This window comes from Larus michahellis, unplaced genomic scaffold (assembly GCF_964199755.1).
Source record: "Larus michahellis unplaced genomic scaffold, bLarMic1.1 SCAFFOLD_417, whole genome shotgun sequence".
In the NCBI taxonomy this organism is placed as follows: Eukaryota; Metazoa; Chordata; class Aves; order Charadriiformes; family Laridae; genus Larus; species Larus michahellis.
This window is the reverse complement of record NW_027435962.1, coordinates 1-55,623: the sequence shown is the minus strand read 5'-3', so window position 1 is coordinate 55,623 and position 55,623 is coordinate 1. Positions and strand designations below refer to the sequence as shown.

The following is a 55,623-nucleotide window of genomic DNA, read 5'->3' as shown; positions in this document are numbered from 1 at the left end:
GGATGCGGGATGCTGGGGGATCCCTATGGATGCAGGATTGGGATGCTCGGGGTCCCTATGGATGCAGGACTGGGATGCGGGATGCAGGGGGATCCTTATGGAATCAGGACTGGGATGCTCAGGGTCCCTGTGGATGTAGGACTGTGGTGCTCGGAGTCCCTATGGATGCAGGACCGGGATGTGGGATGCTGGGGGATCCCTATGGATGCTGGACTGGGATGCTTAGGGTCCCTATGGATGCAGGACTGGGATGCTCGGGATCCCTATGGATGTAGGACTGGGATGCTGGGGGTCCCTATGGATGCAGGACCGGGATGCGGGATGCTGGGGGATCCCTATGGATGCAGGACCGGGATGCTCAGTGTCCCTATGGATGCAGGATCGGGATACTCAGGGTCCCTATGGATGCAGGATCAGGATGCGGGATGCTGGGGGTCCCTATGGATGCAGGACCGGGATGCAGGATGCTGGGGGAGTCCCTATGGATGCAGGACTGGGGTGCTTGGGGGGGGTCTCTATGGATGCGGGACCGGGATGTGGGATGCTCGTTGTCCCTATGGATGCAGGACTGGGATGCTCGGGGGGGGTTCCTATGGATGCAGGACCGGGATGCAGGATGCTGGGGGGGTCCCTATGGATGCAGGACTGGGATGCTCAGGGGGATCTCTATGGATGTGGGACCGGGATGTGGGATGCTGGGGGTCCCTATGGGTGCAGGACCGGGATGCTGGGGCGTCCCTATGGATGCAGGACCGGGATGTGGGATGCTCGTGGTCCCTATGGATGCAGGACTGGGATGCTTGGGGGGGGTTCCTATGGATGCAGGACCGGGATGCTCAGGGGGATCTCTATGGATGTGGGACCGGGATGTTGGATGCTGGGGGGGTCCCTATGGATGCGGGACCGGGATGCGGGATGCTGGGGGATCCCTATGGATGCAGGATTGGGATACTTGGGGTCCCTATGGATGCAGGACTGGGATGCGGGATGCTGGGGGATCCCTATGGATGCAGGACTGGGATGCTCAGGGTCCCTATGGATGTAGGACCAGGATGCTGGGGGTCCCTATGGATGCAGGACTGGGATGCTCAGGGTCCCTATGGATGTAGGACCAGGATGCGGGATGCTCAGGGTCCCTATGGCTGCAGGATTGGGATGCTCGGGGTCCCTATGGATGCAGGACAGGGATGCGGGATGCTCGTGGTCCCTATGGATGCAGGACTGGTATGCGGGATGCAGGGGGATCCCTATGGAATCAGGACTGGGATGCTCAGGGTCCCTGTGGATGTAGGACCGGGATGCTCGGAGTCCCTATGGATGCAGGACCGGGATGTGGGATGCTGGGGGATCCCTATGGATGCTGGACTGGGATACTTAGGGTCCCTATGGATGCAGGATTGGGATACTTGGGGTCCCTATGGATGCTGGACTGGGATGCTCGGGATCCCTATGGATGTAGGACTGGGATGCTGGGGGTCCCTATGGATGCAGGACCGGGATGCGGGATGCTGGGGGATCCCTATGGATGCAGGACTGGGATGCTCAGTGTCCCTATGGATGCAGGATCGGGATACTCGGGGTCCCTATGGATGCAGGATCAGGATGCGGGATGCTGGGGGAGTCCCTATGGATGCAGGACTGGGATGCTCGGGGGGGTCTCTATGGATGCGGGACCAGGATGTGGGATGCTCGTTGTCCCTATGGATGCAGGACTGGGATGCTCGGGGGGGGTTCCTATGGATGCAGGACTGGGATGCTCAGGGGGGGTTCCTATGGATGCAGGACCGGGATGCAGGATGCTGGGGGGGTCCCTATGGATGCAGGACTGGGATGCTCAGGGGGATCTCTATGGATGTGGGACCGGGATGTGGGATGCTGGGGGGGTCCCTATGGATGCAGGACTGGGATGCGGGATGCAGGGGGTTCCCTATGGAATCAGGGATCCCTATGGGATGCTCAGGGTCCCTGTGGATGTAGGACCGGGATGCTCGGAGTCCCTATGGATGCAGGACCGGGATGTGGGATGCTGGGGGATCCCTATGGATGCTGGACTGGGATACTTAGGGTCCCTATGGATGCAGGATTGGGATACTTGGGGTCCCTATGGATGCTGGACTGGGATGCTCGGGATCCCTATGGATGTAGGACTGGGATGCTCGGGGTCCCTATGGATGCAGGACCGGGATGCGGGATGCTGGGGGATACCTATGGATGCAGGACTGGGATGCTCGGGGGGGTCTCTATGGATGCGGGACCGGGATGTGGGATGCTCGTTGTCCCTATGGATGCAGGACTGGGATGCTCCGGGGGGGTTCCTATGGATGCAGGACTGGGATGCTCAGGCGGGGTTCCTATGGATGCAGGACCGGGATGCAGGATGCTGGGGGGGTCCCTATGGATGCAGGACTGGGATGCTCAGGGGGATCTCTATGGATGTGGGACCGGGATGTGGGATGCTGGGGTGTCCCTATGGATGCAGGACCGGGATGTGGGATGCTCGTGGTCCCTATGGATGCAGGACTGGGATGCTTGGGGGGGGTTCCTATGGATGCAGGACCGGGATGCTCAGGGGGATCTCTATGGATGTGGGACCGGGATGTGGGATGCTGGGGGGGGTCCCTATGGATGCGGGACCGGGATGCGGGATGCTGGGGGTCCCTATGGGTGCAGGACCGGGATGCGGGATGCTCGTGGTCCCTATGGATGCAGGACTGGGATGCTCGGGGGGGTTCCTATGGATGCAGGACTGGAATGCGGGATGCTGGGGGGGTCCCTATGGATGCGGGACCGGGATGCGGGATGCTGGGGGTCCCTATGGGTGCAGGACCGGGATGCGGGATGCTCGTGGTCCCTATGGATGCGGGACTGGGATGCTCGGGGGGGGTTCCTATGGATGCAGGACTGGAATGCGGGATGCTGGGGGGGTCCCTATGGATGCCAGCTCCCGTCTCCCCCCCTTTCCCTTCCCCCAGAGCATCCCGTTCCTGACGCCCTCCAAGGCGGCGCCGCCAGCCCCCAGCCCAGCGAGCGCGGCACCTCCCGGTGCCGTGGCCGTGGAATTGGCCCTTCCCAAACTCCCCAAGCTGCTGAAGAGCCGGAGCGCTGCCGAAGCCGCATCGCCTGCCGCATCCCCCGCCGTGCCGCCGGCGCCGGAGCCCAAGCGCCCGCGCGCGCCGCCGTCCCGCTTAACGGTCAAGGAAGCGGCCGCTGGCAAAACCCCGGCGATGGAAGAGCCGCTGGCGAAAGCCGAGCTTCCCGGCAGCGCCGCTGCCGAGGTGCCGGTGGCTACCGGCCCCCGGCTACCGGCCGTGGAGTTGGCAGCCCCCAAAATCAGCGTGGGGCTGAGCCTGGCCGGTGCGGCGCCGCCGGCCGCCCCCCAAGCCAAGGAGCCGGCGTTCCGGCTGCCGCGGGTGGAGGTGGCCGTGCCGGTGTTGCCGCTGCCGGCGGCGCCGCCGGCGCCCGGCCCGGCCATAAGTCAACCCCAAATCAAGCCGGGGGAGCCAAAACCCAAGGTGCCGAATTTGGGCGCGGCCCAAATTCGGGAGGATGAGGGGGATGCCGGCGCGCCAGGGGGGTTCGCCGGCATCTGCGTCCCCTCCATCGCCATCGCCATCCCCAGTGCCGCCGTGGAGCTCGGGGTGCCCAAACCGGAGCCGGTGGCTGCCGGCGGCGAGCGACCGCGGTTGGAGGTGAAGCCGCCAGTGCGGTCGGAGTCGCCGGCAGCGGCGGCGCCGGTTCGCTTGACCTTGCCGGCAGCGGCGGTGCCATCCATCGATATCGCCGTGCCGCGCGTCGACGTGGGTTTGGCATTGCCGGCGGTGCCGGATGAGGGGGACGGCGCGGCCACGTCGGCCGGGTTCGCCAAAGGGCTGCGAAAGCTCAGCTTGGAGCTGGAGCCCATGGCGGCGTTGCCGGCGGTGGAAATCACCGGCCCGGCCCGGCTCGGCGGGGAAGGGCCGATAACCGGCGCCAAACCCAAACCTTCCAAATTCGCTTTGCCGCGGTTCGGGTTGTCCCTCGCCAAGCTCAAAACGGGCGGCGACGGCAACGGGCATCCCCCGGCAACGTCTGGTGGCCCGGCCGGCATCGCCGTCAGCGGTCCCGCGGTGGCCTTAGACCTGGCTTTGGGAACGGTGGGTGGCGCCGGGGCCAAGCTGAAGGTGCCCAAATTATCCCTGGCACCTTTCGGCGTCAAGGGCGCCGGCGGCGAGGAGGGTCCCCGGGATGGCGGCGCGGCCATGAAGGCGCCGCGGTTAGGGGGAGCCGGGGGGCCGCGGGGGAAGGACGGGGGGTCGGCGGAACCGGGATCCCCCCGCCTTCGGGTACCGCGGGTGGGCATCGCCCTGCCGGCGCTGGGCAACCGGCGCGCGCCTTCCTTGCCCAAACTCCCCACGACGCCGGAGCTGAGCGTAGGGGCGAAACTGCCGAAATTCGGGGGATCCAGCCCCGATATCCGCGGCGGGGGGGAAGCCAAGGCCGTGAGACGCGGGGGAAGCGCCGAGAGCTTGAGCGCGGCCACGGCGGGAAGGAAAACGCCGGCATCTCCCGGCGTCGTGTGGTCCAAGCCGAAAACCAAAGGGGCGAGGGGCGACGGGGGGGCGCAAGCGCCGACCCCCCGTTTCGCCGTCCCCGAGGTGGGGTTCACCGTGCCGGCCACGCAAGCGGAGAAGATGCCGAAACCCGTCGGCGTTTCGGCGTTGAAGGTGCCGGCTTTGGAGTTGGCGCCGCCGGGGACGGACGGGATGGAGGAGGGTCCCCCCGGGAAGGATACGACGGCGGGACGGTGCCGTTCCGGCATCAAATCGTCGAAATTCGGCGGGGGTTTGACCGGCAGCGGGCGGGAAGGCGAGGGGAGGATGAGGATGAGCGGCGTGAAGGCCGCCATGATGGTGCTGGTGAAGCCCAAGGAGAAGGGAGAGGACGGCGGCGGCGGCGACGGGGGGGCGGCGGCCCCCCAGCCCCACGTCAATGGGGAAGCCGAGGGCAAAGCCCGGCGCCGGCGGTGGGTGCCCAGGGTGGGTTTCACCCCCGGGGGGTCCCCGCCGGAGCCCCCCGAGGCCCAAGCCAAGGGGGGGAGGATGCGCTTCCCGGCCGTCGAGCTTTTCCCGGGGCACCCCCCCTTCAACCGGGGGAGGGAAGTCGCCCCCCCCCACACCCCGCTTCCGTGTGGGGGGGTCGGGGGGCGAGGGGGCCCCTAAATTTCAGCCGGGGCTGAGCCCCCCCCCCACCCAAAAACCTGCGGCGAGCGGGGAAAGCAGCGCCCCCCCCCCCCACCCCCCCCCACCAGGGGAGTCTTTGGGGGACCCCAAAATGGTGGTGGGGTGGTAGAACATCCCTCACTGGCCCCCCCCCCCAGCCCCCCAACCCTCTTTACCCCCCCGTACTCGCCCCCTCCCCCCCCCCCCAAAAAAAAAAATCCTAATCTTTTTTTGAGGGGGGGTGTTCGAAGAGGTTTTTTTGTTGTTTTTTTTTTTCTTTTTTGGTTTTTTGCCCAATTTCCGGGTGTTAATATTAACCAGGGGAGAGGGGGGACGGCGGCATCGCTTCCCCCCCGCCTCACCACCCCCCCCCCCCCACCCCAAACAAATAAATTTAACCCAAAAAAAAAAAAAAGGCCTAAATGTGTCTATTGATGGGGTTTGGGGGGCTGGGGGGGGGTTTTAGGGGGGCTGGGGGAGGGTTTTAGGGGTCTCGGTTGGCGTCGGGGGGGGCACATGAACATTCCGGCGCTTGAACCCGGCGCCGGACGCTCTTTTCCCCCACCCCCGTCTCCTCATTTTTAACCGTTTCTGCCTTTTTTCGGGGGGGAATTTCCAGCCTCGAAGCGCGGACGCGCGAACCCTCCGCTTCCCAGGCCCGGCGCCATCCGCCGCCATCCGGCACACGCCTCCCATGCCGCCTCTTGAACCCGGCGCCGGCCTCTATTTTCTCCTCTTCTCTTCATTTTTCACCATTTCGGCTTTTTTTTTTGGAGGGGGGGGAGAATTTCCAGCCTCAAACCCCCCCGCCGCCGCCGCCGCTCCGGGGGGAACAAATCCTGCAGGAACTCCTCGGCTTATCCCGGCGCGGCGTCGCCGTCCGCGTCGCCGTCAGCCGCCCCTCGGCCAAATCCCCGTTGAACGACCTGCGGGCGCTGGAGCAGAGCGGTGAGCGATGGCCAAAAAAAACCCTCCCCAAAATGGTTTTTTTTTGGTTTTTTTTTAAATTTTTTTGGGGGGGGGGGACAACGCCCGATCTGTGGTGCCGCAGGGGCGGCGGTGCACGCCGTGGACATGCCGCAGCTCACCGGCGGCGTGCTGCACACCAAATTCTGGCTCGTCGACGGCACCCACCTCTACGTGGGCAGCGCCAACATGGACTGGAGGTCCTTGACCCAGGTGAGCGGCGGCGCCGCCGCCAACCGGCGCCGGGGTTATCCCAACCCAAAAATAAAAAAAGCGCCGGAAGCCGGGATTCGGGGTGGGGAGGGGGACGTCGGACGCCGGCGGCGCTGCCTGGCGATGTGACGGTGCCGCCGCCGCAGGTGAAGGAGCTCGGCGCCGCCGTCTACAACTGCAGCTGCTTGGCTCAAGATTTAAGGAAAATTTTCGAAGCTTATTGGGCTCTGGGCGTTCCCGGCGCTTCCATCCCGGCGCCGTGGCCGGAAAATTATTCCACCGCCTTCAACATGGAGACGCCGTTGGAATTGAAGCTCAACGACACCGCCGCCGCCGTCTACTTCTCGGTACGGCCCCGAATCGGTGCCACGGTTGGCGTGCCGAGGAGCGGCGGCGGCGGCGGTTTTGATCCGTATCCCGTGATTCCGGCAGAGCTCCCCGCCGCCTCTCTGCGCCGAAGGTCGCACCCCGGATCTGGGCGCCCTCTTGGACGTCATCGACGCCGCCGAGGCCTTTGTCGACGTCGCCATCATGAGCTACCTCCCCACCACCGAATTCTCCCACCCCCGAAGGTCCCTACGATCCCGCGCCGATCCCGGTTTGCCGGCGCGCCGCCCCCCCCTCCTCCCCCCGCGGGGCCGTTCCTAAGTCTTTCCCCTCCCCCAGGTTTTGGCCGGCCATCGATAACCGGCTGCGCCGAGCCGTCTTCGAACGGGGCGTCAAGGTTCGCTCGTTGGCGGCTTGTTGGCGGCACAGCTCGCCCGCCATGTTCCCCTTCCTCCGATCCCTCGCCGACAACCGCACCGGCTACGGCGTGGAGGCGGTGGGTATCGTCGGCGGGGGGGGGGGAACACCGCGGCGCGAGAGCAGGGAGTCCGCGGCGCTCTTGCTCACCGGAGAGAGCCCGGCGGAGGGCAACGGAAGACGATGGAGGGGTTGGAGCATCTCCCGTGCGGGGAGAAGCGGAGGGAGCTGGGACCCTTCAGCCCGGAGAGGAGAAGGCCGAGGGGAGGGGAGTGGGACGGGGCGACCCCGAGAGTTCCCTTCCAAGGCGGAAAAAATTCCGTGATGCCGCGATTCCGTTGGCAGGCTGGAGAAGGCGGCGGGTGACCAACCTCGTGACCTTCCGCGATGGAGCGACGGGGCCATCGGGGGACAGAGCCGGGCACGAACGGCGTCTCTCCGGATTTCTGTAAGGCCTTGGACGTGGCTCCCCCCCCCCCCCCCCCGCAACATCCTTCTCCCTAAATCGGGAAAAATACGGATCGGATGGGCGGACCGTTGGGCGGACGAGGAACCCCAGAGGGCGGTGGTCAACGCCTCCGTGTCCTCCGTGTTTTTTCTTGCCCACCAGCCGGCCCTGCGCGTTTTCCAGCACCCCGGCTGCAAGTCACTGGAGGGTCTTTACGCCCCCTCCTCGCCGATCCGTCGTCGCCTTCCCACGAAACCGAAAGAAGGGGCCTTGTCTCCACCGGCAGGATCCCAGGAGGGAGGAAAAGACCCCAGCCCGGCACCAGTTGCCGCGGCCCTGCCCCGTGATGTCACCAAGGGGGGCCCTGATGTCCCCGTGATGTCACCAAGGGGGGGGGGGGGGGGGCGTGCCTCCCTGCCCTCCTCTGAAGGGGGTGCGGGCACCGCGGGGAGCCAGCAGCAGCCATCGCGTGGGCAGCCTCGGCCTCCGCCACCCCGGTGGTCTCGACGTTGCCGTCCCTGGGTGCCCAGGAGGACCCTGGGGGATCTGCCTTGCGGTTCCGCGCCGGTGACCGAGACCGGAGCCGGCGCCATGGGAAACTCCGACGTCCCCCGTGTGGCTCAGCTGGCCCCGTTCCTGCTTCTCATGATGGGGCTCAGCGTGTTCTCTTCTCTCCTGCGGAGCAAACGTCTCCGGGTGGGTGACTGCCGCGCCGCGCCGGGCCGCGATGGCGCCGGATGGCGTTGGGGGCCGCGGCGCGGGGCCGGGAGCTGCTGCCGTCTCACCAAGCTGCTTTGGGTCCTGCAGAGGTGGTGGAAGAAGAGGAAGAGAGGGAAGAAGGCGGCGAGAGCCCGGCCGAAGGAGCGGAGAGGTGAGTGGCCCCGGCACCGAGCCCCCCGGCAAACGCCCGACGCCCCACGGCAGCCCTGAGCCGGGGCTGTGCCGGGGGCTGCCGCCCGCTCACTCCGTCTCCTCCCTCGGCAGCTTCTCGGCCAGAAGATGAAGGAGCAGAGCCCAGGCGGACGCCGGAGGAGCGGTGAGCGTGGGGGAGACCCCCGGATCCTGCCCCGGCCCCTCACGCCGTGCCCTGCCCGCGGGTGCCGCCGGAGGGGCCGGCGCGCAGCAGGGGGGGTCTCTTCCTTCTCCTCCTCCGCAGGGCGACGGCGGAGGCGTCGGGGAGGGAGCTCCCATCCCGGCGGATTCCGCTCCCCTCCCAGGCGACGATCTATTACCGAGGCAGCGACGGGTTGCTGCACCCCCTGCCTCTCCCGGCCACCCGGGACCCCGGGACCCCCGGCACCAACCAGGGCAACGGGGCGGAGGACCAGGACCCACCACGGGAGCAAGAGCAGGTCCCCGGGGATGTCCATCTGCCCCCCGGTGGGGCACCAGCCACGGCCGCGGCCAAGAGGGTGCACTTCCAGGAGGACCCCGCCTGCTCCGACCGGGACACCCAGGTAAAGACGGAGCTGCCGGATGCGGCGTCTGTCCGGGCCCAGCGGTGGGGGGGCAGCGGGGGGTGTCAGGGGGTCTGCGGTGGGACCTTCACCCCCTGACAGCGCGGAGAAGCCGGAGCAGCCGGGGGTGCGAGTGTGGCCCCCAGCACCTTGAGGCGGAGTTGCCCGGGGAGGGGGAAAATGGAATCGTAGAAACATGGAATGTGTGGGGTTGAGAAGGGACCTTGAAAGGTCGTCTAGTCCAACCCCCACCATGGAGAAGGCTGTGGATGGGGACACCACATCCAAGGACTCCACACCCAAGGACTCCACACCCAAGGACTCCACATCCACATCCAAGGACTCCATCCAAGGACTCCACATTCAAGGGCTCCATCCAAGGACTCCACATCCAAGGACTCCACATCCACATCCAAGGACTCCACATCCAAGGGCTCCATCCAAGGACTCCACATCCACATTCAAGGGCTCCATCCAAGGACTCCACATCCAAGGACTCCACATCCACATCCAAGGACTCCATCCAAGGACTCCACATCCAAGGACTCCACATTCAAGGGCTCCACACCCAAGGACTCCACACCCAAGGACTCCACACCCAAGGACTCCATCCAAGGACTCCACATCCAAGGACTCCACATCCAAGGACTCCACATTCAAGGGCTCCACATCCAAGGACTCCACATCCAAGGACTCCATCCAAGGACTCCACATCCACATCCAAGGACTCCACATCCAAGGACTCCACATCCAAGGACTCCACATTCAAGGGCTCCATCCAAGGACTCCACATCCACATTCAAGGGCTCCATCCAAGGACTCCACATCCAAGGACTCCACATCCAAGGACTCCACATCCACATCCAAGGACTCCACATCCAAGGGCTCCATCCAAGGACTCCACATCCACATCCAAGGACTCCATCCAAGGACTCCACATCCAAGGACTCCACATCCACATCCAAGGACTCCACATCCAAGGACTCCACATCCACAACCAAGGACTCCATCCAAGGACTCCACATCCAAGGACTCCACATCCACATTCAAGGACTCCATCCAAGGACTCCACATCCAAGCACTCCACATCCAAGGACTCCACATCCAAGGACTCCACATCCACATTCAAGGGCTCCATCCAAGGACTCCACATCCACATCCAAGGACCCGGAAACGGGGCCAGACGGGAGCATTGGGGATTATGTCTGGTTGGACTCGATCTCAAAGGTCCTTTCCAACCCTGAAGATTCTATGATTCCATGATTCCTGCTGCCACGGGCAGGAGCTCCCTGGCAGAGCCCAGAGCCCGCATGTGGCCGGGCAACCTCGGGGCCGTGCAGGGCGGGACGGTGCCTGCGGCAGGGCTGCTGCCGGCTGCGGCACATGGGGGGCTGCGGTGTGGGGCAGGGAGCGGCTCCCGTCTCACACCGCTCCTGTGGGTACTTGCAGAGCTGCTGTAAGGAGTCGGAGCTTGAGACAAGCGCGGAGAGAGCCCGGCTGGAGGAGCGGAGAGGTGAGTGGCCCCGGCACCGAGCCCCCCGCAAACGCCCGACGCCCCATGGCAGCCATGAGCCGGGGCTGTGCTGGGGGCTGCCGCCCGCTCACTCCGTCTCCTCCCTCGGCACCTTCTCGGCCAGAAGATGAAGGAGCAGAGCCCAGGAGGACGCCGGAGGAGCGGTGAGCGTGGGGCAGACCCCCAGATCCTGCCCCGGCCCCTCACCCCGTGCCCTGCCTGCGCTGGGCAGCCCTGCCGGAGGGTCCGGGAGGCAGCGGGGGGTCTCATCCTCCTCCTCCTCCGCAGGACGAAGGCGTCGGGGAGGGAGCGTCCGTCCCCGCGGGCTTCCCCGGCTTCTTCCAGCTGGGCTGCCCTCGTCCCCGGCTCCCCGTCGGGGCCGCTGCGGCGCTGCCTGGAGCGGGGGGAGTACGGGGAGCTGAGGGGCTGCCTGCTCTTCGAGAGCGACTTCGCCCAGGTGAGGGGAGGCTCCGCGGGGGGGTGGCCGGCCTGGGGTCCCTCACTCACGGCCCCGTGTCCCCGCCGTGTCCCCCTCCGCCCTGTCCCTGTCTCCCTGCTCTCCATGTGCCCTCAGCCCCGTGGCCCCCCGCTCCGTAGAATCATAGAATCAATCACAGAATCATAGAATCAATCATCGAATCAATCACAGAATCAATCATCGAATCAATCATAGAATCATAGAACCAATCACAGAATCATAGAATCAATCACAGAATCACAGAATCAATCATCGAATCAATCATCGAATCAATCATAGAATCATAGAATCGATCGTAGAATCAATCATAGAATCAATCATCAAATCAATCACAGAATCAATCATAGAATCAATCATAGAATCATAGAATCAATCACAGAATCAATCATAGAATCAATTATAGAATCAATCATAGAATCAATCACAGAATCATAGAATCAATCATCATATCAATCATAGAATCAATCATAGAATCTATCATAGAATCGATCATAGAATCAATCATAGAATCATAGAATCAATCATAGAATCAATCATCAAATCAATCATAGAATCAATCATAGGATCAATCACAGGATCAATCACAGAATCATCGAATCAATCATAGAATCATAGAATTAATCATCGAATCGATCACAGAATCATAGAATTAATCATCGAATCGATCATAGAATCATAGAATCATAGAATCAATCATCAAATCAATCACAGAATTATAGAATTAATCATCGAATCAATCATAGAATCATCGAATCAATCGTAGAATCAATCGTAGAATCATCGAATCAATCATCGAATCAATCATAGAATCATAGAATCATAGAATCAGTCATCGAATCAATCACAGAATCATCGAATTAATCATCGAATCAATCATAGAATCATCGAATCAATCATAGAATCATCGAATCAATCATAGAATCATCGAATCAATCATCAAATCAATCATCGAATCAATCATCGAATCAATCATCGAATAATAGAATCTTCACGGTCGGAAAGGCCCTTTGGGATCATCTTTTGAGTTTGTGCCCGTTGCCCCTTGTCCCGTCGCCGGGCACCACCGCCGACGTCCTGGCCCAACTCTCCGGGCACGGCCGATCCGCCCCGTTTTTTTGCTTTGTTGTTATTTTTTTTGTTTTAACGGGGCGAAGAGCACGCTTCGTCCGTGCCGCCCTTCGCCGGCTTCTCCAGGAGAACGCCGCGGCGTGTGGACGGGGTGTCAAAGGCCCGACCAAAGTCCAGGCCCGCAACGGCCACGGCCTTCCCCGCCCCCCACGGTGGCGGCAGGAGATCGGGTTGGTCAACGCGGGACCTCCCGTGCCCGAAGCCCTGCGGGCTGGCCCCCATCCCCCGCCTTGCCCCGCGCTTGCCGTCACACCTCGCTCCAGACGATCCTCTCCGTGATCCGCGTCCCCCCCGCCGCCGCCAAACCCTCCGGTTACCCCTGAGCCCCGTCCCCGCAGGTGACGCGCGGCGGCGAGGTGGCCAACCGGGTGACGATGGCCGTGGCCGCCACCAGCCCCCTCCTGCCCGTCCCCGACCTCCTGCTGCTGGCGCGGACGGCGTCCCCCGCCTCCCCCGACGCCGAGGACCTCCAGCTCACCCAGTGAGTCCCCGCGCGTCCCCAAAAGCGTCCCCAACACCCCCTCTCCCTCCCCCCCGGCGTGTCCGTCCGTCCCAACCGACCCCTGACGGCCCCTCGTTCTCCCCGCCAGGATGCTGCCGCTCTCCTGCGTCCGTCTGTCCGCCCACAAACCGGAGCGTCACCAGCTGCGGGTCCAGCTTGTCACCGGCCGCAGCTTCTGCCTCCAGCTCCTGGCCCCCCCCCGGCACCTCCATCACCTCTTCATCTGCTGGCTCCGGCTCCTCTTCCTCCTCGGAGCTCAGGACGAGCGCGGCGAGAGCCCGGCCGGAGGAACGGAGAGGTGAGCGGCCCCGGCGCCGAGCCCCCGGCAAACGCCCGACGCCCCACGGCAGCCCTGAGCCGGGGCTGTGCCGGGGGCTGCCGCCTGCTCACTCCGTCTCCTCCCTCGGCAGCTTCTCGGCCAGAAGATGAAGGAGCAGAGGCCAGGCGGACGCCGGAGGAGCGGTGAGCGTGGGGGAGACCCCCGGATCCCGCCCCGGATCCTCACGCCGTGCCCTGCCCGCCGGCCCAGGAGGGGGTGCTGCCCGCGGGTGCCGCCGGAGGGGCCAGGGCGCAGCCGGGGGGTCTCTTCCTTCTCCTCCTCCGCAGGGCAAGCGCGGAGCCATTGTTGCCCCACTTCAGAATCAACGGCCTCCTTTACTTCCCGTCCCCGGTGGGGTCGCTCCGGGATGCCGAGAGCCGCCGTTGTCCCCGGCTCCGCGCGTCGGCCACGGAAGAACCCAGGGCTCCGGTTCTCCCCCTCAGAGAGTTCTCCGGGGGAGCCGCGGTTCCATCCGACAGCGGAGCCCGCGGGCACGGAGTGAGGAGAGTTGGGGAGGCTTCAGCGAGGCGTTCGGCACGGTCTCCCCCAGCGTCCTCCTTGGGAAGCGCAGGAAGTGTGGGGCGGATGAACGGACAGCGCGGGGGGGGGATGGAAAACTGGCTGAAAGACAGAGCTCGGGGGGCTCTGCTGGAGGTTGGCGACGCGCGAGTCAAGTTGGAGGTCGCCGACAAGTGGGTCTAGTTGGAGGTCGGCGATGAGTCTAGTTGGAGGTCGTCAACGAGCAAGTCAAGTTGGAGGTCGCCGACAAGTGGGTCTAGTTGGAGGTCGCCGACGAGTCAAGTTGGAGGTCGGCGATAAGCAAGTCAAGTTGGAGGTTGGCGATGAGTCAACTTGGAGGTCGCCGACGAGTCGAGTTGGAGGTCGGCAACGAGCAAATCTAGTTGGAGGTTGGCAACGAGTCAAGTTGGAGGTTGCCGACAAGTCGAGTTGGAGGTCGGCGATGAGTCTAGTTGGAGGTCGCCGACGAGTCAAGTTGGAGGTCGGCGATGAGCAAGTCAAGTTGGAGGTCGCCGACGGGCAAGTCTAGTTGGAGGTCGGCAATGAGTCAAGTTGGAGGTTGGCAATGAGTCTAGTTGGAGGTCACTGACGAGTCTAGTTGGAGGTCAGTGACGAACAAATCTAGTTGGAGGTCGGCGACGAGTCAAGTTGGAGGTCGCCGACAAGCAAGTCAAGTTGGAGGTCGCCGACGAGTCAAGTTGGAGGTCGCCAATGAGTCAAGTTGGAGGTCACCGACGAGTCAAGTTGGAGGTCAGCAATGAGTCTAGTTGGACGTTGCCGACGAGTCAAGTTGGAGGTCGTTGACGAGCAAGTCAAGTTGGAGGTCGGCGATGAGTCAACTTGGAGGTCGGCGATGAGTCAACTTGGAGGTCGCTGATGAGTCACGTTGGAGGTCGGCAACGAGTCAAGTTGGAGGCCGACGATGAGTCTAGTTGGGGATTGGCGATGAGCGGGTCTAGTTGGAGGTCAGTGATGAGTCTAGTTGGGGGTCGGTGAAGAGTCTAGTTGGGGGTCGGCGACCAGCGGGTGGCCGGAGGCCGGGCCCAGGCTCTCGTCAGTGGTGGCCGGGGCCAGGCCGAGGGGTGACGGGCACAAACTGGCCGTTGTGGCCGTTTCCAGCCCAACGGGAGGAGGAACTTCTTGACCTCGGAGGCGGGAGGGCAGAGCCCTGGCACGGGCTGCCCGGAGAGTTGGCGGGAGGAGGCTCCGTCTCCGGAGACATCCCAAACCCACCCGGACGCGCTCCGGGGACCCTGCCCTGGGGTGGGGGGGGGACCACCCTGCTCTGGCAGGGGGTTGGAATGGAGGATCTCCAGAGGGTCCTTCCAAGAGCTGGTGGCTCCGGAGCACGAGTCCTGCAAGGAACGGCTGGGGGGGGTTCGGCCTGGAGAAGAGGAGGCCCAGGGGGGACCTTCTCGCTCCCCACAACTCCCCAAAAAGGGGGGTCGGGTTCTTCTCCCAAGGGACGGGCCACGGGACAAGAGGAACCGGCCTCGAGTTGCGCCGGGCAGCGGGGGGGAGGTTGAGGATGGATCCCGGGGAAAATTCCTTCCCCGAAAAAGGGCTGCCGAGCGTCGGAAGAGGTCACCCGGGATCGGGGGGGGGGAGGAGTCGCCATTCCCAGGAGGGACCGAAAAGCCGGGAAGACGCGGCGCCGAGGGCCGCGGGAGCGTCGGGGCTGAGGGTCGGACGCGACCGTCCGAAAGGTCCCTTCCAACCCCGGCCACCTTCCTCCTCCTCCTCCTCCTCCTCCTCCTCCGCTTCCGCCGTTCTAAATCTGTTTTCTCCCTTTTTGTTTGTTTTTTTTTTTTTTTTTTTGTTTTTTTCTTTTTGTTTTTGTTTTCTCTCGACGCCCAACAAACGAAATAAAGTTTTTGGATTTGGGAAATTTAATTCCGCCCCCGCCCCCCCCCCCCAAAAAAAAAATTGAGCGTAAAAACCTGCCGGGCGCAATTCCCGTCGAGAAAGAAAAGAGTTTGGGGGACACGGTTCCGTCCCTTCCTCCGGAAATCAGGGCGATGGGGACCCCAATTAGTGCCTCGGGGACCCCGATTAGCGCCGCGGGGACCCCAATTAGGGTGATGGGGACCCTAATTAGCACCACGGGGACCCTAATTAGCACCACGGGGATCCCAATTAGTGTCACGGGGATCCCAATTGTCACCCCAGGACCCCAATTAAGGTGATGGGGACCCCAATTAGTGCCACGGGAAGCCACTTAGTGTGATGGGGACCCCAATTAGCACCCCAGGGACCCCAATTAGCACCACGACCCCAATTAGGGTGATGGAGACCCTAATTAGCCCCACAGGGACTCCAATTAGCACCACGGGGATCCCAATCACTGCCACGGGGACCCCAATTAGCACCCGAAGGGACCCCATTTAGGCTGATGGGGACCCCAATTAGCACCCCAGGACCCCAATTAGGGTGATGGGGACCCCAATTAGCACCCCAGGACCCCAATTAGGGTGATGGGGACCCTAATTAGCACCCCAGGGACCCCAATTAGCACCACAGGGACCCCAATTAGGGTGATGGATACCCTAATTAGCACCCCAGGGACCCCAATTAGCACCCCAGGACCCCAATTAATGCCATGGGGAGCCCAGTTGGCACCACAGGGACACCAATTAGCGCCACGGGGACCCCAATTAGCGTGATAGAGACCCTAATTAGCCCCCCAGGGACTCCAATTAGCACCACGGGGATCCCAATTAGTGCCACGGGGACCCCAGGGACCCCATTTAGGCTGATGGGGACCCTAATTAGCACCCCAGGACCCCAATTAAGGTGATGGGGACACCAATTAGCACCACGGGGACTCCAATTAGCGCCACGGGGACCCCAAAGAGGGTGATGGGGACCCTAATTAGCACCCCAGGGACCCCAATTAGCACCACAGGGACCCCAATTAGTGCCATGGGGACCCCAATTGTCACCCCAGGGACTCCAATTAAGGTGATGGGGACCCCAATTAGCACCACAGGACCCCGATTAGGGTGATGGGGACCCTAATTAGCACCACACGGACCCCAATTAGCTCCACAGGGACGCCAATTGTCACCCCAGGGACTCCAACTAGGGTGATGGGGACCCTAATTAGCACCACAGGGACTCCAATTAGCACCACGGGGACCCCAATTAGTGCCATGGGGACCCCAATTGTCACCCCAGGACCCCAATTAAGGTGACGGGGACCCCAATTAGAGCCCCAGGACCCCACTTAGTGTGATGGGGAACCCCAATTAGCACCACAGGACCCCCATTAAGATGATGAAGACCCTAATTAGCACCCCAGGACCCCAATTAGCACCCCCGGGACCCCAATTAGCGCCACAGGGAGCCCACTTGTCACCCCAGGACCCCAATTAGGGTGACGGGGACTCTGATTAATGCCACGAGGACCCCAATTTTCTCCCCAGGACGCCTAATTGGCACCCTCGGGTGCATCCTCCAGGCGCTTCGAGGCCCTGGGTGTTGGGGGTCCCGGGTGCCCCGGGTCCCCACCAAGGGGGGGGACCCCCACCCATGGGTGCCGCTCACCCCCTCCCTACGCTTCTCCCCGCCCCGGCAGAGAGCTCCGGCGACGCGGCACGGCCCCGAACGCCCCCCATCCCAACCCATCCTATCCCAGTCCATCCCACCCCCATCCCATCCCATCCCATCCCATCCCATCCCATCGCCATCCCAGTTCATCCCATCCCAGTCCATCACAATTCATCCCATCCCATCCCCATCCCATCCCAGTCCATCCCATCCCAGTCCATCCCATCCCCAAGCCATTTCATCCTGTTCCAGTCCGCCCCAGTCCATCCCATCCCCATCCCATCCCAGTCTGTCCCATCCCCATCCCATCCCATCCCCATCCCATCCCAGTCCATCCCATCCCATCCCATCCCATCCCATCCCCATCCCATCCCAGTTCATCCCATCCCAGTCCATCCCAATTCATCCCATCCCATCCCCATCCCATCCCATGTCATTCCATCCCATGTCATTCCATCTCATCCCATCCCATCCCATCCCATCCCATCCCAGTCCATCCCATCCCATTCCATCCCATCCCATTCCATCCCATCCCATCCCCATCCCCATCCCCATCCCATCCCAGTCCATCCCAGCCTACCCCATCCCATGCTGTCCCAGTCCATCCCATCCCATCCCCATCCCATCCCCATCCCATCCCAGTCCATCCCACCCCATCCCAGTTGATCCCATCCCATCCCCATCCCAATTCATCCCATCCCATCCCAGTTCATCCCAGTCCGTCCCACCCCGTCCCATCCCATTCCAGGGTTGGGGGAGGCTCGGATGGGCTCCGGAGGCCGCCTTGGAAACCCTCGGCCGTAGCCGGGCGCTTTCCTCCCGGCGCCCAACCGACGGCGCCCGACTCCGGCAGCCGAGAGCTCCCCAAAGACCTTCCTCTCCCTCGCTTTCGGCAAAACCCCGGCGGGGAGGAAAAGGCGGACGCAACGGGATGAGGCCGGGCCGGATCCTCCCGCCGTCGCTTCTTGGAATAAACGGCGTTTGCCGCCAAACGTGACATTTTGTCGCATTTTTTTACCGGGATGGGGGTTGGTGCAGCCGAGATTCGGTGGCGGGGGGGGGGGGGCGCCGGCGCCGGCGCGGCATTTGGCAACCTCGGGGAGGCCGAACTCACCGACGGCGAGGCAAAATTTGCAGGAAAACGTCGCTTTTTTGCGGGTTTTTGGTTTTGACTCTTTTGGGCGCTTTTTCGGTTCCGTTTCGCCGCCCCGAAATCGGCGGCGCCGGGGCCGAAGCGGTGAAGGGGGTGGTGGTGGGGGGGGGTGTTTCACCGCTTGCCCCCTCCCGCCGCCCCGCAGACGCTCCCCCACCGCTCGGCGTCGCCGATGTCGGCGCTGTACCGGGAATTCCAATCCCGCTCGAAAACCGCCTGCAGCTGCTCCCGCAGGGTGACGCCGCCATCGCCGCCGCCATCGCCGCCGCCATCGCCGCCATCGCTGCCGCTTGGGCTCGCCGTTTGGTTCACCACCAGCGCCGAGCCCGCCGTCCGCGTGAAATAGTCGCCGGACCAGTTGGACGTCCCTGAAAGATCGATTTTAGGGTTTTTTTGGGGGGGGGGGGCGGTGGGGCTGCCCCACACGGTCCTGCTGTGGGTCCGGCTGGGAAGGGGGGAAGGGAATTAAGGGGGGAGGGGGACACCCCGAACCAGGGTGGGGGCTATGGGGCGCCCCACTGTGGGGTTTTAGGGTGTGGGGACGGGGCAGGGAGCTATGGGGTGCCCCACTGTGGGGTTTTAGGGTGTGAGGACAGGGCAGGGAGCTATGGGGTGCCCCACTTGGGGGTTATAGGGAGCTAGAGTAGGGCAGGGAGCTATGGGGCACCCCACTTCGGGGTTGTGGGGTGCCAGGATGGGGCAGGGAGCTATGGGGCACCCCACTTTGGGGCTGTGGAGTGCCAGGACAGGGCAGGGAGCTATGGGGCGCCCCACTTGGGGGTTATAGGGAGCTAGGGCAGGGCAGGGAGCTATGGGGCACCCCACTTGGGGGTTGTGGGGTGCCAGGATGGGGCAGGGAGCTATGGGGCGCCCCACTTGGGGGTTGTGGGGTGCCAGGGAGGGCCCTATGGGGCACCCCAATTTGGGGTTGTGGGGTGCTGGGGCAGGGCAGGGAGCTATGGGGCACCCCATTTTGGGGTTGTAGGGTGTGAGGATGGGGCAGGGAGCTATGGGGCGCCCCACTTGGGGGTTATAGGGAGCTAGGGCAGGGCAGGGCGCTATGGGGCACGCCGCTTGGGGGTTGTGGGGTGCCAGGGAGGGCCCTATAGACAGCCCAATTTGGGGCTTTAGGGGGCCAGGACGCTATGGGGCACCCCACTTCGGGGTTGTGGGGTGCCAGGACGGGGCAGGGAGCTATGGGGCGCCCCACTTGGGGGTTGTGGGGTGCCAGGGAGGGCCCTATAGGCAGCCCAATTTGGGACTTTAGGGGGCCAGGACGCTATGGGGTGCCCCCCTTGGGAGCTGTGGGGTGTGCCAGGACCCCTCAAAAACCATTCCCCCCCCCCCGGCGCCGCCGTCCCCGCCGCGGCGCCGCGGCGCTCACCGATATACGCCGCCTTCTCCGTCACCATGTACTTGTTGTGGTTGACGCGGGCGTAGGGGATGCGGGCTTGCGCCGCGCTCGCCGGCACCACGAAAAGCCGCTACGGGCCGGGGGGGGAAGCGAGGAGAACGTCACCCGCCGAAAGGCGGCCGCGCCGGCCGGCTCCCCGCGGTGCCCCCCTTTTTCCACCCCCCCCCCCCCCCCCGCCGACGATACCCACCACCTCCACGCCGTAGCCGGTGCGGTTGTCGGCGAGGGCGGCGAGGGATCGGAGGAAGGGGAACATGGCGGGCGAGCTGTGCCGCCAACAAGCCGCCAACAAGCGAACCTTGACGCCCCGTTCGAAGACGGCTCGGCGCAGCCGGTTATCGATGGCCGGCCAAAACCTGGGGGAGGGGAAAGACTTAGGAACGGCCCCGCGGGGGGAGGAGGGGGGGGCGGCGCGCCGGCAAACCGGGATCGGCGCGGGATCGTAGGGACCTTCGGGGGCGGGAGAATTCGGTGGTGGGGAGGTAGCTCATGACGGCGACGTCGACGAAGGCCTCGGCGGCGTCGATGACGTCCAAGAGGGCGCCCAGATCCGGGGTGCGACCTTCGGCGCAGAGAGGCGGCGGGGAGCTCTGCCGGAATCACGGGATACGGATCAAAACCGCCGCCGCCGCCGCTCCTCGGCACGCCAACCGTGGCGCCGATTCGGGGCCGTACCGAGAAGTAGACGGCGGCGGCGGTGTCGTTGAGCTTCAATTCCAACGGCGTCTCCATGTTGAAGGCGGTGGAATAATTTTCCGGCCACGGCGCCGGGATGGAAGCGCCGGGAACGCCCAGAGCCCAATAAGCTTCGAAAATTTTCCTTAAATCTTGAGCCAAGCAGCTGCAGTTGTAGACGGCGGCGCCGAGCTCCTTCACCTGCGGCGGCGGCACCGTCACATCGCCGGGCAGCGCCGCCGGCGTCCGACGTCCCCCTCCCCACCCCGAATCCCGGCTTCCGGCGCTTTTTTTTTTTTTTGGGTTGGGATAACCCCGGCGCCGGTTGGCGGCGGCGCCGCCGCTCACCTGGGTCAAGGACCTCCAGTCCATGTTGGCGCTGCCCACGTAGAGGTGGGTGCCGTCGACGAGCCAGAATTTGGTGTGCAGCACGCCGCCGGTGAGCTGCGGCATGTCCACGGCGCGCACCGCCGCCCCTGCGGCACCACAGATCGGGCGTTGTCCCCCCCCGCAAAAAAAATTTAAAAAAAAAACCAAAAAAAAACCATTTTGGGGAGGGTTTTTTTTGGCCATCGCTCACCGCTCTGCTCCAGCGCCCGCAGGTCATTCAACGGGGATTTGGCCGAGGGGCGGCTGACGGCGACGCGGACGGCGACGCCGCGCCGGGATAAGCCGAGGAGTTCCTGCAGGATTTGTTCCCCCTGGAGCGGCGGCGGCGGCGGCAGGGTTTGAGGGCGGAAATTCCAAAAAAAAAAAAAAAAAAAAAAAAAGGCGAAATGGTGAAAAATGAAGAGAAGAGGAGAAAATAGAGGCCGGCGCCGGGTTCAAGCAGCGGAATGGGAGGCGTGTGCCGGATGGCGCCGGATGGCGCCGGACCTGGGAAGCGGAGGGTTCGCGTGTCCGCGGTTTGAGGCTGGAAATTCCCCCCCAAAAAAGGAGAAATGGTTAAAAGTGAGGAGACGGGGGGGGAAAAGAGCGTCCGGCGCCGGGTTCAAGCGCCGGAATGGGAGCCGCGTGCCGCGTTGTGCCGGACCTGGGAAGCGGAGGGTTCGCGCGTCCGCGGTTTGAGGCTGGAAATTCCCCAAGAAAAGGCAGAAACGGTTAAAAATGAGGAGATGGAGGGAAAAGAGCATTCGGCGCCGGAATGGGAGGCGTGTGCCGGATGGTGCCGGATGGCGCCGGACCTGGGAAGCGGAGGGTTCGCGCATCCATGGTTTGAGGCTGGAAATTATAAAAAAAAAAGGAGAAATGGTTAAAAATGAGGAGATGGAGGGAAAAGAGCGTCCGGCGCCGGGTTCAAGCGCTGGAATGGGAGCCGCGTGCCGCGTTGTGCCGGACCTGGGAAGCGGAGGGTTCGCGCGTCCGCGGTTTGAGGCTGGAAATTCCCCCCAAAAATGGCAGAAATGGTTAAAAATGAGGAGACGGAGGGGAAAAGAGCGTCCGGCACCGGGTTCAAGCGCCGGAATGGGAGCCGCGTGCCGCGCGTGCCGGATGGCGCCGGACCTGGGAAGCGGAGGGTTCGTGCGTCCCCGTGTCCTCGTTGGTGAGGGTCCAGTAGAAGGAGGCGATGTCCAGGCTGCGGTTGACGCTCCCCAAAAGGTTCATCCAGGTAAAAAAAGTGGAGGGATTCCGGATGGAATCGTTCCCGAAAATCATTCCTTCCGGGATGCTCTCCGCCAGGACGATCCTGCGGGAGAAAAATGGGTGTGGGGAGAGCGTCACGCCCCCCAACGTCGCCCCACGTCACACCCCCCCCCAACGACCGTCATCGTACCGGCACGTGTCGCCGCAGGATCCGGCGGCGTCGCCGCGGAATGCCGAGCTCGGCCGGAGGTTGAGGAAGAAGAGGAAGAGGAGGACGAAGAGGGCGAGGAGGAGGGTGGAGAGGAAGGCGCCGCCGGAGCGCAGGGCGGCGGAGGGGGGGTCGGCGCCCTGTAATTAAGGAATTAATTAATTAACTAATTAATTAAGGGGGTTTAAAGCCGCCCCCCGCAAACAACGGGGGGATCCGGCAAAGGGATGGCACCGGATTCGGCCCAGGGTCGGGGGGGGTCGGTTACCTTCGGTGGGGAGCAGTGGGGCTGCCCCACAGAATCCTGCCGTGGGTCCAGCTGGGAAGGGGGGCAGGGAATTAAGGGGGGACGGGGACACCCCGAACCACGGTGGGGGCTATGGGGTGCCCCACCGTGGGGTTGTGGGGTGCCAGGACGGGGCAGGGAGCTATGGGGCGCCCCACTTGGGGGTTGTGGGGTGCCAGGATGGGGCAGGGAGCTATGGGGCGCCCCACTTTAGGGCTGTGGGGTGCCAGGGAGGGCCCTATGGGGCACGCCGCTTGGGGGTTGTAGGGTGCTGGGGCAGGGCAGGGAGCTATGGGGCACCCCACTTCGGGGTTGTGGGGTGCCAGGACGGGGCAGGGGGCTATGGGGTGCCCCAGTTTGGGGTTGTAGGGTGTGAGGATGGGGCAGGGAGCTATGGGGTGCCCCACTTGGGGGTTGTGGGGTGCTGGGGCAGGGCAGGGAGCTATGGGGCACCCCAGTGTGGGGTTGTGGGGTGCCAGGATGGGGCAGGGAGCTATGGGGCGCCCCACTTGGGGGTTGTGGGGTGCCAGGATGGGGCAGGGAGCTATGGGGCGTCCCACTTGGGGGTTGTGGGGTGCTGGGGCAGGGAGCTATGGGGTGCCCCAGTTTGGGGTTGTAGGGTGTGAGGATGGGGCAGGGAGCTATGGGGTGCCCCACTTGGGGGTTGTGGGGTGCTGGGGCAGGGCAGGGAGCTATGGGGCACCCCAGTGTGGGGTTGTGGGGTGCCAGGATGGGGCAGGGAGCTATGGGGTGCCCCAGTTTGGGGTTGTAGGGTGTGAGGATGGGGCAGGGAGCTATGGGGTGCCCCACTTGGGGGTTGTGGGGTGCTGGGGCAGGGCAGGGAGCTATGGGGCACCCCAGTGTGGGGTTGTGGGGTGCCAGGATGGGGCAGGGAGCTATGGGGCGCCCCACTTGGGGGTCGCGGGGTCGCCAGGACGGGACAGGGAGCTCCGTGCCCCCCAAGTTGGGGGGCTGGGGGGTGCCGCCCGCGCCCATACCTGCCGGTAAATGCCGTGGGGCTTCATCCCGACGCCGCGCTGGAACCCAACGAACCGGATTTCTCCCCACATTCCCGGGCGGGCGCGGAGTCACTCCCCACGCTCCACACACACACTCCCCCCCCCCCTCAAACTTCCAGGGGGGGGATTTTCGGGGTACGGATGAAGGCGGCGACCCCCCCTAAAAATCCAGTTTTGGGGGAGGGGGGGCTGAAGCTTTCCCCGGCTGCCCCACGGCGTCGGGACGCTCACGTGCTGTGGGGCGGGAAGGGGAAGTGCCGGATCCTTCCCCCACCCCATTGACTCATCCCCTTTGCGAAATGGGGTGGGGTGGGGGGGGGGGCACCCGCCCCACCCCCAAATTTGGGGATTTTCGGGGGGGCAGGGACACGTTTAGGGGCGAGTTTAGGGACGGGTTTGGGGCCAGGGAGGGATTTCAGGGCGAATTCAATGGATTTTAGGGCGAATTCAAGGGCCAGGGACAGGTTTAGGGGCGAATTTAGGGGACAGGGACGGATTTAAGGACGAATTAAACTTATTTAAGGGCAAATTAAATGCCCCAGGACGCATTTAATGCCAAATCAAACGGCCAGGGACACATTTAGGGACGAGTTTAAGGCCAGGGAGAGATTTAAGGCCGGGTTTAGGGACAGGGACAGATTTAAGGCCATTTTAAATGACCGGGGACACGTTTAGGGACGTGTTTAGGGGCAGATTTAAGGCCAGGGACAAATTTAATGCCAATTTAAATGGCCAGGGACACATTTAGGGGCGAGTTTAAGGGCAGATTTAAGGCCAGGGACAAATTTGATGCCAATTTAAATGGCCAGGGACACGTTTAGGGGCGAGTTTAAGGGCAGATTTTAGGCCAGGGAGAGATTTAATGCCCATTTAAAGGACACGGGACACGTTTAGGGGCGAATTTAGGGACAGGGACGGATTTAAGGCCAAATTAAACAGCCAGGGACGTATTTAGGGGTGAGTTTAGGGCCAGGTTTAAGGCCAGGGACGTATTTAATACCAAATTAAATCGCCAGGGACATATTTAAGGCCAGGCTTAGGGACAGGAACAGATCTAAGGCCAAAATAAATGCCCAGGGACATGTTTAGGGGCAAGGTTAGGGACAGGGACAAGTTTAAGGCCAAAATAAATGGCCAGGGACACGTTTAGGGCCGGGCTTAGGGACAGGGACGTCTTTTAGGCCCAAATTTAATGACCGGGGCCGGGTTTAGGCCCAGTTTGGGGGGCAGCGTGACGTTTTGGGAGCCAATTTTCGCCCCGGGACGTATTTAGGGCCTGGTTCGGACGGGGTTTAAGGTTTGGGACGCGTTTAAGGCCTCGGTGCCCCCCCCTCCGTCCCCGTCCCCGTCCCTCCCCCCCCCGCCCCGTACCGGAGACACCGGCGTCCGCGGGGGCGGTTGATCCCGGAGCCGGCCGCTAGGGGGGCGCTCTTCGGTCCTCCAGCGCTCTATGGTCGCCCCGCCCTTCAGTCCCTCCCGCGCCACCGCTGCCTAGAGCGGCCCCCCCCCCCCGCCTCACCCCGGGGGGACGCGCTGGGCCGGGCGGCGAGGTCACTTCCGGCGCTCTGTGGCCGTTGTTTCCGGTGGGGCCCGGCCCGGCGGCGGCGGGATGGGGAACGGAGAGGTGAGGGGGTGGGGGGGGGCCGGGAGGGAAGGGGAGGGGCTGTGGGGCAGGGGGAGGGGACGGGACGGGAGAGGGGGGGCTGTGGGGCAGGAGGAGGGAGCGGGGAGGGGGTGTGGGGCAGGAGAAGGGGGCGGGGGGGTATGTGGGGCAGGTGGAAGGGAAGGCGAGGGGCAGTGGGGCAGGAGAAGGGGATGGGGGGGGCTGTGGGGCAGGCGGAGGGGGCAGGGAGGGGTCGTGGGGCAGGAGGAGGGGGTGGAGAGGGGGTGTGAGGCAGGAGGAGGGGGTAGGGGAGGACGTGGGGCAGGAAGGGGCTGTGGGGCAGGAGGAGGGGGCATGTGGGGCAGGTGGAGGGGTCGGCGGGGGCTGTGGGGCAGGAGGAGGGGGCATGTGGGGCAGGTGGAGGGGTCGGGGCGGGGGCTGTGGGGCAGGAGGAGGGGACAAGGGGGGCTGTGGGGCAGGACGAGGGGGCATGTGGGGCAGGTGGAGGGGTCGGGGCGGGGGCTGTGGGGCAGGAGGAGGGGGCATGTGGGGCAGGTGGAGGGGTCGGGGCGGGGGCTGTGGGGCAGGAGGAGGGGACAAGGGGGGCTGTGGGGCAGGAAGGGCTGTGGGGCAGGAGGAGGGGGCATGTGGGGCAGGTGGAGGGGTCGGCGGGGGCTGTGGGGCAGGACGAGGGGGCAGGGAGGGCTGTGGGGCAGGAGGAGGGGACAAGGGGGGCTGTGGGGCAGGAGGAGGGGGCATGTGGGGCAGGTGGAGGGGTTGGGGCGGGGGCTGTGGGGCAGGAGGAGGGGACAAGGGGGGCTGTGGGGCATGAGGGGCTGTGGGGCAGGAGGAGGGGGCATGTGGGGCAGGTGGAGGGGTCGGGGCGGGGGCTGTGGGGCAGGAGGAGGGGACAAGGGGGGCTGTGGGGCAGGAGGAGGGGACAAGGGGGGCTGTGGGGCAGGAGGAGGGGGCATGTGGGGCAGGTGGAGGGGTTTGGGGCGGGGGCTGTGGGGCAGGAGGAGGGGACAAGGGGGGCTGTGGGGCATGAGGGGCTGTGGGGCAGGAGGAGGGGGCATGTGGGGCAGGTGGAGGGGTCGGGGCGGGGGCTGTGGGGCAGGAGGAGGGGACAAGGGGGGCTGTGGGGCAGGAGGAGGGGGCAGGGAGGGCTGTGGGGCAGGAGGAGGGACAAGGGGGGCTGTGGGGCAGGAGGAGGGGGCATGTGGGGCAGGTGGAGGGGTCGGCGGGGGCTGTGGGGCAGGAGGAGGGGGCATGTGGGGCAGGTGGAGGGGTCGGCGGGGGCTGTGGGGCAGGACGAGGGGGCAGGGAGGGCTGTGGGGCAGGAGGAGGGAACAAGGGGGGCTGTGGGGCTGGAGGAGGGGGCATGTGGGGCAGGTGGAGGGGTCGGGGTGGGGGCTGTGGGGCAGGAGGAGGGGACAAGGGGGGTTGTGGGGCAGGAGGGGCTGTGGGGCAGGAGGAGGGAGCATGTGGGGCAGGTGGAGGGGTCGGGGCGGGGGCTGTGGAGCAGGAGGAGGGGACAAGGGGGGTTGTGGGGCAGGAGGGGCTGTGGGGCAGGAGGAGGGAGCATGTGGGGCAGATGGAGGGGTCGGCGGGGGCTGTGGGGCAGGACGAGGGGGCAGGGAGGGCTGTGGGGCAGGAGGAGGGGGCAGGGAGGGCTGTGGGGCAGGAGGAGGGACAAGGGGGGCTGTGGGGCAGGAGGAGGGGGCATGTGGGGCAGGTGGAGGGGTCGGGGCGGGGGCTGTGGGGCAGGAGGAGGGGACAAGGGGGGCTGTGGGGCAGGAGGGGCTGTGGGGCAGGAGGAGGGGGCATGTGGGGCAGGAGGAGGGGTCGGCGGGGGCTGTGGGGCAGGAGGAGGGGGCAGGGAGGGCTGTGGGGCAGGAGGAGGGGACGAGGGGGGCTGTGGGGCAGGAGGAGGGGGCAGAGGAGGGGCTGTGGGGCAGGTGGAGGGGTCGGGGCGGGGGCTGTGGGGCAGGAGGAGGGGACAAGGGGGGCTGTGGGGCAGGAGGAGGGGGCATGTGGGGCAGGTGGAGGGGTCGGCGGGGGCTGTGGGGCAGGACGAGGGGGCAGGGAGGGCTGTGGGGCAGGAGGAGGGGGCAGAGGAGGGGCTGTGGGGTAGGAGGAGGGGTCGGCGGGGACTGTGGGGCAGGAGGAGGGGGCAGGGAGGGCTGTGGGGCAGGAGGAGGGGGCAGAGGAGGGGCTGTGGGGCAGGAGGAGGGGTCGGCGGGGGCTGTGGGGCAGGAGGAGGGGGCAGGGAGGGCTGTGGGGCAGGAGGAGGGGGCAGGGGGCGGCTGTGGGGCAGGGGGAGGGGACACGGGGGTTGTGGGGCAGGAAGAGGGGGCAGAGAGGGGCTGTGGGGCAGGAGGAGGGGGCTTGGGACAGGCAGAGGGGGCGGAGAGGAGGTGTGGGGCAGGGGGAGGGGCTGTGGGGCAAGAGGAGGGGGCAGCAGGGGCTATGGGGCAGGTGGAGGGGACAGGGAGGGGGTGAAGACGGGGCTGTGGGGCAGGAGTAGGGGCTGTGGGGCAGGAGTAGGGGCTGTGGGGCAGGCCGGGATGGGGGGCAGCAGCACCCACTCTCTGCCCCCCAGGCTGCTGCCGGCGCCGCCGCCTGACCCGCCGTCCTCCGCCTCCTCCGCCATGGTGTCCGTCACCATGGGTAAGGCCCATTCCCGCCCCCCCCCCCCCCCAACAAAACCCCCCGAAATTCCTCAAAACCCCCCCAAAACCGCCTCTCCTCAACCCTCCCCCCTCCCCCCACCCTGCCATCCCGAGACTTTTCCTCCCCTTTCCCATTAATCCCCCCCCCCGCGACAGCTGGGAACGCCCGGAATGAACCTCTGGGGGCCGCCGCCTGCCCAAACCCAGGCCCCTTCCCCCCCCCCCACCCCACCCCCCCCCGCTTCTTTTTTTCTGCTTAATTTCTCTTTTTTCCCGGCTTTTGGGGTTGTTTTTTTTTTTTTTTGGTTTTGTTTGGTTTTTTTTTTTTCCCAGCGACATCCGAATGGATTCAGTTTTTCAAGGAAGCCGGAATTCCCCCGGGCCCCGCCGTCAACTACGCCGTCACGTTTGTGGATAACAGGTGAGGCGGGGGAATAAACCCCCCCCCCGAAATCCTCCCCCCACACACGCCCCCCCCCCCCCCCCCCCCCCCGGTGAGGTCGGAGGAAGGAATTAAGCCGTTATCCCCCTCCTTAATTAATTCCGTTAATTATTATTCCTTTGCGTCGAACGTTCGTCGAACATCGCGGCTTTTATTCCCCGCTTCTTTTTTCATTCTCCGCTTCTTTTGGCTTCGCGGCGCTGTCGCCGCCGGGCCGGGGGCGTCGGGATGCTGCGCCTTAATTAACGGGAGCTCGTTAACGCCGGGGGGGGGGGGGGGGGACACGGACGGACGGACGACACACCTCGTTAAATCCGGCTTTTTCTCCTCGCAGGATCCAGAAGAACATGCTGTTGGATCTCACCAAGGAGCTCATGAACGAGCTGGGCATCACGGTGGTGGGCGACATCATCGCCATCCTCAAACACGCCAAAATCGTCTACCGGCAGGTACGGAAAAACCGCGCCGACGGAATTTTTTCCTCCGTCGCTTCCGAAGCCGGGGGAGGGCGGGGGGGGGGACCAAAAAAACCAACCCTCTTCCCGTTTTTTTTTTTCCCTCCTTCAGGAGATGTGCAAAGCGGCCACCGAATCGCTCTACCCCGGCTCCCCCCCGCTTCAAGCCGAGCCGCGCCGCAACGCCGCCGGCGGTGAGCCCAAAGGTTCCGGGGAGATGAAATTTAATTCCGAGCGTTAAATCCGTTCGGGAAAAAAAAGGGGATTGGGAAGGATCCGGCTCTTTCATTTAGATGAATCCACAGATTTTTGTCGCCGAAATCCCGCTGGGTTTCAAACCTCGCCGTGCCGCGCCACGCCGGCGTTGAGCGCAAAGGTTCCGGGGAGATGAAATTTAATTCCAAGCGTTAAATCCATTCGGGAAAAAAAAGGGGATTGGGAAGGATCCGGCTCTTTCATTTCGCCGAATCCCCGGATTCTTGTCGCCGAAATCCCATGAGGTTTCAAACCTCGCCGTGCCGCGACGCCGCCGGCGGTGAGCCCAAAGGTTCCAAGGAGATGAAATTTAATTCCGAGCGTTAAATCCGTTCGGGGAAAAAAAAGGGGATTGGGAAGGATCCGGCTCTTTCATTTAGCCGAATCCCCGGATTCTTGTCGCCGAAATCCCGCTGGGTTTCAAACCTCGCCGTGCCGCGCCACGCCGGCGTTGAGCGCAAAGGTTCCGGGGAGATGAAATTTAATTCCAAGCGTTAAATCCATTCGGGAAAAAAAAGGGGATTGGGAAGGATCCGGCTCTTTCATTTAGCCGAATCCCCGGATTCTTGTCGCCGAAATCCCATGAGGTTTCAAACCTCGCCGTGCCGTGCCACGCCGGCGGTGAGCGCAAAGGTTCTGGGGAGATGAAATCCTCCCCTCGCCCCCATTCCGAGTTTTAAATCCATTCGGAAACGAAGGGCAGAACCCCCGCCTGCCTTCCCCACCTTCCCGGGAAGGATCCGGCTCTTTAATTTAGCCGAATCCATGGATTTTTGTCGCCGAAATCCCGCCGGGTTTCAAACCTCGCCGTTCCACGATGCCACAAGCGGGAGGTTTTGGAGAGACGAAATCCCCCCTCGCCCCCATTCCGAGCGTTAAATCCGCTCGGAGAAAAGGGGCTGGGAAGGATCCGGCTCTTTAATTTAGCCGAATCCACGGATTTTTGTCGCCGAAATCCCGCCGGGTTTCAAAGCTCGCCGCGTTCCTTCCCCTTCCAGCCGCCAGCCGCATGATCGCCAACAGCTTGAGCCGCGACTCGCCTCCCGCCGCGCCCCCCCTCCTCCGCCAACGGCCCCCCGCTTCCAAAATCTCCGTCACCGTCTCCAACAATCCGGGTGCCGCCAAGGCAGGTAGGGAAGGCGCCGGAGCCGGAAAACCAACGCTTTTCCCCCCTTCCCGCCCCCCCGCCGTTTTTTCCCCCCCCAAAATTTTCCCGCCCTCCGGGCGGAAAGCGGCATTAAAACGGGGAGAGGGGGGATTTCCCGTGGAAAAACGGGATGGTTTCCCGGCCCTTCCCGACCCTTCTTACATCCTCTTCCCAGGTTTCTGCGGCGGGGCGGAGGAAAATCCCGCCATCCCGGGAAAACGGCGGCGGGTGACGGCAGAAATGGAAGGGAAATACATCATCCACATGCCCAAGGGCACCACGCCGCGGACGAAGAAAATCCTGGAGCAGCAGGCGGCCAAAGGTTTGGGATCGTCCGTTTTCCTCATTAGTCCCAGTCGTTAACGAATTCCCGCCAGGATTTTCCCATCCCGAGAGTTTTCGGGGGACGAATCTCGTTATTCCAAAGCGCCGGAAAGTTTCCGAGCTTCACGTTACCGTGGAGCGGGTTTTATTTCCTCCCCACCTCCATCCTCCGTGGGTAGGATGGGGCTGAGACTCCGGCAGCTGACCCAGCGGGGAGAATTCCCAAAATTCCAGGGAGAATTCCCCCCCCCCAAAAAAAAAAAAACAACCCCCCGCCCGGCGTTTTCTTTTGCAGGTCTGCAGCGGACGTCTGTCTTCGACCGGCTGGGAGCCGAAGCCAAAGCGGACGCCGCGGCGGGAGGGAAGGTGAGAAGAACCCGGGATTTTCGGCTGTATCCACGCGGAGATCCCGCCGTCCCCTTCTCCCCCAAAAGATTATTCCGGGATTCGCCCCGGAAGGGGCTGAAGGAAGCGTGAAATAAGTGGGGGGGGGGGAAAAAAAACACAGGGAAAGGCGGGTTGGAGCCAGCGGGTCCTCGATTTCCCGGGCGATTCCCGTCTGCGCTTTTATTCCCACCCCTTCCATGGGGGATCCGGGATGGTTGGGTTTTTTTTCCCCCTCCTCGGGAAGTAAAAATTCCTCAGCCTGGAATTGCGGGGGGTGGGCGGGGAAAGAAAAAAAGAGAAGAAAAAGAAGAGGGAATGGGATTTTATGGACCCGTCTGTGGCCTCGTCCGTAATCTGGGGCGGTATTCCGCCTCGTTACAATCCCCAAAACGCCTCTTGTCTCCGTGGCGGGGATGGAATTTGGGAAGCGGAGGGAAAAGGGGGATGCTGACACCCCACCCCCCCCCCTTTTCCTTGTCTCCCAGCCCAGGGGGGTCTTCAGCCGACTGGGTGACGCTTTGGGGCCCGAGGGGGACGAAGCCCCCGAGAGCGACGACGACGACGACGATTCCTCTTCCGTCCTCCAATACGCCGGCGTCCTAAAAAAACTCGTCAAACCCTTCCGGAAGGAAAACGCGGAATCGGAAGGGAAAGCGGAAAAGAAAATCGTCGGGTCGGAAGCCAAAAAACCCCTCGTCGGTGCCAGGAACGTCGCCGGGATCCGTAAACCGCCGCCGCCGTCGCCGCCGGCTTCCCAGACGGTATCGGGAGAAGCCCAGGATAGCGTCGTCACCAGCAGCAAGGATAAAACGGAACGGGAATTCCGGGTGACCATCAAAAGGACCTGGGGATGCGGGAAGGTGAGCAGCACCAGCGAGAGTCCCGGAGCGCAGATGGACAGTGCCGGCACCGTCAGCGTCTTCAAACGCCTCGGGAAGAAACCGGATTGATTCCCACTCTTTTCCCGTCGCCATCCTTCCCGCTCGTCCCCGACGGTTTTCCGCTCGTCCCCGACGGTTTTTCTGCTCGTCCCCACGGTTTTCCGCTCGGTCCCGCCCACTCTGTTCAACCCTCCCGAGCCTCATCCCGCTTTTCCCCTTTGGCTCATCCCTTGACAAGCGTTAGGGGAAATCCCGCCGAAATGAGGGGAAACGACCCTAATCCCGCCGGGAAAGGGTGTTTATCCCACAGGGAGAGGCTTTGTCCCGCGGGGAGACGCTAATCCCGTGGGGAAAGGACCCTCATCCCACTAGGAAAAGGACCGTCATCCCATGAGGAGCTGCTTCATCCCACGAGGAGCTGCTTCATCCCACAGGGAGACGCTAATCCCACTGGGAAAGGACCCTCATCCTACTGGGAAAAGGACCCTCATCCCACGAGGAGATGCTTCATCCGATGGGAAAACAGAAATCCCACGGGGAAAGGATCCTCATCCCATGGGAAAAGGACCCTCGTCCCATGGGGGGGATGCTTCATCCCGCGGGGAATCACGAATCCCACGGGGAAAGGACCCTCATCCCACTGGGAAAAGGACCCTCATCCCGCGAGGAGATGCTTCATCTGATGGGAGAACAGAAATCCCACGGGAAAACACGAATCCCACAGGGAAAGGATCTTCATCCCATGGGAAAAGGACCCTCATCCCACTGGGAAAAGGACCCTCGTCCCATGGGGGGATGCTTCATCCCGCGGGGAATCACGAATCCCACGGGGAAAGGACCCTCGTCCCGTGGGGAGATGCTTCATCCCACGGGGAAAACCCGAATCCCACGGGAAAACCGCGGGGGAAAGAGGGGGGAAAACCCCCTTCCCGACGGATTTCCAGCCTCCTCCCGGCAGCTGAGAGGCCAAATCCGTCCTCTCCATCTCCCACCGGCACCAAAACCCCCTTTTTCCCCCCCCCCGCCTTTCTTTTCCCCTTTTTCCGCAGTTTTTTTCCTATATTTAGGAATTCCGGAAAACTCCCTGCAGAGGGTTGTTGGGTTTTTTTGTCCTCCCCCCCCTCCCCCACCCCCCCGTATTTTTTTCTGGGAGTTTTTCCCCGTTTTATTTAGGAATTTGCACCAAAAACGACTCCGGAAAACGAGCTTTACGGAGCGGGATTCTTAATTTTTCCGCCTTTCCGAGCAGCCTCGAAATATTTAATAATAATAATAATAATAAAAACCCCCAAAACATCAAAAAACTCCTCGGGGGCTGGAAGAAAAAAAAAAAAACAACAAAAAAAAACCCCAAATTGCCTTAATTTAAGCGACACCTTTAAGCTCATCCCGCCGCCAAACCCTAAACCGGGGTCGTTTTTTTTCTTTTTTTTACCGAAATTATTTATTCCCCCCCCCAAAAAAATCCGCTTCTCCCGCCGAATTTACATCCCCGGCCTTCGCCCCGCCGCAAAAGGCGGAAAAGGGCTTTTTTCTCCTCAAAATAAAGACAAGGCCGGGGGGGGGAGGGGGGGGGCCGAGTCGGGCCTGTAACGGCGAGTCTTTTTAATAAGAAAAACAACCATTAATTTGATTATTTTACCTGATATTTTTGAGGGGGGAGGAGGGGGGGGGGGGGCAGGTTTTCCTTCGCCGCTTGCGTTTGCTGTGTGGAAAAAAAAGCCAAAAACGAGTGGATTTTTTTCAGTTTGTTTTTTTTTTTTTCCCCTCAGTTTTTCAGTTTTTGCCTTTCGACCCGCGGAGGAGCTTTTATTTTATTTTATTTTAATTTTTTTTTTTTTTTTTGGGCAAATAAAAGCGTGGAAAGTGGAATTCGGGCGGCGGAGTTTGATGCGGCTCGATTTGCATATATGCAAATGAGGCGGAGGGAGGCGGGAGGCGGGGTGCGCGTGCGCGGCGGGAGGAGGCGGCCCCGCCCCTCGGCGCATGCGCAAGGGCGGCTCCGCGCTCCGGTAACCCCCCCCCCCCCTTTCCCTCACTTCCCCCCCCCCCCCCCCCTTCCAACTCCGGTGTCCGCTTCCTGCGCTCACCGAGCGGCGGTTCCGGGAGGCGATAAGACAGAACGGGGCGGCGGAGGAGGAGGAGGAGGAAGAGGAGGAGGCGGCGGCGGTGGCGGTTGTGGGGGGGGGAAAGCCCCACCGCTACCGGGATGGGGCGTCCATGACAGGTGAGGAGGCCGCGGCCTTGCTTCCAACACCACCCCTCCCCCCCCCCACGGCGCCGCGCAATGGTCTCGCCCGCCCCCCGGCTGGGCGCCGCGCGGAACGTACCACCCACACCCCCCCCTCTCCTCCGGCAGGGGTGCGCGCCGCCGGCTCGCCCCCCCCGACCCCGCCGCCGCAGCCCACCCCCCCCCCCCCCCCCCCCTCAGCGCGCCGCCGAATGGACCCGCCCGTTCTCCTGAGGGGCGTCGCGGGGACCGTACCATCCGCGGAGGCGAGGGGGGGGGGAGCCGGTCCTGGGGCCCTCGCAGGCCTGGGGGGGCCCTGGCAGGTCTAGGGGGGCCCTGTCAGGCTTGGGGGTCGTTATCCAGGGGGATAATATGGGGGGGGGGGGGGAAGCGTTATCCAGGGGGATAACATGGGGGGGGGGGGGGGGCCTGTTCTAGTACCCTGGTAGGTCTGGGGGGGGCATAGCAGGCCTAGGGGGGGCCTGGCAGGCTTGGGGGGGGCGTTAGCCAGGGGGAAAACATGGCGGGGGGGGGGGGGGGGGGCCTGTCCTGGGGCCCTGGTAGGTCTGGGGGGGCCCTGGCAGGCCTGGGGGAGTGTTATCCAGGGTGATAACATGGGGGGGGCTGTTTTAGGGGCCCCGGCAGGCTTGGGGGGGTTGTTATCCAGGGGGATAATATGGGGGGGGGGGCGTTATCCAGGGGGATAACATGGAAGGGGGCCTGTCCTGAGGCCCTGGTAGATCTGGGGGGGCCTTCCAGGCTTGGGGGAGGCATTATCCAGGGGGATAATGTGGGGGGGGGGCACTATCCAGTGGGATGATGGCGGGGGGGGGGTCCTGTCCTGGGGCCCTGGCAGGCCTTGGAGGGGGGGTTATCTAGGGGGATAACTTGGGGGGGGGGGGGCTGTTATAGGGCCTTGGTAGGTCTGGGGGGGCCATAGCAGGCCTTGGGGGGGTGCTGGCAGGCTTGGGGGGGGCTCAGACAAGCTTGAGGGGGGGCTGGCAGGCTTGGGGGGGGCGTTATCCAGGGGGATAATATGGGGGGGGGGGGGGCGTTATCCAGAGGGATAACATGGGGGGGGAGCCTGAGCTGGGAGTTATTGGTAGGATTGGGGGGGCCCAGGCAGTTTTTTTTTGGGGGGGGGGGGGGGGGCAGGGGGGGGCCCCTGTCCTTTCCAACCTCCTCTGAAAGCTCGTCCCCCCCCCCCAGAGTTCCTCGAAGGCACCAGAAATGGGCCTCGAAGGCACCAGAAATGGGCCTTTTTTTGGGGGTGGTTTTGGTTTTTTGGGGTTTTTTTTTTGGTTTTGGGTTTGGTTTTTTTGGGGGGGTTTTTTTTTTTTTTTGGAATCGCTGCTTTTCGGTGCCTACCTGGGAAAGCGCTCTGGCCCGCCTCGGGTGGGGCTGTCCGAATCCCGGCGGATACGATCCCGCTCCGTCGTTCGGAAATAACCGAAACGATGGGGAAAAACGCGGCGTGCGGCTAACGACGGCCGCTCGTTCCCGCTCCTCGTTAGCGCCTTAAAAACCCTCCGCTGCCCGCCGAGACGAGGGAACACTTCGAGCCGACGGCGATTCCCGAATCCCGATTCTCCCCGCTGGCGTAATTATCTTTTAACTCGCCCCCAAAAACGATTCGGGTGGATTTAGTTATTATTTTTATTTTTAAAAACCCGTCATTTTTGGTTCACGTCGCTCCGGAAGGTCGAGGCGGTGTCGGCTCGGAGAAATCCGCGCGTTCCGGATTCGAGAGCCTCGCCGTCCCGCGCTTTTGCGGGACAATCTAATCCAAGGCCGGGTACGCTTAATCGAAGGCTTTTAATTGCCGCCGGGATAATTAGCGGAGCGCGGAATGCCGACAAGCAACGATCCCAGATTTCCCCGAAAACTGGATTCGCTCCGACGCCGGGAATCCCGCAACCCTGTGGAATCGCTCGGTTTGGGCCCATTTTTTTGTAATTTGGAGGATTTTGATTTTTTTTAATTAAAGCCTCTCGGCACCTCGTTAGCGTCTGCCGAGCGGATCCCTCGCAGGGGGATTAACGGCAACGAGGTTTTTGCCGGAATCCGGTGGGAAGCGGATCCGTCCGAAGATTGACCCAGCGTGCGCTGCCCAAATTACCTGCCCCGCATCCGGGCGGGCGGAGGGAATTCCCCAAAAATCCTCCTCCCCCGTTGCCGGAGCATCCCGGGATGCTCGCGCTTCCCATCCAGGGAGATTTCCGGAAGCGAGGAAGAGGAATTATTCCCTCCGCTTCCTTTCGCGCGGCGGAGGGAGAGCTTTGAGAGCGGAGATTTGAAAATCAGGCTGGGAGTTTGGGAGTTAGGCGGGGAGCTGGGATGGATCCCGAGGGATCGCAGGGAAGCGGCAGCTCCCTGAGGGATAACGCCGCGTCCGGGGAATCCATCCGGGACCGCTACGGCTCTTTTCTCGCTTGGGATGGAGCTGGAAAACCCCAACCCCTCGCGCCCGGCTGTAAATTTATGGGATTGGAGTTTATTTTATCCTGGAAAATCACGGTCGGGGTGGGGGTCCGGGGGGGGTGGGGGGGAATAAGGGACGCAGCAAATCCAAGGTGGCTCCGGGGAAACCCGAAGCCGGGGACGATCCCCTCCGGCCACCGCCGGGACGCGGCACGTCCCGCGTCGCAGCGGAATTTCGGAGCCCGGGGGAGTTAAATCCCCGTCAGGTGACTCCGATTAATTTTTCTCGAGCTGTTTGTTTTCCAAGGCACCGTTTTCCCCTCCCCGTCGTCCCCCCCACCCCTACCCCCCCCCAAGCCTTTCCCGGAGCTTGTCCCAACTTTTCCCAAGCTTTTTTTAAATCCCCCCTCGCGCAGTGGCCGGGTGAAGGGACGATGCCGACAAACCTCCTCCGTCCCGGCCCCCCCTCCAGGTTTGCAAGGCCGTCGCGCTCATTTTCTTTGAATTTTGGGTTGTTTTGTGGGGTTTTTTTTTTGGGGGGGGGGGGGGTGTGAAAACGGGGGCAACGGAGGAGTTTTTAAATCCGTGCGTGATGGCGGGGGGAGGGGAGGGGTGGGGGGTGCGGAAACCTGGACGGAAAGCGGGGAAAGGAAAAGCGTTGAGCATCTCTCTCCTCTTCTCCCCCAGGTCGCCTCCGCTCTCCCTACGGGCCGTAGCCGTTTCCCCGCTCCGGCGGCAGAGAAGGGGGGGTTAGAAGAGCCCCCCCCCCCCAACACACACACCCCCACCCACCCACCCACCCACCCCTCCCCGGCACCACCATGACCGACGTGGCGGTGGTGAAGGAAGGCTGGCTGCACAAGAGAGGTGAGGGAAAAGCCGGAGAGGCGGCTCGGAAGCGGTGGCATTCCTCCAAGGACGGGGTTCATCCCGGGGAATCCAACTCCGCAGCTGCCGCTCGGGAAAGGAGAGCTCCGGTTTCCAGTTACCGGGCGATTTTTTTATTTTTATTTTTTTTTTTTTTTTAACCGTTTCCCGGCGTAAAAAAAAAAACAGGGCTGGGGTTGCCCCGAAACGGACCACGAAGCACCTCGGCATCCTCAGAGCATCCCAAATTCCTCGCTTTCGGCTTTTCTTCCGCTCCGGGCACGGCTCGGCGACGCCGCTTTGCCGGCAAAGCCTCCGGCGGCGGCGTTTTTTTATTTGCTTGCCGCCTCGGGAAAGCCGGAGGCCCATCCCGACATCTCCCCGCGGACCTTCTGGCCCGCCAGGTTCATGGATTCCTCCTCCTTCCGGGAAAAAACAGCGGGAGAGAGCGAAACCGGCGTCTCCCACCGCTGCCATGTCTTTATCCGGAGCCGCCGAGGTCGCTCCGGATCCGTTTTGGAGCTGCCGGGGTGGGGACGCACGAAAGCTTTTTTTTTTTTTTTTTTTCCTTTTTTTTTTTTGGCGCCGCGTTTCCTTTTGCCAGCGTTTTTCGGGCCGTCCTCTCCTACATCACAGCTTTTTGCGGGAGCTTCTCCGAAGCCTGGGAGAAATCCACCCCATCCGCTTAATTTTCCGGCTACGAGGGGGGTCCTTCCGCCTTTTAGTTTTCCCTCTGGGCCGCGGGGAAACCCCCGCCGAGGGGGTCCATTCCCAAAAAAAAACCAAACCCCCTCCATCCTCTTTTTTTTTTCCCTGCAGGGGAATACATCAAAACGTGGCGGCCCCGTTATTTCCTGCTGAAAAGCGACGGCTCCTTCATCGGCTACAAGGAACGGCCGGAGACGGCCGACCAGAGCTTGCCCCCTCTCAATAACTTCTCGGTGGCAGGTAACGCGGACGCGTTTTCGTCCCCCCCCGCCGGTGTCGCTAGGGAAGGGTTTTGGGATGATCCCGAACAATCGTCGTCCCCCTATTTTTTTTTTATTTTATTTTTTCCCCTTTTTTTCCCGGGTTTCGGACATGGCAGAGTGCCAGCTGATGAAGACGGAGCGGCCCCGGCCCAACACCTTCGTCATCCGCTGCTTGCAATGGACGACGGTCATCGAGAGGACCTTCCACGTGGACTCTCCCGAAGAGCGGTAAGGCCCGCGGGACGGCCTTTTCCTTCGGGAATCCGGGATAAACAGCGCCTTGCCTCCAGCAGCTGGAGGAGAACAACCCAAAAAACCTCGCGGCTGCGACTCCCGGTGCCGCCAATCCGCGTTTTTTTTATTTTTTTTTTATTTTTTTGTTGTTGTTGTCTCTCCCTAGCGAGGAGTGGATGCGAGCCATCCAAACGGTAGCCAACAGCCTGAAGAACCAGGAGCCGGAGGCGGATACGATGGATTACAAATGCGGATCTCCTAACGACGGCACCGGCGCCGAGGAGATGGAGGTGGCCGTCAGCAAAACCCGCGCCAAGGCCGTAAGTCGTCCCCCTCCCCGACGCGGGATTGGGAATTTCGCTTCGTGGGATGAACCTCGTCCGCGCGGTATCCGCTGTCACCGGGAGAACGGCAGGGGGCGGGGGGGGGAAATAGGTCGGAAAAGCCTTTTTCCCCATCCCGCTCGCCCAACTCGCCTCCGTCTCCTCCTTTCTCCCCCAGACCATGAACGATTTCGATTACCTGAAACTCCTGGGAAAAGGCACTTTCGGCAAAGTCATCTTGGTGCGGGAAAAAGCCACCGGCCGTTACTACGCCATGAAAATTCTCCGGAAAGAGGTCATCATTGCCAAAGTACGTGCCGGAGCCCCAAAGGGAGGGAGTCGGAGCTCGTCGGGATCGCAGAACGGTCGGGGGGGGGGTCGGAAGGGATTTTTCCAAACCTCCCCCCAGCCCCGCCACCCCCTTTCATATTTTGGGATGCGCTTTCAAAATGCTTCCCCGAGCCGTGGCCGGCTCCTCTAAACACGCCGGGGGGAATTCCAGGAATTACCCTGGAATGGTAACGGTTGGGCGCTTGGAGCTCCCAGGACTTTTTTTTTCTTTTTTCCTGGGAATAGCTGGCGGCGGTGCCAAAAAAAAAACCCCAAAAAAACCAACCAAACAAAAAACCCCCAAACCCTCCGGGTTTTCCAGAAGGAAGCGGGGAGGGATTAAACGGAATTTCTCCTCCCTCTCCGCAGGACGAGGTGGCGCACACGGTGACGGAGAGCCGGGTGCTGCAGAACACCAGGCACCCCTTCCTCACCGTAAGTCTGGCCACGGGGCAAGCGAAAAAGGCCGGTGGGGGGGCAAGTGTCGACGCGCCGGGGGCCGGGGCGGGGGGGGAGGGAAGGGACGCCATCCAGAGGGACCTGGAGAGGTGGGACCCTGCCGACCTCCTGGAATTCAACCGGGCTGAGGGGGGCAAGGATCCTGCCTGTGGGATCGGGGGCAATCCCGAGCACGAATCCAAGTTGGGAGGAGGAATGGCTTGGACCGAGGAGGAGGATTTGGGGGGGTCGGGGCGGGGGGGCGGGTGTGGGGCTGGACGCGGAGCTGTTGGAGCGGGGCCGGAGGAGGCCCCCGGAGATGCTGGGAGGGCCGGGATGAGTTGGAGGCGGGGGGGGGGCGCGTTCAGCCTGGAGAAGAGAAGGCTCCGGGGAGACCTTGGAGCCCCTTCCAGTCCCTAAAGGAGCTCCGGGAAAGCCCTCCGGATCAGGGAAGGGAACCGCGGAACAAGAGACAGGGGTTTTAAGGTAAAAAAAGGGGAGATTTAGATGAGATACGGGCAAGAAATTTATTCTGAGGGCGGCGAGCCCCTGGCCCAGGTTGCCCGGAGAAGCTGTGGCTGCCCCACACCCGGAGGGCTTCGAGGCCAGGTTGGAGGGGGCTTGGGGCAACCTGGGCTAGTTGAAGATGTCCCGGCTCGTGGCCCGGGGCCGGGGGGGGGGTGGCACTGGGTGGCCTTTAAGGTAAGTACACGCCGCTTACGGGTTCCGTGGCACCATCCCCCTTCCCGCATCCGTTGGATTATCACGGAGGTCGCCCGCGGAATCTGCCCCCCCCCGGCTCCATCCCCAGCGTCGCTTCGCAAGCGATATCCAACGGGGAACGGCCGAGGGAGAGGATTTTTGATCGTTTTAGGAATTATTCCGCACCCTTCCCCCCCCCGGCCTCTGGAAGCGCAGAACCCCCGCCGCCTCTCCCAGCCCTTTCCCTTTTTCCTCCCCCCCCTTTCCCTTTTTCCTCCCCCCCCTTCCCTTTTTCCTCCCCCCCTTTCCCTTTTTCCTCCCCCCCTTTCCCTTTTTCCTCCCCCCCCTTTCCCTTTTTCCTCCCCCCCCTTTCCCTTCTTCCTCCCCCCCTTCCCTTTTTCCTCCCCCCCTTTCCCTTTTTCCTCCCCCCCCTTTCCCTTTTTCCTCCCCCCCTTCCCTTTTTCCTCCCCCCCCTTTCCCTTTTTCCTCCCCCCCTTCCCTTTTTCCTCCCCCCCTTTCCCTTTTTCCTCCCCCCCCTTTCCCTTTTTCCTCCCCCCCTTTCCCTTTTTCCTCCCCCCCTTTCCCTTTTTCCTCCCCCCCTTTCCCTTTTTCCTCCCCCCCCTTTCCCTTTTTCCTCCCCCCCCTTTCCCTTTTTCCTCCCCCCCCTTTCCCTTTTTCCTCCCCCCCCTTTCCCTTTTTCCTCCCCCCCTTTCCCTTTTTCCTCCCCCCCTTTCCCTTTTTCCTCCTGCCCCTTTCCCTTTTTCCTCCCCCTTTCCCTTTTCCGCCTCCCCCTTTCCCGCCTCCCCCTTTCCCTTTTCCGCCTCCCCCTTTCCCTTTTCCGCCTCCCCCTTTCCCTTTTCCGCCTCCCCCTTTCCCTTTCCCTCCTCCCTTTCCCTTTCCCGCCTCCCCCTTTCCCTTTCCCGCCTCCCTTTCCCTTTCCCGCCTCTCCCTTTCCCTTTCCCGCCTCTCCCTTTCCCTTTCCCGCCTCCCCCTTTCCCTTTCCCGCCTCCCCCTTTCCCTTTCCCGCCTCCCCCTTTTCCTTTTTCCTCCCCCCTTTTCCTCCCCTTTCCTTTTCCTCCCTCTTCACTTCCTTTCCCCTCCCTCACTGTTATTTTTCCCTCTCTCCCAGGCATTGAAATACGCCTTCCAGACAAACGACCGCCTCTGCTTCGTCATGGAGTACGCCAACGGCGGAGAGGTGGGAGCCCAAGGCTCGGGGGGAGGAATTTAATCCCGCGCGTTTTCCCCTCGGCACGCGTTTCGGGAGGCAGACCCCGGGGGATTGGGGAGGGGGGGGACACACCGTCGATATTTCGACCGCTCCCGCGAGGAGCTTAGGCCCCATATGACGGCATTAGCCGCGTGCCGAGGGCGATTAACCCAATTCGTTGGGATTTTTTTAAGCGCTTGTGGCTCAACCTCTTCTTTTTTTTTCCTTTCCCCTCCAAGCTCTTTTTCCACCTCTCGAGAGAACGCGTCTTCACGGAAGACCGAGCCCGTTTTTACGGGGCGGAAATAGTCTCGGCGCTGGAATACCTGCATTCCCGGGACGTGGTGTACAGGGACATCAAGGTACCGCCTCCGCGAGCGACGCCTTCGCCCCATCGGCTGCAATTTTCATCTCCCCCACTTGGCGTTTTGTGGGTGCGGAGTCCTAAAATCCCCTCAAAATCCCCCCGAGGGACCCTGGAGAAGGGTTTTCAGCCGGCGCAACGTTGTGTTGGGGTTGACGGAAGAGCCGCGTTTCTCCGTTCCCGCTCTCCGCTCGGAGCCGGGGATGTTTTTCCAGCCGCGTGGGCGCGGGAGGGAAGGCAGGAGCTCGGCTGGGGAAGGGAGAGCTTGAACCTCGTCCCCCATCACGCGGCGATGGACCCAGACCCCCAAAACCATCCGACGGAGCCTTCCGGGGAGCAGCGTCCCGCTCCCGACTTCGCTGGGCTCCAAATCTTTTCTCCTACCTCTTTTTTTTTTTTTTGTTTGGTTTGGTTTGATTTCCTGTATTTCAGCTGGAAAACCTCATGCTGGACAAAGACGGCCACATCAAAATCACCGACTTCGGGCTCTGCAAGGAAGGCATCTCCGATGGAGCCACCATGAAGACCTTCTGCGGCACTCCCGAGTACCTGGCTCCGGAGGTAATTCCAGCCTTCCCGCCGCTTTCCTCCTTGGAGGCCTCCTTGGAGGCTTTGCTCCAAACTCTTGTGCCAAAGAGCTTTCTCCCTGGAGGTCCTTCCATTCCGCGGAGGGTCCTTCCATTCCCATGAGGTCCTTCCTTTCCGGGGAGGTTCCTCCTTTCCCTGGAGGTCCTTCCTTTCCACAGAAGACCTTCCTTTCCCTGGAGCTTCTTCCTTTCGCTGGAGCTCCTTCCTTTCCGGGGAGGTTCCTCCTTTCTGTGGAGGTCTTTCCATTCCCATGAGGTCCCTCCTTTCCAGGGAGCTTCCTCCTTTCCCTGGAGGTCTTTCCATTCCCTGGAGGTCTTTCCATTCCCTGGAGGTCGTTCCTTTCCCAGGAGGTCGTTCCTTTCTGGGGAGGTTCCTCCTCTCCCAGGAGGACCTTCCTTTCCATGGAGGTCCTTCCTTTCCATTGAGCTTCCTCCATTCCACGGAGGTTCTTCCTTTCCCTGGAGGTTCTTCCTTTCCCTGGAGGTCCTTCCTTTCCACGGAGCTTCTTCCTTTCCGTGGACGTTCCTCCTTTCCATGGAGGTCTTTCCATTCCCATGAGGTCATTCCTTTCCGCGGAGCTTCTTCCTTTCCCTGGAGCTCCTTCCTTTCCGCGGACGTTCCTCCTTTCCGCGGAGGTCCTTCCACTCCCAAGTGGTCCTTCCTTTCCGCGGAGGTCGATCCTTTCCGCGGAGCTTCTTCCTTTCCCTGGAGGTTCATCCTCCCCGTGGCTTTTCCCAACCCGGGGGCACGGGGGTCATATCTAGAACGGCTTTCCCTCCTCGTCTTGCCGCCCCCGCTTCTTCCACCTCCTCGGCACCATCCTCACCCTCTTCCCGCCCCTCCCCCCCCGGCGCAGGTCCTGGAGGACAACGATTACGGCCGGGCCGTGGACTGGTGGGGCCTGGGGGTCGTCATGTACGAGATGATGTGCGGCCGCCTCCCCTTCTACAACCAGGACCACGAACGCCTCTTCGAGCTCATCCTCATGGAGGAGATCCGCTTCCCGCGCACCCTCAGCCCCGAGGCCAAATCCCTGCTGGCCGGGCTGCTCAAGAAGGATCCCAAACAACGGTGAGGAGCCGGTGGGGGGAATTTTGGTGGGGGGGGGGGGGGGTGTGAAACGCGGTTCTGGAAGCTTCTGTGTGCCCGCAGGCTGGGCGGAGGTCCCAACGACGCCAAGGAGGTGATGGAGCATCGCTTCTTCGCCCCCATCAACTGGCAGGACGTGGTGCAGAAGAAGGTGGGAAGGGACGGGAGCGCTTTTTTTTTTTTTTTGGGGGGGGGGGGGGACGGGGACGGACGGACGACACGACCCACGCAAAGGGACAAGGTCGGGGCGGGGGGGCTCAAACTTGTGGTTTTCCCCCCAGCTCGTCCCGCCCTTCAAACCCCAAGTCACCTCCGAGATCGACACGCGCTATTTCGACGACGAATTCACCGCCCAGTCCATCACCATCACCCCCCCGGATCGCTGTGAGTGTCGTGTCCCCCCCCCCACCCGCCGCCGCCCCCAGGCGGGGACCACCACCCCCCCCCACACCCCCCCCCAAGGCTTTGCGTCACCTTCCTCTCCCCCCAACCTCCTTTTGTCCTGGCACCCCGGGGTGGGGGTGGGGGGCGCTGGTGGCTCCGGAAAACCTTGGGGACCCTCTCCCTGCCCACCCCCCATCCCGGAGAGGTTTTGGCCAGCTTTGGTGGCCTCTTGGCCGTGTTTGGTGGCCTCTTGGCCAGCTTTGGTAGCCTCCTGGCCATTTTCGGCAGCCTCTTGGCGGGCTTCAGTGACCTCTTGGCCGTGTTTGGTGGCCTCTTGGCCATTTCAGGCAGCCTCTTGGCCGTGTTCGGTGGCCTCCTGGCTGTGTTCGGTGGCCTCTTGGCCAGCTGCGGCAGCCTCCTGGCCATGTTCGGAGGCCTCTTGGCCAGCTTTGGTCGCCTCTTGGCCAGCTTTGGTGGCCTCTTGGACATTTTCGGTGGCCTCTTGCACACTTTTGGCAGCCTCTTGGCAGGCTTCAGTGGCCTCTTGGCCGTGTTTGGTGGCCTCTTGGCCATGTTTGGTGGCCTCTTGGCCAGCTGCAGCAGCCTTTGGGCCATGTTCGGTGGCCTCTTGGCCAGCTGTGGCAGCCTCTGGGCCATTTTCGGTGGCCTCCTGGCCATTTTCGGCGGCCTCTTGGCCGTGTTTGGTGGCCTCTTGGCCAATTTTGGAGGCCTGTTGGCCGTGTTTGGTGGCCTCTTGGCCAGCTGTGGCAGCCTCTGGGCTGTGTTCGGTGGCCTCTTCGCTGTGTTCGGTGGCCTCGGCCATTTTTGGAGGCCTGTTGGCCATGTTAGGTGGCCTCTTGGCCAGCTGTGGCAGCCTCTGGGCCGTTTTTGGTGGCCTCCTGGCCATGTTTGGTGGCCTCCTGGCCATTTTCGGCAGCCTCTTGGCAGGCTTCAGTGGCCTCTTGGCCATGTTTGGTGGCCTCTTGGCTAATTTTGGAGGCCTGTTGGCCATGTTCAGTGGCCTCCGGGCCAGCTGCGGCAGCCTCTTGGCCGTGTTTGGTGGCCTCTTGGCCATTTTTGGCAGCTTCCTGGCCATGTTCGGTGGCCTCTTGGCCATGTTCGGTGGCCTCTTGGCCGTGTTCGGTGGCCTCTTGGCCAGCTGCGGCAGCCTCCTGGCCATGTTCGGAGGCCTCTTGGCCAGCTTTGGTAGCCTCTTGGCCAGCTTTGGTAGCCTCTTGGCCAGCTTTGGTGGCCTCTTGGACATTTTCGGTGGCCTCTTGCACACTTTTGGCAGCCTCTTGGCAGGCTTCAGTGGCCTCTTGGCCATGTTTGGTGGCCTCTTGGCCAGCTGCAGCAGCCTTTGGGCCATTTTCGGTGGGCTCTTGACCATTTTCGGTGGCCTCTTGGCCATTGTTGGAGGCCTCTTGGCCATGTTCGGTGGCCTCTTGGCCAGCTGTGGCAGCCTCTGGGCCATTTTCGGTGGCCTCCTGGCCATTTTCGGCGGCCTCTTGGCCGTGTTTGGTGGCCTCTTGGCCAATTTTGGAGGCCTGTTGGCCGTGTTTGGTGGCCTCTTTGCTGTGTTCGATGGCCTCGGCCATTTTTGGAGGCCTGTTGGCCATGTTAGGTGGCCTCTTGGCCAGCTGTGGCAGCCTCTGGGCCGTTTTTGGTGGCCTCCTGGCCATGTTTGGTGGCCTCCTGGCCATTTTCGGCAGCCTCTTGGCAGGCTTCAGTGTCCTCTTGGCCGTGTTTGGTGGCCTCTTGGCCATTTTTGGAGGCCTCTTGCCCATGTTCGGTGGCCTCTTGGCCAGCTGTGGCAGCCTCTGGGCCGTTTTTGGTGGCCTCCTGGCCATGTTTGGTGGCCTCCTGGCCATTTTCGGCAGCCTCTTGGCAGGCTTCAGTGGCCTCTTGGCCATTTTTGGAGGCCTGTTGGCCATGTTAGGTGGCCTCTTGGCCAGCTGTGGCAGCCTCTGGGCCGTTTTTGGTGGCCTCCTGGCCATGTTTGGTGGCCTCCTGGCCATTTTCGGCAGCCTCTTGGCAGGCTTCAGTGGCCTCTTGGCCATGTTTGGTGGCCTCTTGGCTAATTCTGGAGGCCTGTTGGCCATGTTCAGTGGCCTCTTGGCCAGCTGCGGCGGCCTCTTGGCCAGCTGCGGCAGCCTCCTGGCCATGTTTGGCGGCCTCTTGGCCGTGTTTGGCGGCCTCCTGGCCATTTTTGGCAGCCTCCTGGCCATTTTTGGCAGCCTCCTGGCCATGTTCGGTGGCCTTTTGGCCATGTTCGGTGGCCTCTTGGCCGTGTTTGGTGGCCTCTCCGCCCCGGGAGGGAGCGGGGAAGGGTGACGAAGGCGCCGGGAAAGGCTTTTCCGGCTTTTTCCCTCTTCCTCAAACCTTTTTCCCCTTCCCGGCTTCGCAGACGACAACATGGGCTCCCTGGAAAACGACCAGCGGACGCACTTCCCGCAGTTCTCCTACTCCGCCAGCATCCGGGAATAACTGGGATTCGGCCTCCGAGGAAGAGGAGGAGGAGGAGGAAGAGGAGGAGGAGGAAGAGGAAGAAGAAAAGGAGGAGGAAGAGGAGGAAGGAGGAGGATTTGGGGGTTCACTCACCGCAGGGAGATTCCCTTTTCCGGCGGAAAGGGCCGGGGGGGGCCGGAACGTGCCGTGGTGCCTTTCGGAAGCCATAACCCCCCCCCCCGCACACCCCCCCCCGGCCTGGCCTGGGACTGCTCGGACTTTTTAATTAATTATTATTTTTATTTCTTTTTTCTTTTTTTTTTTTTTTTTTTTCCTCCCTCCCCTCAAGCTCCTCCAAGTGCCCGCAGCTTTTTAAACCGACCCCCCCACACACACACACACCCCCCCACCTAAGACACACACAACTGTGGCCTTGACAACCCCCCCCCCCCAGTAAAACCCACTGCTCCCAGTTTTGGGGGGAAAAGCTGGATTTTTTTTTTTTTTGCCAGAAATGGGGGGAGACGCGGCGGGGGGGGGGGCAACAGGACAGGACCCCCCCCCCCCCCCCCAAACACCGAGGGTGATAGGGGGCACGTCTCACCCCCTGCAGCTGAACCTACGGAAAAACTAAGGCGGGGGGGGGGGGGGACAGAAAGAAAAAAAAAAACAAAAAAAAAAAAACCCCCCCCCCGCTCCGAGGAAAACGCCGTCCTAAAAAGTGAGAGTTTGGCTTTTTTTGGGGTTTTTTTTGGGTGCCTTAAAGCCAAGTGAGGCCGCGGTGACGGTCGCGGTGACGTCCTCGAGGGGTGACGGCGCCGGATGAAGGTGACAAACTGGACTTGTGTCATCCCCGTCGCCCCCCCCGCCCCCCCCCACCCCTTGCCAAAACCAGGGCCGGGGTTTGGAGCTTTTGGCCGCCGGATGGAGCCGAAGAAAAAAAAAAACAAAACAACAAAAAAGCGCCTTTTTTTGAGGGGGGCGTTTTCGTCGCTCGGTTTCAAGTTGCCCAAATCCACTTGGATTCACCTCGAAAAAAAAGAAGACCCCGGCGGAGCAAGGAGGGGGGAGGGGGTGAGATACCCCCCCCCCCCCAACAACCTGGACAAGGCGTCCCCGGCGTCCCCGGCACCGGATTCGTACGGTACAAGCAATAAAAACGGGGGATATTTTTTTTTTTTTTTCATTTCGTTGATTTTTATTATTTTATAATTTTTTTTGTTGTTTTCTTCTTTTTTTTTTTTTTTTTTTTTTTCGGAGAAACGGGGAATTTTCGGGCTCGGGTTGAAGGAAGGGGAAGGTGAAGGTGAAAGGGCCCCGACAGCACCCTCGAGGACCCTCCCCCCCAAGAGGGTCCCCAAGGACCCCGACGGCACCCTGGGGTCCCCAAAGACCCCCAATAATGTCCCCAAGGACCCCAGTAATGTCCCCAAAGACCCCCCAGTGTCCCCAAGGACCCCAGTAATGTCCCCAAAGACTCCCCACAGTGTCCCCAAGGACCCCGATGGCACCCTGGGGACCCCAAGGACCCCCCCAGTGTCCCCAAGGACCCCAGTAATGTCCCCAAAGACCCCCACTGTGTCCCCAAGGACCCCGAGAGTGTCCCCAAGGACCCCGATGGCACTGTGGGGTCCCCAAGGACCCCCCCACAGTGTCCCCAAGGACCCCAGCAATGTCCCCAAAGACCCCCACAGTGTCCCCAAGGACCCCGATGGCACCCTGGGGTCCCCAAAGACCCCCCCAGTGTCCCCAAGGACCCCAATAATGTCCCCAAAGACCCCCACAGTGTCCCCAAGGACCCCGATGGCACCCTGGGGACCCCAAGGACCCCCCCAGTGTCCCCAAGGACCCCAATAATGTCCCCAAAGACCCCCCCACAATGTCCCCAAGGACCCTGATGGCACCTCGGGGTCCCCAAAGACCCCCAATAATGTCCCCAAGGACCCCAATAATGTCCCCAAAGACCCCCACTGTATCCCCAAGGACCCCGAGAGTGTCCCCAAGGACCCCAATGGCACTGTGGGGTCCCCAAAGACCCCCCCACAGTGTCCCCAAGGACCCCAGTAATGTCCCCAAAGACCCCCACAGTGTCCCCCAAGGACCCCGATGGCACCCTGGGGTCCCCAAAGACCCCCCAGTGTCCCCAAGGACCCCAGTAATGTCCCCAAAGACCCCCACAGTGTCCCCAAGGACCCCGAGAGTGTCCCCAAGGACCCCGATGGCACCCTGGGGTCCCCAAAGACCCCCCCAGTGTCCCCAAGGACCCCAATAATGTCCCCAAAGACCCCCACTGTGTCCCCAAGGACCCCGAGAGTGTCCCCAAGGACCCCGATGGCACTGTGGGGTCCCCAAGGACCCCCCCACAGTGTCCCCAAGGACCCCAGCAATGTCCCCAAAGACCCCCACAGTGTCCCCAAGGACCCCGATGGCACCCTGGGGTCCCCAAAGACCCCCCCAGTGTCCCCAAGGACCCCAATAATGTCCCCAAAGACCCCCACAGTGTCCCCAAGGACCCCGATGGCACCCTGGGGACCCCAAGGACCCCCCCAGTGTCCCCAAGGACCCCAATAATGTCCCCAAAGACCCCCCCACAATGTCCCCAAGGACCCTGATGGCACCTCGGGGTCCCCAAAGACCCCCAATAATGTCCCCAAGGACCCCAATAATGTCCCCAAAGACCCCCACTGTATCCCCAAGGACCCCGAGAGTGTCCCCAAGGACCCCGATGGCACTGTGGGGTCCCCAAAGACCCCCCCACAGTGTCCCCAAGGACCCCAGTAATGTCCCCAAAGACCCCCACAGTGTCCCCCAAGGACCCCGATGGCACCCTGGGGTCCCCAAAGACCCCCCAGTGTCCCCAAGGACCCCAGTAATGTCCCCAAAGACCCCCACAGTGTCCCCAAGGACCCCGAGAGTGTCCCCAAGGACCCCGATGGCACCCTGGGGTCCCCAAAGACCCCCCCAGTGTCCCCAAGGACCCCAATAATGTCCCCAAAGACCCCCACAGTGTCCCCAAGGACCCCGATGGCACCCTGGGGACCCCAAGGACCCCCCCAGTGTCCCCAAGGACCCCAATAATGTCCCCAAAGACCCCCCCACAATGTCCCCAAGGACCCTGATGGCACCTCGGGGTCCCCAAAGACCCCCAATAATGTCCCCAAGGACCCCAATAATGTCCCCAAAGACCCCCACTGTGTCCCCAAGGACCCCAAGAGTGTCCCCAAGGACCCCGATGGCACTGTGGGGTCCCCAAAGACCCCCCCACAGTGTCCCCAAGGACCCCAGTAATGTCCCCAAAGACCCCCACAGCGTCCCCAAGGACCCCGATGGCACCCTGGGGTCCCCAAAGACCCCCCCCAGTGTCCCCAAGGACCCCAATAATGTCCCCAAAGACCCCCCCACAATGTCCCCAAGGACCCTGATGGCACCTCGGGGTCCCCAAAGACCCCCAATAATGTCCCCAAGGACCCCAATAATGTCCCCAAAGACCCCCACTGTGTCCCCAAGGACCCCGAGAGTGTCCCCAAGGACCCCGATGGCACTGTGGGGTCCCCAAAGACCCCCCCCCAGTGTCCCCAAGGACCCCAAGAGTGTCCCCAAAGACCCCCACAGTGTCCCCAAGGACCCCGATGGCACCCTGGGGTCCCCAAAGACCCCTCCACAGTGTCCCCAAGGACCCCAGTAATGTCCCCAAAGACCCCCACAGTGTCCCCCAAGGACCCCGATGGCACCCTGGGGTCCCCAAAGACCCCCCCCAGTGTCCCCAAGGACCCCAAGAGTGTCCCCAAAGACCCCCACAGTGTCCCCAAGGACCCCGATGGCACCCTGGGGACCCCAAGGACCCCCCCAGTGTCCCCAAGGACCCCAATAATGTCCCCAAAGACCCCCCCACAATGTCCCCAAGGACCCCGATGGCACTGTGGGGTCCCCAAAGACCCCCAATAATGTCCCCAAGGACCCCAATAATGTCCCCAAAGACCCCCACTGTGTCCCCAAGGACCCCGAGAGTGTCCCCAAGGACCCCGATGGCACCCTGGGGTCCCCAAAGACCCCCCCACAGTGTCCCCAAGGACCCCAGTAATGTCCCCAAAGACCCCCACAGTGTCCCCAAGGACCCCGATGGCACCCTGGGGTCCCCAAAGACCCCCCCAGTGTCCCCAAGGACCCCAATAATGTCCCCAAAGACCCCCACAGTGTCCCCAAGGACCCCCCCACAATGTCCCCAAGGACCCTGATGGCACCTCGGGGTCCTCAAAGACCCCCAATAATGTCCCCAAGGACCCCAATAATGTCCCCAAAGACCCCCACTGTGTCCCCAAGGACCCCGATAGTGTCCCCAAGGACCCCAACGGCACCCTGGGGTCCCCAAAGACCCCAATAGCATCCCCAAGGACCTCCCCAATAGTGACCCCAAGGACCCCAATGGCTCTCTGGGGTCTCCAAGGACCCCGATAGTGTCCCCAAGGTCCCCAAAGACCCCAATGGTGTCCTTAAGGACCCCGAAGACCCCCACAGTGTCCCCAAGGACCCCAGTAGCACCCCGAGGTCCCCGATAGTGTCCCCAAGGACCCCAACGGCACCCTGGGGTCCCCAAAGACCCCGATAGCATCCCCAAGGACCCCCCCCCAATAGTGTCCCCAAGGACCCCAATGGCACCCCGGGGTCCCCAAGGACCCCCACAGTGTCCCCAAGGACCCCAATAGCGCCCCCAGGGACCCCGATAATGTCCCCAAGGACCCCCCAGGAGTGTCCCCAAAGACCCCAATAGTGTCCCCAAGGACCCCAAAGACCCCCACAGTGTCCCCAAGGACCCCAGTAGCACCCACAGGGACCCCGATAATATCCCCAAGGACCCCAACAGTGACCCAAAGACCCCCCCGGTGTCCCCAAGGACCGCAATAGCACCCCCAGGGACCCCAATAATGTCCCCAAGGACCCCCCAGGAGTGTCCCCGAAGACCCCAATAGTGTCCCCAAGGACCCCAAAGACCCCCACAGTGTCCCCAAGGACCCCAGTAGCACCCACAGGGACCCCAATAATATCCCCAAGGACCCCAACAGTGACCCCAAGGACCCCAGTAGCACCCCCAGGGACCCCGATAATGTCCCCAAGGACCCCCCAGGAGTGTCCCCAAAGACCCCAATAGTGTCGCCAAAGACCCCCACAATGTCCCCAAGGACCCCAGTAGCACCCACAGGGACCCCGATAATATCCCCAAGGACCCCAACAGTGACCCCAAGGACCCCAATAGCACCCCCAGGGACCCCGATAATGTCCCCAAGGACCCCCCAGGAGTGTCCCCAAAGACCCCAATAGTGTCCCCAAGGACCCCAAAGACCCCCACAGTGTCCCCCAGGACCCCAGTAGCACCCACAGGGACCCCGATAATATCCCCAAGGACCCAAACAGTGACCCCAAGGACCCCAATGGCGCCCCCAGGGACCCCGATAATGTCCCCAAGGACCCCCCAGGAGTGTCCCCAAAGACCCCCCCAGTGTCCCCAAGGACCCCAACAGCACCCTGGGGTGCCCAAGGACCCCGACAGTGTCCCCAAAGCCCCCAATTCCCCCCCCCCACCCCGGGTCCCCAAGGACCCCGATCCCCCCTCCCTGGGATCTCCCCGTGTCCCGTCCCCCCCCCCCCTCAATGGCGCATGTCCCTCGTCCCCGGGGTGTCCCCGGGGTGGCAGGGTGACAGCACAGGACACGTCCCCGGGGGTCACCCAGCCCTTTACTGAGTCCCCGGGGGTGGGTCCCCGGGGGGGGGTGTCCCCCGTGGTTGTTGGGGGGGGGTGGGGGGGGGCTCAGAGCTGCAGGAACTCGGCCACGAAGGCCAGCAGGATCTTGGCCAGGTCCTCCACGGTGGGGGGGTCCAGGTTGTCCTCGGTGTCCCCCGGCGTGTGCCACACGGCGGGGAAGGGCGTGGGGATGAGGTGCAGCACGGGGACACCTGGGGGGGGGGGGACACGGCGAAGTGGCGGGGGGGGGGGGATATACGTCCCTCCCCCCCCCCCCCCCAGCTATGGGATGTCATCGCCCCCGGGGGGACGACGCGCCCCAGGGGACAACGCGGCCATGGGGACTCGGGGTGTGGGGGGGGTTTGGGGACAATTTGGGGACAAGGCGGGGGGATTTGGGGACAAGGGGGGGGATTTGGGGACAATATGGGGACGGGGCGGGGGGATTTGGGGACAGTGGGGGGCATTTGGGGACAGAGGGGGGGGGATTTGGGGACAGAGGCGGGGGCATTTGGGGACAAGGTGGGGGCATTTGGGGACAGGGCAGGGGGAGTTGGGGACAAGGGGGGGGATTTGGGGACAGAGGCGGGGGCATTTGGGGACAAGGTGGGGGGATTTGGGGATGGGGGGGTGGGTTGGGGACGGGGCGGGGGGGGGGTTGGGGACAATTTGGGGATGGGGGGGGGATTTGGGGACCGCGGGGGGGGGGGGGATTTGGGGACGGGGCGGGGGCATTTGGGGACAGTGGGGGGCATTTGGGGACAGAGGGGGGGAGAAGTGGGGACAATTTGGGGACGGGGCGGGAGGATTTGGGGACAGAGGGAGGCATTTGGGGACAGAGGGGGGGATTTGGGGACGGGGCGGGGGGGTTTGGGGACGGGGGGGGGGGGGGCTTGGGGACAAGGGGGGGGGTTTGGGGACGTCACCTCGCTGCAGGAAGGGGACATGGTCGTCCTCGACGGGCCCCGGGGCCGGGCTGAGGCGGAAGAAGGGCTGGTCCCGGGGGGGGCGCGCAGCAGCCCCAGCCCCCGCAGGCGCTGCTCTGGGGGGGGGACACAGAGGGGACACGGGTCAGGGGGGGACACACACACAGAGGGGACACGGGTCGGGGGGGGACGCGGGGGACACACACACACAAACCTTCTGTGACACCCCCAGCCTCCTCCCCCTCCCCGTTTCCCTCCCCATGTCCCCCCCCCCGTGTCCCCTGTCCCCGTCCTTGTCCCCCGGCCCCTTGTCCCCATCCCCGTGTCCCCGTGTCCCCATCCCTGTCCCCATGTCCCCATCCCCATGTCCCCCCCCGCTGTGTCCCCTGTCCCCGTCCTTGTCCCCCGGCCCCTTGTCCCCATCCCCGTGTCCCCATGTCCCCATCCCCGTGTCCCCGTCCCCATCCTTGTCCCCTGTCCCCATCCCCGTGTCCCCATCCCTGTCCCCATGTCCCCATCCCCGTGTCCCCCGTCCCCGTGTCCCCTGTCCCCATCCTTGTCCCATGTCCCCATCCCCCTGTCCCTCCGTCCCCGTGTCCCCTGTCCCCATCCCTGTCCCCGTGTCCCCATCCCTGTCCCCATGTCCCCATCCCTGTGTCCCCATCCCCATCCTTGTCCCCTGTCCCCATCCCCGTCTCCCCCGTCCCCGTGTCCCCTGTCTCGTCCTTGTGCCCCGTGCCCTTGTCCCCTGTCCCCGTCCTTGTCCCCTGTCCTCTTGTCCCCTGTCCCCGTGTCCCTGTTCCCATCTCCCCATCCCATGTCCGTGTCACCTGTCCACATCCTTGTCCCTGTGTCCCCTGTCCCCATCCTTGTCCCCCATCCCCTTGTCCCCTGTCCCCGCCCCCTTGTCCCCAACCCTGTGTCCCCGTGTCCCCTGTTCCCATCCCTGTGTCCCCATCCCCATGTCTGTGTCCCCTGTCCCCATCCCCGCCCCCTTGTCCCCATCCCCTCATCACCTTGTCCCCATCCCTGTGTCCCCGTGTCCCCTGTTCCCATCTTGGTGTCCCCATCCCCATGTCCGTGTCCCCTGTCCACATCCTTGTCCCCTATCCCCTTGTCCCCTGTCCCCATCCCTGTGTCCCTGTGTCCCCCATCCCCATGTCCTCGTGTCCCCTGTTCCCATCTCCCCATCCCCGTGTCCCCCATCCCCATGTCCTTGTGTCCCCTGTCCCCATCCCTGTCCCCTTGTCCCCATCCCTGTGTCCTCGTGTCCCCTGTTTCCGTCTCCCCTGTTTCCGTCTCCCCATCCCTGTGTCCCCGTGTCCCCCGTTCCCATCTCCGTGTCCCCATCCCCGTGTCCCTGTCCCATCCTTGTCCCCCATCCCCTTGTCCCCTGTCCCCGCCCCCTTGTCCCCATCCCCATGTCCTCGTGCCCCCTGTTCCCGTCTCCCCATCCCGTGTCCCCATCCCTGTGTCCCCGTGTCCCCTGTTCCCACCCCCGATGTCCCCTGTCCCCGTGTCCCTGTCCCTCACCGATGGCGACGAGGCGCAGGAACCAGTGGTGGGTGCGGGGGAAGTGGCTGTGGATGGCGGGGTGGGGGGCGCCCAGCAGGTCCAGCAGCACCAGCAGGCTCTGGGGACACCAGCAGGGCCGTGGGGACACCCGGGTGCCACCACTCTCAGGACTGGCCCAGCTGGGACAGCGCCGCGGCACCCCCGCCTTGGGTGCCACCAGAGCACCCCATTGCCGTCCCACCACCCTTGGGTGCCACCAGACCCCCTCCCACCCCCATGGCACCACCCTTGGGTGCCACCAGAGCACCCCATTGCTGTCCCACCGCCCTTGGGTGCCACCAGACCCCCTCCCACTGCCATGCCACCACCCTTGGGTGCCACCAGAGCACCCCATTGCCGTCCCACCACCCTTGGGTGCCACCAGACCCCCTCCCACTGCCATGCCACCACCCTTGGGTGCCACCAGAGCACCCCATTGCTGTCCCACCGCCCTTGGGTGCCACCAGACCCCCTCCCACCCCCATGGCACCACCCTTGGGTGCCACCAGAGCACCCCATTGCTGTCCCACCATCCTTGAGGGCCACTAGAGGCCCCCCCACCGCCATGGCACCACCCTTGGGTGCCACCACACCTGCTCCCACCGCCGTGCCACCACCCTTGGGTGCCACCAGAGCACCCCATTGCCATCCCACCACCCTTGTGTGCCACCAAACCCCCTCCCACCGCCATGGCACCACCCTTGGGTGCAACCAGACCACACCACTGCCATGGCACTGCACTTGGGTGCCACCAGACCCCCTCCCACCCCCATGGCACCACCCTTGGGTGCCACCAGACCCCCTCCCACCCCCATGGCACCACCTTGGGTGCCACCAGACCCCCTCCCACCGCCATGCCATCACCCTTGGGTGCCACCAGAGCACCCCATTGCTGTCCCCCCATCCTTGAGGCCCACTAGAGGCCCCCCCACTCCCATGGCACCACCCTTGGGTGCCACCAGACCCCCTCCCACCCCCATGGCACCACCCTTGGGTGCCACCAGACCACACCACTGCCATGGCACCACCCTTGGGTGCCACCAGACCCCCTCCCACCACCATGCCACCGCCCTTGGGTGCCACCAGACCTTCCCCCCCCGCCCCCCCCCCCCCCAGCAGCGAGCTCGCTGCCCCTCACCATGGCGGTGATGTGGGTGCCGTGGGTGCCGTGGGGGGTGGCGGCCATGCGTGCCGCCAGGTGCCGGGCGCCGTAGAGGGAGTCGGTGGCGCTCCATTCCCCGAAAGGCCTCCTCCCCAGTCCAGGAACA

General features: G+C 63.1%; 4 protein-coding genes across 4 annotated transcripts; 2 read left to right on the top strand and 2 right to left on the bottom strand.

Annotated features, from left to right (window-relative positions):
• Positions 1-17,965: 17,965 nt before the first annotated feature.
• Positions 17,966-24,791, bottom strand: PLD3 (phospholipase D family member 3). Its single transcript, XM_074571358.1, has 12 exons — positions 24,745-24,791; positions 23,353-23,391; positions 22,337-22,387; positions 22,051-22,208; positions 21,780-21,963; positions 20,857-20,977; positions 20,625-20,752; positions 20,277-20,477; positions 20,052-20,191; positions 19,792-19,957; positions 19,572-19,671; positions 17,966-18,555 (listed from the first exon to the last, which is right to left on the bottom strand). Exons 2-12 carry the CDS (start codon positions 23,377-23,379, stop codon positions 18,302-18,304), a joined length of 1,530 nt encoding a protein of 509 aa, XP_074427459.1. The 5' UTR covers positions 23,380-23,391; positions 24,745-24,791; the 3' UTR covers positions 17,966-18,301.
• A 124-nt stretch (positions 24,792-24,915) lies between these two features.
• Positions 24,916-32,992, top strand: CUNH19orf47 (chromosome unknown C19orf47 homolog). Its single transcript, XM_074571360.1, has 9 exons — positions 24,916-24,997; positions 27,579-27,646; positions 27,982-28,069; positions 28,425-28,539; positions 28,658-28,739; positions 29,799-29,930; positions 30,123-30,269; positions 30,567-30,637; positions 31,144-32,992. The coding sequence occupies exons 2-9, from the start codon at positions 27,628-27,630 to the stop codon at positions 31,606-31,608; spliced, it is 1,119 nt and encodes a 372-aa protein (XP_074427461.1). The 5' UTR covers positions 24,916-24,997; positions 27,579-27,627; the 3' UTR covers positions 31,609-32,992.
• Positions 32,993-33,631: 639 nt separating this feature from the next.
• LOC141736789 (RAC-beta serine/threonine-protein kinase) lies at positions 33,632-47,324 on the top strand. Its single transcript, XM_074571359.1, has 14 exons — positions 33,632-33,766; positions 36,878-37,057; positions 37,877-38,005; positions 38,145-38,256; positions 38,429-38,582; positions 38,764-38,895; positions 39,285-39,350; positions 41,185-41,253; positions 41,505-41,627; positions 42,062-42,190; positions 43,074-43,288; positions 43,370-43,457; positions 43,588-43,690; positions 46,098-47,324. The coding sequence occupies exons 2-14, from the start codon at positions 37,012-37,014 to the stop codon at positions 46,175-46,177; spliced, it is 1,446 nt and encodes a 481-aa protein (XP_074427460.1). The 5' UTR covers positions 33,632-33,766; positions 36,878-37,011; the 3' UTR covers positions 46,178-47,324.
• Positions 47,325-51,754: 4,430 nt separating this feature from the next.
• Positions 51,755-55,607, bottom strand: LOC141736787 (glutaminyl-peptide cyclotransferase-like protein; the record flags this gene model as incomplete). Its single annotated transcript, XM_074571357.1, is given in 5 exon segments — positions 51,755-52,087; positions 52,802-52,871; positions 52,874-52,917; positions 54,335-54,434; positions 55,494-55,607. Coding segments are annotated over 5 exon segments (474 nt in total), but the record flags the coding sequence as incomplete, so codon positions are not given.
• Positions 55,608-55,623: the final 16 nt, after the last annotated feature.

Excerpts from the sequence above, each read along its gene's own strand:
- PLD3 (XM_074571358.1), bottom strand. The coding sequence starts at position 23,379 with ATGAAGCCCCACGGCATTTACCGGCAG. Across the intron at positions 20,478-20,624 it reads ACTGGAGGTCCTTGACCCAG|GTGAAGGAGCTCGGCGCCGC; the intron begins GTGAGCGGCGGC and ends CCGCCGCCGCAG. Across the intron at positions 20,192-20,276 it reads CCGCCGCCGTCTACTTCTCG|AGCTCCCCGCCGCCTCTCTG; the intron begins GTACGGCCCCGA and ends TGATTCCGGCAG.
- CUNH19orf47 (XM_074571360.1), top strand. Across the intron at positions 28,540-28,657 it reads CCAAAATCGTCTACCGGCAG|GAGATGTGCAAAGCGGCCAC; the intron begins GTACGGAAAAAC and ends TCCCTCCTTCAG. Across the intron at positions 30,638-31,143 it reads ACGCCGCGGCGGGAGGGAAG|CCCAGGGGGGTCTTCAGCCG; the intron begins GTGAGAAGAACC and ends CTTGTCTCCCAG.
- LOC141736789 (XM_074571359.1), top strand. The coding sequence starts at position 37,012 with ATGACCGACGTGGCGGTGGTGAAGGAAGGCTGGCTGCACAAGAGAG. Across the intron at positions 38,006-38,144 it reads CAATAACTTCTCGGTGGCAG|AGTGCCAGCTGATGAAGACG; the intron begins GTAACGCGGACG and ends CGGACATGGCAG. Across the intron at positions 43,458-43,587 it reads AGGACGTGGTGCAGAAGAAG|CTCGTCCCGCCCTTCAAACC; the intron begins GTGGGAAGGGAC and ends TTTTCCCCCCAG.